We start from the raw sequence: 72089 nt of genomic DNA on the forward strand, positions 1-72089 counted from the left end.
GTTAAAACCTAACTGCCTGCAGAGGGAGAAACTGGTCTGTTTATGCTGAAGAACCTCAGAAAAGCTGAGAAACTGGAGGCACCAAGAACCTCTGAAGATGGGGAAAAGAGGGTTTGAACCGAAATTAGGAGAATGGGTTGAAGATATACGTGAAGTATATAGACCTCCAAGGATCCTTCTCATATCCAGAGCATCCAGGTGACTACCTTGGCAGGAGGAAGCGGGTATTAAGTGGAAAAATCAAGACAGAGTAATTCTCGACTCTAAGATAACAGAAAGCAAAAGAAGAGGGGTAGGAAAGACAAATATTAAGATCCCAGGATGTTAGTAGCCAGGCTTATACCTCTCTGTTCCATCCCAGGCAAGGTTTTGGAGGATTTCTTTCTAGAGAAACAGATAGACCTAAGAGAAAATATTTTCAGACAATAACATATGGGGCTACTTCCTACTGTCAATAACTCTACAGTCAAGCCAACGAGGAAACCAACCTGGACCATACACACACAGAGGGATTTGTACCAACTTTTTGGAGCCTTACTCTTCAATATTAAAGGAAAATTACAAATCATAAGAGAGCTGAGAAGAGCCTCCAGCATGAGAAACAGAGGCCAAAACTTAAAAAAACAGAGACAAAAAAAAAAAGGAACTCAGAAGACACATGCAGACAGTGCAAACAGTGGAAGAGTTACCCACCACCAAAACCAAACCAAACCTGCATAATTAATATCATCATCTGTAAAAAAAGATATTATATCTATGAAATGAGAAAAGGATGCTGGTAAAAGCAAAGGAATATTCAGAGACTAAGTAAGAGCTAATGGTAACTGAAAAGATCATAGCAGTAATAAAAGTCCAATAGAAGGACTGAATGATAAAATTGAGGACATCTTTAAGGAAATATAACAAAAGGACAAAGAGATAAAAGATAGAAAAAAAAGATACAAAGTTTAGAGAACTAATAGGAATCTTAGGACTAATGGTCTAACTAATAGGAGTTTAAGGAAGAGAATACAGAAAAAAAATTATCAAAAGAATAATATAAGAATACTTCCCAAAACTGGAGGATATGAATTTCTAAATTGACTTGTCCAGCAGAGCGAATGAAAAAGTCTAATACAAGGCGTATTGAGATAAAATTTCAGAGTTCCAAGCTCAAAGAGAAGAAAGTATAGCTTTATAGAGAATCAAACTGGGCCAAACATAAAGAATTTGGGGTCAGAATGACATCTAAATTCTGGAAGTTAGTAATCCTGAAAATAGATGACAATAGGGAAATGCCTTTAAAATTCTAAGGAAAAGAAATTTCAACTTAGATTTAAAAAACCTAGACAAACTTTCAGTCAAGTTTGTGGGTAAAACCAAGATTTTTCAAACATTCAAAAAATTTAGAAAGAGAAAATTATCCCCAATGCTCCCCCTCCCCCTTTCAGGAAGCTATGAAAATGAGGAGAAACTCAAGACAAGAAGACAGAGGTGCAGGAAGCAGGAAATCCAATAACAATAATAACAAAAGAGGCAAAGTTAATTCTCAGAATCATGATAAAAGGAAGTCCCAAGATGACAGAGGTACAGATTGGTATAAGATAATGAAATACTACAAAAGTTTGTACTCCAAGAGGAAGAAAAAAATGGAACTCATAGTTTATTTAATGTTTGACCATATTTTAGGGAGTTTTACAGTTCTGTGTAAAGTTAGTGAGAGGTACATAGAAAAGTGAGCAAACAGTAGAATGAGGCAATTATCAATGGAAAGAAATATTTTAAAAAGTAATGCAAAAAGAAAAGTTAATAATAATGTACTACATACGAATCTGTTAATATTTATAGTACTAATATATAAATACTGAATATTACTTTAAGTAAAGATTGTTATATAACTATATTGAGAGCATGAGGGAGACGGGAAGTATGTGGGGAGAGTAGGGGTGTAAGAGAGTTAAGTTCTAATCTTCCATAAGAAGAAGTCAACAGATAAGGTCTAAAATTGATAAAGAAATAGTAAGACATGAAGAATAGAGTTATGGAGGTATATACCTGAAGATATAGTTAAAAGTGCTGAAAATTGCTACCTTTTAGGAGGATGCTGGGTCAGGGAACTACTGCTTCATGCCCTTAAAAAGTACTGTTTGGATTTTTCTTTTTTTTTTTTTCGGTACATGGGCCTCTCACTGTTGTGGCCTCTCCTGTTGCGGAGCACAGGCTCTGGACACGCAGGCTCAGCGGCCACGGCTCACAGGCCCAGCCGCTCCACGGCATGTGGAATCTTCCCGGACCGGGACACGAACCTGTGTCCCCTGCATCAGCAGGCAGACTCTCAACCACTGCGCCACCAGGGAAGCCTGTTTGGATTTTTAAATTGCACGTACACACACATATAATCTAAAATTTATATTAAAAGTCACATATAAAGCCATGTAGGGAAAAAGATTTATTGTGAATATTTAGTAAAATAATGGGTGTACAGCACATAATATAGTGTTGATACATCATAGATTATTAATAAATTCCTAAGATTTACCAATTTGTAATATAAAGGTGGTCTCCTTAACAGAATAATCAGCAAATACATGTACATCTTTATTCATCATTCTCTAGTAAAACATTGTTTTACTAAGAGCTGTGGAAGATATAAAGAACTATGAAACATAATCCTCACACTAAAATAAGCCATGACAGCTAATATTTAATTGGTGTAAAATGCACACCAAGCATGGTTCCAAGTACTTTAAATTAACTCACTTAATTCTATGAGTTAGATACTATTATTATCTCCATTTTATAGATGAGAAAACTGAGGCCCAGTAAAATGAAGTAACTTATCCAGGTCATGGAGCTCATAAGAGATGGCGCCAGAATTCAAACCCAAGTAGAAGGCTTGAGAGTTGATGCTGTTATCCACTGTGTCAGACCGCTTTATGTCCTAGTTGAGAAGAACAAACAGAACTAAATGACCTTATGAGATTTAAAAGAGTTCAACATAATGCTAGAAGAGATGTCTCAAATGCATGTAAGCATTATTTTAGGGAAAATACGTGTATTACTGTAAGATTCAGAGGAGAGTGAGAATCCTTCAGGCTAATGGTCAAGGAAGAATTTACTTGGACCAAGCTGGGCAGCGAGGGCATTCCTTGTGAGTAAGTCAGGATGTGGAGGTGGGAACTGGATGCCAGAGGTCAGCAGGGAAGGTGATTTGACCAGGGCATTGCAAGTTTTGTTCATCCACACACGAGACCAGTGAGAACAAGGCAGGAAGGACCTAATGTCAAATTACAAAGGGCCTTGACGGCAGGCTAAGAAAACTGAACTTGATCCTGTGGAAATGGGAAGTCATCACTGAGCAGGTGGGAGTTTAATCTGGACACGGTACCCATAATCAATGGATAGGAGAAGAGGAAGTGGGAAGAACACGGAAGGGCTTATTGTGACAGTCTGGATGAGAGTTTTCAAGATCAGACTGGGGTTAGCGAGAGTGCAAAGAAAGGGCTGGATTCTGGATGGGAAGAACCATCAAGACTTGCCAAAAAATGTTGGATTTTGTCTTCTCTACCAAGGAAAAATTTTTTTCAAACTAGAAAGGATGGAACTGATATGATCAAAATGGAATTAAATTGCAAGAAGTTCAAATAAATAAGTTCAGATCACTAGATTCAAACAAGTTACAACCCAACACAATCAAATACTGAGCAATTATGATCTTGAATCAGCAGATAGGATTTCTTTTAAAATGAGAGTAAGGATTTCTAGAATTAATAGTAATGTATGCTCAATAGAGAAAATAAATTAAAATAGAAAGAAGAAAAAAATCAGTAAGCATACTCCACAGATATATCCTTAGTTGACATTTGGGTTTATTTATTTATTTATTTTTAACATCTTTATTGGAGTATAATTGCTTTACAATGGTGTGTTAGTTTCTGCTTTATAACAAAGTGAATCAGTTATACATATACATATGTTCCCATATCTCTTCCCTCTTGCGTCTCCCTCCCTCCCGCCCTCCCTATCCCATCCCTCCAGGCGGTCACAAAGCACCGAGCTGATCTCCCTGTGCTATGCGGCTGCTTCCCACTAGCTATCTACCCTGTGCTGATCTCCCTGTGCTATGCGGCTGCTTCCCACTAGCTATCTACCTTACGTTTGGTAGTGTATATATGTCCATGCCTCTCTCTCGCTTTGTCACAGCTTACCCTTCCCCTCACCATATTCTCAAGTCCATTCTCCAGTAGGTCTCTGTCTTTATTCCTGTCTTACCCCTAGGCTCTTCATGACATTTTTTTCCCTTAAATTCCATATATATGTGTTAGCATATGGTATTTGTCTCTCTCTTTCTGACTTACTTCACTCTGTATGACAGACTCTAGGTCTATCCACCTCATTACAAATTTTTTTTCAATCTCTTTTATATATAACTTTGTTTTCATGTTGATACATAGATTGATGATCATAATATGTATAGAATTTATAATTTTTATCTTGCTTGAATAACATTGTAATAAAACATTTCATATTCCGTTACAAATTTATTTGTATATATAACTCAATCACTACATAACGTTCAGTATTGTGGGTATACATACCAAAAGGTATGTAACCAAATATCATTGGATATTTAAGTACTTTAAAAAAGTTTTTTTTATATAAGTATAGTATCTTTTTGCTTAAAGTCTTTTTTTTCTGAATTGTGAATTACGTCCTTAGGCTAATTTTCCAGATAAACATCTTTAGGAGAAACAAGAGAGTATGAAATGAGCAGCCAGTTTAAACATAACTTCTATTTAGGTGGAGGTGAAAGAGTTAAACTGCAAAACCTTAGTGAGACAACAAAATGACCGTTTGTTTTAACCACACTGCTGCCCCTGAAGGACAACTGATAATGACACATGGGAAATAGCTCATAGAAAACGTCCAAGTAGGCACAACTATGGTCTGATAATTAACATCAGAAGCACACTCTAGTTATGCCTATATTTATGTGTTTTTATATTGCATTTACCTTTACAGGTATTTTCTAAGATAACTGGGAAAATGGACATAGTACGTTCTTAAGTGTGGGTACAGTTATTCTCCTAATTCATCCTACTGTTGTTTAAAAATCCTGAATTCATGGAAACAGTAAAGATTATGGGAAAGAGATATCTGATCCAGTTAGTACCCACTGACACTTAGAGTGAAAATCATGTGCTTGGAGTGGTGCCTGCAGGAGTTGCCGTTTCATTTTGCAGGACATATATTGTGAGGTGTGAGTGGTATGACGGACCAAGTGAAAAATCTGTAGTCAGATGATTTGGGTTCAAGTTTCGCCCTGATCATTACCAGATGTATGACTCTGGACTAGTTAGGTAATCCTTGAAACTCCCTTAGGGGAGGATCATAGCACCTATCTCAAGGAGAGGATGGAGGACTAACTGAGATATCAGTGTAGGGCACCCTAGAGGCAACGAGACCCTCCAAGCATCTGAATTGTTGCTGTCATCACATCTGTCCCCCACATTATGCTGGCACAAGGTTTAGTGGGGATTCACTACATGGGAGAGGTCATTGGAGGAGAGCCAGAAACTCTCCTCACTAGCTCTGAGAAATCAAATTAGTGGCTTGTTCTCGCAGCTCCTCAGATGGAACAGTGAGAACAAGCGGGGGTCAAAACTATACAGTTAATGGAATCTTCCTGGTTTCCTTTTGATGGTAAGTCACGCTGGAAGTTCCCACGGATGTTCTGGTAATGGTGAGCCCTCTGATTTGGCCCCGGGCCTCTCAGAATATAGTAAACAACCAGGATTATACTACCCAAATCAGAAGATGGATCCAACATAGTTATAATTTTTTGTCATGTTGTCAATTTTCTCATATATAATAACTCAGTTTTTTGGAAGTCAGCAAAGGCCACTACTGTTGTTCCTTATAGGCTAAGATTATTGCACAACCAAGGTTAACACTACTTAATTAAAACTGATCTACTAAATTAGGGGGCAAAAAGGGAAGAGGTACGTTTGATTGTGCTGTCCTCGACATAATGATTTACTTGGTCCTTTGTTGCTAAAACCCACCAACTCCAGAACTGAAAACTTTGATCTCATTTTATGGTTCTTAATCAACTTTATGGAGGTGCACTTGATATAAGCCAAATGGAAACATTTAAAGGATTCAGTTTGATGAGTTTTGACAAATGCATACATGCATAACCACCACCCTGATCGATATACAGAGCATTTTTGTTGCCCTCAGAAGTTCCCTGTTGCCCTTTTACCAGTCCTCCTACCCCTTCGCAGTGCTTAATGTATAGGAGGGGGGAAGAAAGGATACCATGGAAGTCTTAGAGGAGGTGGTAATAGACGGAGACCTTGAGGAAAGAGCATTTTCAACAGTGATTGCAGTTAATGCTTGTTTGAGGTAAATTGCCTTCTTTATAGCAAACTATTTGGCTTTATATGAGAAAATACAATTTATCCCAAGGAAATGCTCATCTTTAGGTAACTGGGTTTTATTTGACAACTAAAAGAGAAGTGGTAGGGAAATATTTACCCACTAATGAATACTTCTGAGAAATATCAAGGAACAGTTAGCTTTAATTATATACCAACAACTATAAAGTAATGTGTAGTGGAAGTAGCATAATTTTTTTTTTTTTTTTTTTTTTTTGCGGTACGCGGGCCTTTCACTGTTGTGGCCTCTCCCGTTGCAGAGCACAGGCTCCGGACGCGCAGGCTCAGCGGCCATGGCTCACGGGCCCAGCCGCTCTGCGACATGTGGGATCTTCCTGGACCAGGGCACAAACCCGTGTCCCCTGCATCGGCAGGCGGACTCTCAACGACTGTGCCACCAGGGAAGCCCAGAAGTAGAATAATTTTAAAGCTACTTAGACCTGGATTCAAATCTTGGCTTTGCCATCTGTATCCTTTGGTCTGATCATTTTCTCCTCTGAGCCTCAGTTTTATCATGTGAAAATGGACATAATAGTAGTTTACTCATGGCACTGCTGTGATGGGTAAGCAGTTAGGTTAAGCCTCAGACTAAGAGTAGCACATGTTATGTGATCCTTAAATACAAATTTATTTTAAATACAAACAATATTCCAAATGCTTTACATACATCATCTCATTTGTCCATCACAAAAACCCTATGAGGTAGGCAACATTATCACACCTGAGTTATAAATGAGCAATTTGTGTCACAGAGTGGTTGGATACCAGCCCACACAGAAAGTAAGGGAGCAATAGAGTCAGTATTTGAGACTAAGTCAGTATGACTTCCAAGCCTGCCACCTCAGTCTTTGTGCTATGTTGTCCTCCATCACACACTCATACACACACGCTAATACACATACACATATACTCACACACACATGAACATACATACCTACACATGGATGTACATACACACACCACACTCACACATCCACATCCTCTCAGATGCACAGCCACACACACATTAATACACATAAATACATGCACATAGACATATACTCAAACACACACACACCACACACACGTTTCTGGCTCCTGCCACCACCTCCACTTTGGCAAAAATTCATGCTGTCTCACAAAATTAGGGCTCGGCAAAGAAACATTTGCTTATGTGGGTCAAGCATCACGCTTCCATTTGGCTGCTGAGCCCTTCCTCACACACAAGGAAGCCAGAGGCAGGGCAGGATGCCACTGTGCCAGGTGAAAATGTCTCACGGTATTAGGTCACTTCTACTGGGTATTGCTAAACCTGCACCCAGTGGAAAAAAAGAAAGCTATATCTGATGTAGTAGACTGATGCCTTGATTAGTGAATTCCTGGAGAATAAACTCCCTTTATAAGAAATGGGAGTCTGCTCATTTGTTTTCACTTACTTTTTAAGAATACACTTTACTTATTCTGCACAGCACAGCTGCTCTGGTTTGCAGCTGCATGACAAAATACCTCAATAAAAAGGTTTTGTTGGCCATTTTAAGACTGATTGGGGATAATTCTAGGCTGAGTTATGAAGGCAAATATGAAACAGACTGATTTTCTAGAATTGAGGCACTGAAAGACATTGAAAGACTGGGGTACTTTGGTACTAGGTCTGATGTCATGGTCAGGGAGGTTTCCTAGAGGAGGTGATGCTGAGCAGTGTAACAGGAGTTAAGATCCTAAGCCTCAGCTCCACCCCTCATAAGCCAAGTGATTTGAGGCTAGTTACTTCCCTAAACACCAATTGTCTCACTTATAACTGGGGTGATAATATCTGGCTCATGGTTTTGTGTCTCTAGGCTTTCAGGAAATTACGTTCTCCTCTTCCCTTTCCACTATGGTCTCCTTCCACTTTATTATTTGTACTCTAATGTGGGGGGTGGCAGGGAGGGGGGGTAGCAAGGCTCACTCCTCTGGCCTTTGAGCTTCTGTTTACACTCCTTCCCTTGGTTACCTCGCCTTCAAGCCAGGTCTCATCCACGCTTCAGCCTAATCTCTCCTACATTTTCATCTCATGCTGTACATCTCCAAATGGACACCCTGTCCAGGCATTTTGTATTCAACAAGTGCTCAGTCAAATTTTTATTTCTTCCCTAAATTACCCCTTGACTTTGGAATAGAAAATTCTTTCAAATAGGGCCTCTAGTCTCACAGACACCAAACCACTGAGCTGGCTTTAATGCTTTTTTCCCTTGTTCCTTATCAGTCACCAAATTCTGAGTTCTTCCATTGAAATGTATTTGGTCGGAACAAACATAGAAACTCAAATGGCTATAATAATTGTGTCAGGGGATTTTAAGAGGAACAAGATTGTGTCCTTAATATAGATTTATTAATTTAAAATTAAAGACGTTTCTGTCCTCCAATCTGAAGTCACTGGACCATTGCATAGTTAGCTAAATTGAGTCTTTACTCACAGTCATTCCCACTGCAACATCTTATACACAACTGCCAAATTAACCTCATACTTCCTGCTTAAAATCTTCAACTGGCCTCCAGTGCTTCTGAATAGCATAAAATGTGGAAGCCTTCTGTTTAAGGCTCTCTCAAGTCTGTTGCCAGCCTATCTTTCAACCTCTTTTTCCATGAGTCCAATTCAGTTCCCCAAGCTCTCCCTAAAGGAAACTCCTTACTATTTGTGGAATCAAATGAGATATTCCTGACCCCAAACCTTTGCTCATACCATTCTTATCTTTTCTCATATTTTCCCTATTGCACTGATATTCATTTTTCATATTTAGCTGAATCACTAGGCCGTTAGCCTCTTCCACCCCAATTGCCATGTTCCTTTTTCTCTTTTCTGAACCCCCATACTACGTTGATTGTGGCATGCTCACAGTATTTATCATGTAAAACCTCTCTCCTAGGTTACAGATTCTGGAACACAAGTATTGGCACCTTTTTAGTGTGCTTCTGAGTACTAAGTGGCCCTCAATTTATTAAAAACCTTTGATGTAGTCATTGGATGGCTCCTGGGACAGCGGTGGGAGCCGTGTTTTCTAACCTCTGCCAAAATCATAGATCTATTTTCTATTTTGTTGAATGTTTTTCAATTTAGTTATATAAACACTGTTTTGGAATTGGAGAGCTCTACAGAGACTATTTTAGTCCCAAACTCTTTCTTAATCAATGGGTACATGAGTCCCTGAGAATACATAGCTGGTTTTTGGTAGATCAAGTATGAAGGCTCAGCACCACTGCTGACACCAGATGCAGCTGGGTCTCAGATCACCTCCCCAAATTGCCTAATTCAGTGTCCTCCACACAGAAGAAACCTTTGCTGACTGATTCCAACAAAAAGGATGTAGTGTGGTAGGGTAAGATAGGTAAGTGTACTTTTGGGAATCAGACAAACTGGATTTAGATTCTGGCCTCGTCACTTAGTAGCTGCACAGATGTGGGTAAATTGTTTGCCTACACAGCTTGTTTCCTCATCTATAAAATGTGGACAGTTGTCTCCACTTCATGAAGTTGTATTGGAAAAATTGTATATAATGTATATGAAGTGACTGGAACACAACAAATGGAGGCCAAAACAATCTTCAGTAAATTATGAGTTTGCATATTTAATTTTTCTTAATCATGTATAGATTTTTGTTATAGAACCTTTTGCTAAATTGCATAAATGGATACTGGATTTCTTTTTTTTTTCTTTTTGCAACATTCTGAGGAAATGTTGAAATTTCCTGGGAGTGGTATTACTAAAAGTGTTACTAAAGAGTCCACCCAGTTATTTCTCATAAAAGTTCCTTTAAATAATGTATTATCAGCTAAGTAGTTGGGAAGGTAAATGCTTAGAGCATTTAGTGTGGCTAAGCTGGGTGAGAGACATTTTTTTTTTTTTTTTGCAGACCTCATTGTTTTCTTAGGATAAAAAGCTATTATATTCACTTAATAAAAACTTAGAGAGCTCTAAGTTAAGTCTTAAGCCTCAAAGTGAAGTCTTCTAACAGTTCCATAACTGGACTTGACCTTCAACTATTTTTTATGATGCCACCTTGCCTTTCACACGAATTCTATGAGCTCAAGCAGGAATGTACATTACCTGCCTATGATGATGTGGCAGAAGGGAGTGGTAGTTAAGGTCATGGGAGGCTCTTTGGAAGAATAAATGAAGACCTGGTATTACTTCTAAAACACTGCTGGGCCCTGATATACTTTGTGTTTTTATGTCAAATATGGGAGTAAAAATAAGGTGTTTTAATATCAAATATGAAGATCATATTAGATGATTTTAAAAGCACCTCCCCTACCCCCCTTCTAAACTCTAGAACATTTTAATACTGATAGGTCATGAAAGCCTATAGGAGTTCCTTTCCTGGAATCTGTACAGGGCTGGAACGCACTGGGTGACACAAGGTTCCATTCAGTACAGTAAGCATGAGTTAGAGAAAACGCTGTTGTCAAAACTGTTGTTTTCCTCCTTATAAAGCTCATACAAACCAATAAAGAGTGATCAGAAAGCATTTTGGAAAGGATAGGGGTCATGGATTCCACAGCTGGTCTGTGGTACAAGGCATAATTCCAAGTCAGGGATTCCATTTAATTAGGTAAAGTGTTTGAAGGGCATAGGAAACCTAGGCTAGGACTCTGCTAACCAGATCAGGTAAATTACTTAAGGGAAACATGTACTTTGAGTTACTCTCCTTGAAGATGAGTAAGTGGCCTTCTCATCAGTCTCCTTTAGTGTTTTTGACAGAGACAGTCCTGGGCTGGGTGGATCTTCACTCTGACCAGCACCATATAGCTCTGTGGTTCTCAACCTGGCTGCAAAGTAGAATTACCTGGAGCGCTTTAAATAATCCTGATGCCCGGTCCTATCTCCAGAGATTGTAATTTAACTTGTCAGGTGTAGCTTGAACATCTGGATTTTAAAAACACCCCCCGCCCCTGACAAACCCCATGCGATTCTAAGGTGTGGCCAGCCTGGCAAACCCCTGGCATATACTTAAGGTCTTCTAACAAACCTTCCTCTTAAAATCCACCATACTATCATTTAACTTTCTGGTGCTCAGTTTTTGTTTTGTCACCTTTCTCCCGGCCCGACACACACGCATACTCCACAGGATGGTGACTTTCTATCTGTAGTCACACTACAATAGTCCCTAAGTTGAATTCAAGAGGTGTCCTTGGTATATAAGGAAAACCCTGGAGAGGAAAGCGATTCTCATGCAAACACGGTAAAAACAATGTTCACTCCCTGTTGTGTTTCTTGACCTGTTTTCTGGGGTGGTTTCCCACTTGCTGTTTTCATATTACAGAGTTTCCTAGGAGATAACACACTGTGGTTTTTATTCTCCCATCCTCTTGTTGACATTTGACAGACCTCCTAGTTGAAGACACCATGTCCCTGTGTGGGCCCTATTTCTCAGCTCCGGGAGCAAACTCAAAATCCAACGCACATACAGCTCAGCTTTGTAGCACTCAAGTGCGCTTAATTTCCACTTAAACTAATTCAGACTCCCGGGGAGCAAAGCCTGCGCCTCTTAACCATTCCGCTCTCTCTTCAGTTCCATTTTTTTGTTTACTTAAGAAAGCAGATATTTACATTTCCACTTGGCGACTCATTGCAGCTCCCCCCGCCCCACCAGCGTCCAGCACCGGAGAGCTCCTCTCCTTGCCCAGGATCCCTCTTTCCTCTGCTTGGGTCCCCAGAGGCCACTGACGATGGAGCCCCCGCCCTTACCCAGCCCAGCACCTGGTGTGAGCAAAGCCCTTCTCCACCCATCTCTTTCGGAGATTCAGAGCCCTGGCCCCGCCCAAGGCGCTAATTTAACTCAAATTGAAGAACTACCGGGCGCTGCTCCTACTTCCAGCTCCTGGCTCGAGCCTGCCTGCTTGGTCTTAACCTCAGAGACCGCGGAGCCCCAACGCCGGATCCCCGTCCCCGCTCGCCATGAGTCCCGCGCGGCGGAGCGCCCCAGTTGTGCTGCGCCTACTGGGCGGGCTGGCCCCGCCGCTGCTGCTGCTGCTCCTGCGTCCTCCGGCTACGTCGGGTGAGTGGGGGTCGGGGACCCCCCAGGGACCCCCCACCCCACCCCTCAGGCTAAACCTTTAGGCAGTGTGGGAGGGGCAGGGCCCGTCTCTACAACAACCGGAAAGTCGGCGGACCAGGGTCGCTGAGGAATGTCGGCATCCCTAATTGTTCCCGTAATCCTCTACCTCTATCAGCGCTCCTACTGGCACGATCTCTGGGGACGGGAAGAGGCTCTCAGCTGCTAGCCGGCAGTTAGGAAGCTTGCTGTGCTGGACCGCAGCTGGCAGGGTTTTAGGAGTGAGGCGTGGAGGGTACAGGGAGCAAACACCCGGAAGCCAAAAGGTAGGGCTCGAATAGAGCGAATCCTCAGCATCTCCTTAAGGGTGGAAGGCCAAATAGTTGACCACTCTCACCTCTCAACAGGGTCCAGTCGTGTACAGACTTGGCGCTACAAGTTTGCGCTGTCATCTCCTCCAGGTGTAACGTTCCAAGGGGGCGTCTGTCTTTATTGTGTGCCTAGCAACAGTATGTATGTGAAAGTCTAAAGCACTATATATATATTATATATGTACATATGTGTACATATGTGTGTGTGTGTATATATATATATATATGTATGTATATATTAGATAACGAAGGGCAGGAATTTATTTTCGACTATTTTAGTTTTGAATTAATTGACACAGGAAGCCTAGCAAGTTCTCGGTATGTCAGCTGAGCATTGGATGGGAATGTTATGTGGGCATAGAAAGCCATTGCTGCTTCCCTTATTCGTCTTGGGAAAGGAATGCTGCAATGAATTGAAAAGTTGTATTTCCTTCAGTTCTGTTTTTTCCTCCCTAGGTGACTGCAGCCTTCCCCCAGATGTACCTAATGCCCAACCAGCTTTGGGAGCTCTTAAAAGTTTTCCCAAACAAAGCACAGTAACATACAAATGCAACAAAGGCTTTGTAAAAGTTCCTGGCAAGGCAGACTCAGTGGTCTGTCTGGATAATAAATGGTCAGAGCTTGCAGAATTTTGTAATCGTAAGTTTTTCATTTCATTTTAGAAAAGTTATGGGAATGGAATGTTTCTTAAGTTTAATTTTATCCCTGTTTGGAGTGACTGGTAATCGATAGTTTTCTAGCATTATTAATCGCCAGGGTATACCTGTTGGCACTCCACAATCTAGCTAATTGACGGCATTGCTTTCTGGAATAGGTCCTGCACTTCGTTAACGGGTTTTTTTTCCCCCTTAACACTGTAACTCTTGAACTGAGTAATAGCAAAAATAAACAATAGGTACTGTTAAGGGAGTAAATTATATATAACTACATTTGGCAATTACCTTGAGACACATAACAGAGATCCTCTGTTTTCTTAAATTTCATTTTGTAAAGTAGGACTTACCCAATACAACTCTGTAGTGATATTTTTAAAAATTCTCAATTTTTATCTCAAAATCTATCATTATAGGCATAGCCCTAGATTAGCTTTGACATATACAAGTAAAGATAAAGGTAAGACTTGATTCCTGCCTTTGAACAACTTGGAGCAATGGAAGCTACAGTAAAGATAGAAACTGCCACAAGTATTTTTTGAAATCAGGTGTGAGATCACCTTTAACTTTTTATCTATCCATGATACAAAGCAGGAGGTTGAAGTACATAAGTCTTTGCACATGTATCATGTTTTAGAGTTTATAACTCCTCTGCATATAGTACTTCATCTAATCCTTCCGACAACTCCCTGAGGTTAGTTAGGGACTTATCCACATTTTACAGTTGAGAAAGCAGCCCCCAGTTAAACAACTTCCTTGAGATCAGGAGCTCCCTTATGCAGGAGAGCCAGGGTGGAAACTTGAGTCTTTTGACTATAAATCCAGTGCCCCTTCCACTATACCGTGCCACTATAAATTCACATTTGCCTGGATGTTTACAGTTTGTAAATACTTTTAGGTCCACCATTGGCTCACCTGATCCTTGTCCCCGTAGGTTGTTCTGAGGATTAAATGAGTCTATATGTGTAAAACATTTAGAAGCACTCAATAAATATTAGCTATTATTGTTAACTATTATCGTTGTCCAGGACACTAGCCCAGGGATCTGGAAATACCAGTTATCATCTACCCCTGTGCTACATGGGGCAGGATAAGGGAACTGGCATTGAGTCAGTTCCAGAACTATGCCAGGCAACTTAAATGAGTTATATTTTCTAAATTGTGGGCATAGTGACTTCTATGTACCAAATCTACTTCACAGGCCTCTAGTAACTAGGAAATGAAAATTTATATGTGAATACGCTTGATACACTGTCAGTGCCATAGTGACATTAATATAAATACCAAATATGTACAAAGAAGTATAGAAAAAGGAGTGATATAGGACCAGATAATTAAACATAGGTTATAAAATAAAGTGATATTAATTTTTTTGTTGTTGCTTTTGTTAATACTTTTAGGTAGCTGTGATGTTCCAACCAGGCTACTTTTTGCATCTCTCAAAAAGTCTTATACCAAACAGAATTATTTCCCAGAAGGTTCCACTGTAGAATATGATTGCCGTTTGGGCTACATGAGGGACCATTCTCTCTCAGGAAAACTAACTTGCCTTCAGAATTTTACATGGTCCAAACCTGATGAATTTTGTAAAAGTGAGTATAATTTTTAAAGAGTATTCTTAATCATATGGTGTTTGGGGAAAATAGTGTTTCTTCCTTCACTCATAGTGGAACTCTATGTGTACATGTTATTATTTAGAATGATTCTTAAATGAACCATTGGAACCATTTTATTTTAAATTAGGGAAACTAAATACCTGTGAGCTAGAAATATTACTTTACTCACTGATTTCTCATTTAATTAGTTTAAGGTTACCTAAAATCAAATAGTGTATAGTCTAAATATGTTGCTTTCTTGAAACTGATAAAATGAAGGTACGATTTAAATAGTCTAAGGATAAGTAATATCAATGGTTCAGATGATGAATTTGCATAGATGTGCCTGATAATTTAATTGAAAAAATCAATTTGTATTCTCTTCTAGAAAAATCATGTGCTAACCCTAGAGAAATAAAAAATGGCTATGTCAGTATAACACATGACCTGTTATTTGGATCGCCCATCCATTTTTCATGTAATACAGGGTAAGTTTGGGTATATGAAACACTATATTTAACAAATGGAAAAACAAATTAGGATTTAAGATGGAAGCTTTTAGATTTGTAGCCAGTGTTTACAAGCTAGTAGCAATAAAACCACCCCTCTGTTCAAAGATCCTTTATCATGAACTCATCACAGTTAAATTTAGTAAAATGGGGCAAGAAAGGAAGATTTCTTATAATACCACCAAAATTCTCTCAATGGTTAGATTTCAGTACATATGTGATTCACTATAAAATTTTAAGTGTGATATGTATAGGAAAATACTTGTGATAAGTTGATGATCCTTGGAGAAATTAAACCCTTTCAGTGTTAAATATGAAACCATTCTTTACCTAAATAATGAATTTGCATTTGTTTTTTCTATATACGAACAATCTGTTATAAAATATCATGGGTTAAAAACAATTATTCCTAGTGTGAAAATATCATTCTGACCTAAGATCTTTTATAAGTTCTCTATGCAGGGAAAAGGAACTTACTCACTGAGTATTGTCAGTGTCTCAGGTGCTGCTAAAACCTTTATACTCATTCTCTCAGTTAATATCTGCAAATTGAATTATGATATTTTATTCTCTGTGTGTATCCCTGTTCTTTATAAAACTATCATTATCACTTGTCTCCTGTACTAAACATAGATGTTTGGATCACTAATATCATTAATATTAAATCTGGGGGTACTTTGAACCCTTTAAATAGAAGTACATTCTATTATTCTATGGTGTCTGTAGTGATCTTTTAGAACTCAGAAATATAAAATATTTAAGCATCTGTATCTTTTAAAAATGTTTTAAAACACTTTACTATTTTCTAACATGTGCCCTACCCAAATCAAAAATATTTTGCCTGTCTTATACTTTTTTTTTCTTTTTTTCGGTGAATATTTTTATTAAACTCTACTATGTAAGAGAAGCCTGGGGAGAGCTGCTGGGAGGCAGGCCTGGCAGCTGAGTCTTCTAGAGCAGAGACTCCTGGAAGCATATGGGTTTTCAGTTTCCTTCTGCTTGAGACGCTGCCTGGCAGCCCCAGGTTCCCAGGTTTTGTCCAGAATGAGTTTGTTCCTGCCACCTCCTCAGACAGAAATCTGGGTCTCTGGACCAGTCCTGAAATGAGGCCCCTGCGTGGCTTTGGAACAGGTCCGCAACCTCCACTGAACTGATGGTCCATTTGCTTTGAAGTCACAGCTGGGTCTTTTCCTGCCACATTTTATTAGGAAGATAAAACTATGTACAGGACACATCGGTGTCGGGGGTGAGGGGCTCACTGGAATTTCTACAAGGAGGCCCACGGCTGGAAGAAGTTCTCTCGTCCACCTGGTGCCTGGAAAAGGGCCGGGTGCGGCCCAGTACTCAATTCCTTCTTGCTTGTCTTTGATGGCCACCCAGAATCGCTCTTCCAGCAGGGAGAGCTCACTAATGAGGTCTGTGATGGCATTGGTGAAGGCCTCCTGGGGGCTGTAGTCCCTCTGCCTGCGGATGATGATCTTGTGTTCCAAGGTGGGGGGAGGGGTGTGCTTTGTAGCCAGCAAACAGCCCCTGTGGGTCCATCAGCAGCTGCGATTTAATGATGTTTCCTAGAGTGGTCTTCCTTGTTGACGGTGAACAAACAGGCATTGGGTACCTTGGTGTCCTTGTTAATGGTGATCTTCTTTTTGCCCTCAAAGAGCGAGAAGGACTCGAAGGTGGGAGGGGCGTTCATCCTAGCGTCGCAGCCGCCTCCAAAGCCGCCTTTTTTTATTCTTTAATGTCACCCTTTTAGATATAATTTTTTCTTTTCCTTTAAACTGCCCCATGGACTTTTATCAACTATTGTTTTGTCTCTATCTACTGGTGTCATAAATATTTTAAGATGATAATCTGGAGAATTTAAGGGAAGTCAAATATATGTGAATGGAACTTAATTTTTTTTCTTCCCTCATTGTTTTAGGTACAAATTAGTTGGTGCAACTTCTAGTTACTGTTCTCTTGCGGGAAATACTGTGGAGTGGAGTGATCCATTTCCAGAATGCCAAGGTAAGACTGAAAAATTCTAAGCACTCAGGTGTGGGACTGAATAATTAATAATAAATTGCTTCCTGCTCTTTAAGAATAACCCACAGTATGTATCTGTAGTACCCTCACCTTCCAATGTGTGTGTGTTTTATGTAATTTAAAGATCTCTATTAGTAATGCTTCTTAATTTATTAACTGTGCGGAGAAAGGATTAAAAACAAACTAAGGTTTATATTGTTCTTGGTCATCTTACCATTCCTTCTAAGAATCAAGTAAAATAGATATGTTTTTCCCCCCATAATTTTTAATTTTATGGATTAAAATGCCATTGATCAGAGGGTCTGTATGACTTGATCCTGTATGCCAAAATAAGTGGCAAAAGAAAGCATTTAACCCAGATCTCTTGATTTCAAACCCATAAGTCTTCTAACGCCTAGTGTTACCTATGTGTTCCTTTAAGGATTATTAACTGAGGTAGTTATGTAGAAGTGTTTTAAAGTGTGGTATATTATTTTATCATTAGAGAAATAACCTTACATAATAAAGAAGAAGTATGGTTTCTGTACTTGAAAATCTTATCTTCTCAAGGGGGGAATAGGACACAGAGATAATTTCCTAAATGGACATATCAAGTTAAATGTATGTGCATTAGAGACATATGTCTCCTGAAAATTGAGAGGAATAAATATATGTAATATTCTAAAAAGTTGGCTTTATTTCTCTCATTGTCATTAAAATGATTGCTAAGTGCAAGTTTTGGGGGGTTTTAGGAGCAGGAGACTAGAGTAGATGCAGTGTAATTTATCAAGAACTTATTGACTGACACTCTATGGTAGGGAATGTGTGGGGTCAACTGATACGAAGACAAATAAAATGAAGCCTTGCCAGCCAGGAGTTTACTCCAGCCACACCCATCTGGCGCCCTGCCCTCCCATAGCTACTATTTCTCCCTTTTTCTCATTATTATTTTCAAATATCCATCACTACTACCCACTATCACCTTTCCTATTTCCACCATCCAGTAAGGGATGCTGTAAATGATACTGAACCAAATATGGAAAGCAAGCAGGGGCTGGACCATATCTTTTTCTAACACAGGCAACAACTTGTCACAAAGCCTGAACAAGTGGTTTCCCAGTTGAGGCCAATATCTTTACAAGCAATTGCTGTCATGAGTGTCACAAATGTGGACACCAAGCACGTATTCCAGCATAGTAGAGCTTTTGCACTGCAAACCCACTCTCTTTTCGTGCTTGCCCACGGCTAGGCCAGGTTCTATTCTCTGTCTGGTATCTTCAACTCTGTGGTGAACATCCTGATGTTCATATTTTCCTCTTTGATTCTTTTATCTGTCTCTGCAACTCAGCAGGCACTGACATCTGAACCCTGCAGGAAAGAGCCCTTTGTCCTCAGCAACCCCAGTGTCTTCAATTATCCCTATTAAAGCCCTACTTCTCCTAGGGTTGATTTTCCACATAACTTTTCTGTTTTGACAGTACCAAAAACATCAAGTGGAAAGTATAAATTCTTAAGCAATGAGCTGTTTTACCGCAAGTATGCAGCCCTGGCCTCTATCAACACATGAGACAGCATTGATGTCCATGTGTGGATGTGGATATGGAGGTGTGGATATACAGAACGAATGAACAATGGACATATTCAAAAATTATCCTTGGTTATAAATCAATCAAGAGTGATAATTGTTTACCTCTGAACAAAGCCTCAGTATCAGAAAGATCTGTTTTCCTCTCTCTCTGCCAATATTTTCTTTTTCAAAAATAATTTTAGTAGACTGCTAGTACATGCTAGCCTGGAATCAATCCCTGCTAGATAATATCTGTCATCCCGGGCCCCTCTCTTTATCTTCTCACTTCTAATCACTAAATCATTTTCCTTTACTCCTTAATCTATTTCTCAAACCTGTCTTTTTTTTTTTTTTTTTTTGCGGTACGCAGGCCTCTCACTTTTGTGGCCTCTCCCATTGTGGAGCACAGGCCTCCGGACGCGCAGGCTCAGTGGCCATGGCTCACAGGCCCAGCCGCTCCGCGGCATGTGGGATCTTCCCAGACCGGGGCACGAACCCGTGTCCCCTGCATTGGCAGGCAGACTCTCAACCACTGCGCCACCAGGGAAGCCCTCAAACTTGTCTTTTATCTTCCACCTATAACACTTTTAATATAGTTTATTATCCCTTGTCTGGACTATTGCGATAAGGGTCACCCCTAACATTTTCAGGGTCCAGGACAAGGGTATAAATGGAAGTCGCTTGGCCTAAGACACAGACTTTCTCAAGTCAGCGCCCCTTTCTTGCACTGTGAGGGGTCTCTGATGTGTGTAAATGGATCGCTCGGCCTACACACCCAAGTCACGTCCCCTGTAACCCTTATCCCTACTCCATTGAACTTTGACCTAAAGGTGAACACATCCACAGTATAGACCATCCTCAAGAGTATGGACCAGGCGAAGACTTGAAGGAGGTGTTGGCACAGGGAGTTCTGGCTGCCAGTTCCTGGAGCATGATTTAGAATGGGGTGGGGGAGGAGCTCTCATTGAACATACCCCCTCAGCCCTGCAGATTCCCCATCTAGTAGAGAGAGGCACAGCCAGAGGAGGGCCAGAGCATGGACTTTTAAGCTGTGGGAGCTAAGGCAGGAGTCCCATTTGCTCGAGTTCACAAGTGATACTGATTGCAGTGGCCTCCAGCCTCCATTCTTACACTCCATTAATGTTTCATCTATACTCTACCTAGTGATCCATCTAAGACACGAATGTGACTTGTCTCTTTCCTTCTTAAAGCTTATTAGTGTCTCCTCATTGTGTACAAAGTCTAAACTCCTCCATACAGTGTTCAAGGCTAGACATGATCTACCTGCTTCTCCATGCTTATGTCTTGCCCTCATCCTTTGCAAACTTCTGTAGTTGTCCAGATACCTCAGACTTCTTCATGCCCTCCCATCATTCCTTGTGACACTGCCTCTGCCTGGAATGTCCTTCAGCCCGTTTTTTGCTTAGTTTTTTTTTTTTTTCTCTTAAGGGTCTGCTCTTGTAGTTCTCCTAGAAGCATTCCCTGACCCCCCAGGCTGGTTAACTGTCCCTCTTCTCTCTTTCCACACCACTGTGCATGCTTTTGTGATAATCCTCACCATTTCGTATTGAAATGATCTCTTTGAATGTCTTTTACCACTGTATTTTAAGACAGAGGAACTGTATCTTATTCCATTTTTCGCTTCTATTTATAGAACAATGCCCGGTATGTATTAGGTGCTCAGAAAATGTTGGAACTGAACTGATGGTAATATGTGTTGTCATCGCCCACCCAGCCCAGTGTAAATCAGATTAACTTGTTCTTGTTCCTTGCTTTGATCAATGGCCTAAAAGTAATTCGTAAATTGCTAGTATTCTCTGGGTACTTAAGAGTATTTGTGTAATATAATTTGATGTTCACATGTGATCACATTGCTTTCCTGCTTAAAAAAAAAAAGAGAGAAAGAAAGAAAGAAAAACAACTTCATGGCTCCAGAGAACGTGGAACCATTGAATTTTTTATCAGGGCAACTGCGAGGGAGAGGCTTCTTTTTATAATATAACAAGCAATACTCTGCTTGTATTTGTCTTACAAATTCAGCTGCTCAGTAAGATTTACTTTAAATAAAAGGCCAAGAGTTAACACATGCTTAAAAAATTTTATCCTGAAAGTCAAAGTCTAATCCTGACATTTAAAATCTTTTGCTCTATCCAAAATTCCTGTTTCCCAAACTTGCCACTTAACATTCCCAACTCCTTTCATTTGGCATCTTTTCTCCTTGGAATGAAAAGCAGAGCCCTCTTCTCTGCTCTAAGAAGAAGGGTACATCTTAGGTTTAAACTCAAGTCCATTTACTCCCTAAATGGAAATCTCTGCCCTGCTTCATCTCACTTCTGAGATGAAATGCTTAATTTAGAAGAATACGTTTTTTTCTGTAAATAAAATCTTTAACAAATTTTAGTCTTACTTGTTTATAAAAATACTTTGCCAGTTTAATTAATTTAAAATATGTTGGAATTTTTTTAAAGAAATTTTATGTCCAGAACCACCAGAAATTGACCATGGAATGATTGAAAAGAAACAAAACAGTTACGCATATAGACAATCTGTAACATATAAGTGTATTAAAGGCTTCGCCCTGCATGGAGAGAGCTCTATCAATTGTACTGTAAGAGATGACCAAGGAGAGTGGAGTGGCCCCCCACCTGAATGCAAAGGTAATCAGTTTGCAGAGTTATATTTCTGGTTTATTCTTGCCTTTAGGTCTATATATGGGCATCTGAGAATCTATGAACTCCCTGAGAAATGAATGTAAAATGTTGTACATATGCGTATTTGCATTTTTCTGGGTGATACAGTTTTTCATCAGAATCTACAAGGGGTCTATGACTTCCAAAAAGGACGAACCACTGATGTGGAGAACATATGGTAACATATAAATAAATAAAGACACACATGACCTTTATGAATATACACACACACACACACATATACACACACACACACGTACACATACACATTATATGTCTCATGTTTTTAGTGAATTAGCTTAAATTTGCTGTTTCTTACCATGTTACTTTCAGTAAGTCAATATAGATATCTCTTTGTTTATACAAAGAGTGTATAAAGTGGTTTATTTTATTTAATTGGGAGAGAATCTTAGATTGAACTAAGGGATCTAGATGATGATTATATATGTTGTGACAACGAAGAGAAACTCTTGCCTACCTGTTGACTTCATTGAATTATATTATATTTGTTTTCTGCCTCCAGAATTTCTCTCTTATTGAGAATGCTCTCTTCTTCATCTTTCTAGACCTCTTCTTCCCTCAGTGCTTTTTGATACTCAGGCTGTACTCTCAGAATCTTTAGAACTGCTTTTTAAGTATATTTTTGAAGAGATATTTAGAAGATCAATGAAGCTGGATTATAACATTTCACAGGACCAGGAGGTGGCATTTATTTAAGCAGTGTCATATTTGAATGCCAATATAATTCAAGCAAATACTACTTTTATAGTTATACTTGAATTCTATTAGATACTATTCTATTAGATTCTATTAAATTAGATTCTATTAAATTAGATTCTATTAAATTAGATTCTATTAAATACTATTGCTTGTTAATAATAGTTTTTTCATATAAATGGTATACATAAATATAGTGAGGTAATATTAAAACCATGTCGATGATTGTATAAAATGAGAAGTAAAAGTCTCCTCTAATCTTACTCTCAGAAGTAGCCACTGTTTACGAATTTTTGTGTTTTATTCTAGAAAATAAATATACATATACATATTTCTTTTTTTAAATCATATTCATTGTATGGATATATTATTTATTTAACCAGTCTCCTATTGAAGGGAATTTAGTTTTTGTTCTAGTTTTTAAAAAAATTATTTTACAAAAGGTGCTACAGTAAGTGTTATTGTATATCTGTTCATTGTACATGTGTGCAAATACATTTTTTACAATAAATTCCTTGCAGTATAATTACTGTGTCAAAGGTATATGCATCTAAACTTTTGAAACATTAACAATATTGTTTCCAAAGAAATTGTACCAATTTACTGTCCCACCAATATTGTATTTTTGTTCTCTGTACCATTAATGAAAATGGTTATTAAGATATGGAGATGTGATAGTATAAGTGGTGAAAATTTCATTTAATTGTTGAATTCATTTAATTGTGAGTAAATTTTGATATTTTAAAATTTAGCCATTTGATCCACTTCATATTTACTTTCCCCTGTTTTATTAAATCATCAGTTATTTAGAGCTTACAACTCTATGGCAATGCCCAAGGAAGTCATGGCAGGCCAGTGCTCCCATGACAACGACTGCAAAACTGGGTAGATTTTTTTTTTTAATCATATTTTAAAGGCATAGGTTGTTCCCTCAGGGGAACAACTAGGGCTGAATGAGCTAAAATTCCTGGGGGTAGGGAGTGAAGGCAAACCATTCTGAGGCCCATCTGGGCTGAGGATCCATCTTGACACAGATAAAAGGCCATTGCCAGGAAAGAGAGACTCTAGCAAAGCTTTCAATAGTTGTGGTAAGCTAGGATAATGCACTGGAAATTGGAAGTCCTCAAATGCTGACCCAGTTTTTCCCAAGAGCCATTTGCTGATTTCTGGGAGTGCAGGTGAGACTGGGGAGCTAGACCCCAAGCTTCCAAAGTACAAAATGAGATCTCCCTGAACCTTATGGTATTTGGACAACAAACCCATCACAGGAAGAGGCTTGTATCAAGCATACAGCCAGTGTCCTCCTTACGACATTTAAGCTCATTTTGAAGCTGTGTGGGCAAGGAGGCTACGTTGCTGGACTGGGACACTGCTGAAGGACAGACTTGGCTCTCCTGCAGTCTCTCAGGGCTGAGGAAACAAAGATCCACCAGGCTGTCAAATCAAAAACCCAGAAGGTCCACTTCCAAGGAGCAGAGACAAGAGCAGAAGTAGACTGAGTCTTACAGAATCAGTCCCTCATAGGCTGAGTCCCTCATAGGCTGAGGATGTGATCACTTCAAACCAATCTGCCTATCAGAAAAGGAGACCCTCCCTTTGGTGGATCATATCATCTGAATTGTATGGCATATAATAAAAAATTATTAGATATGGAAAGAAGCAAGAAATTATAACCAAATTAGGAGAAATGAAAATGAAATAAAAAAGATCTGGATAATTGAGTCAGCAGACAAGGACTTTAAAATAAGTGTTTAATATATTTAAGATACTAACAGAAAAGATAAATAGAGAACTTCAACAGAGAATTGGAATCTATAAAAATGGTGTAAAATAAACATTCTGCAATGGGAAAATATAATATCTAAAGTTAAGGGCACAATAGATAGGTTTAACAGTGATTTGGATGTAGCAGGAGACAGTATTGGGAACTGGAAGAAAGGTTAATTAAAACTGAAGAACAAAGAGAAAAATGAATGTAAAATATAGATCAAATTTAAGAGACATTTGAGACATGTTAAACTCTTCTAACATATGATAAAAAAGAGGGGAGAGAGAGAGAGAGCGAGGGAAGCAGAAGAAATACTCTAAGAGATAATGACTGAGAATTTTCCCAAACTGATGAAATACATCAACCAACAGATTCCAAAAGCTCTCAAGACTCTAAGCAGAATAAAACCAAAACCACTTCCAGGCACCTCATAGCAAAACTTTGGCAACTTAAAGCAATGATAAAAGCACTAAGACACATTGTTTTCAATTCTCATTTTACAAATGAGAAAACAAGCTTAGAGAAGTTGACAACAGTCTCTAGTATGTGGTCAAACAGGCTTAGGCACTGCTCAGTACTGCCTTATGTTGGAGACTGCATAAGCAGCCCAAAATCAAACAGGCACGGAAGGCCTAAAATTTTAATGTTAGATTTGTGACTCTCAGAATAGGACCTTCACATAATTTGCACTTGAGATATTTATTATCTCACCTAAAATCCAAAGAGGAACTAAACTAACCTATGTAAAGTTGGTAACCAACACAAGAGGGGAAAAAGGGAGTTATTTTATTCTAATTGAATTTATTGCTTTAAAAAAGAAGTGAAACAAAACAAGTTCCCAAGGTCACTAACATGTCCTGAAAGCTTTGGAAAAAGTAACTATGTTGTGATTATCTTTGTTGGTTCAAGGTTGCATCCTGCTGTTCTTTGGTCTTGGCATGAGGTAAAGAAGACAATTTATGAGAAAAACTATCTTTATTTGGGGTGTGTCACTGAATGAGATCACTGCCAACTCTGACTTTGGTTTCCTTTTTCACATAGAAAACAGTTTTAAGAACCTCAACACTACTTGGGTGTAAATTCACTTTAGTTGCCTAAAGGTATAATTTATTTCAAAGCAAAGACAATATAACATTTTAGTTCTTTGGGAAATACATGAGAATACTTGGTTTCCTAAAAATCATATTTAGTTGTTTGTGAGGAAAGAGAAGAGTCATACAGAAAACAATTGGTTCCTAAATTTTAACTTGGACAACATTATTTAGCTAATTTTTTAAATAACATTTTTCCTCCACAGAAACCTTTCAAATTGACAAAGTCACACCAGCAGTTCAGAAACCCACCAGAGTACATGTTCCATCATCTCCTCAGAAATCCACCACAGTGAATGCTCCAGCTACAAAGGTCCCACCAACTCCTCAGAAATCCACCACTGTAAATGTTTCAGGTACAGAAGCCCCACCAACTCCTCAGAAACCCACCACTGTAAAGGTTTCAGGTACAGAAGCCCCACCAACTCCTCAGAAACCCACCACTGTAAATGTTCCAGCTACAGAAGTCTTATCAGCTCCTCAGAAACCTTCCACAGCAAATGCTTCAGCCACAACAGCCCCAAATTCCCCCATATCAAACACTGTCTCTACAGCAGCTCAGAATCCCATCATGGCAAATGCTTCTGCATCACAGGCCACACCAACAACCCAAAGATTCACCACGGCAAAATCTTCACTTACACAGAATCTTAGAGCAACACAAAAGTCCACTGCTGTACATACCCCAGTGATCAAGAGTCTCCATGCAACACAAAGATTGACCTCTGCTCATGTTACAGCAACAAGGAGTCCAGCTGTTCACAGGGCAACCACACGTTTTCATGCAACAAGCACACCTAAAGGAGGAGGAAGCTCTACTTCAGGTCAGTTGACTACTCTGTTCAGGTTTCCAAGTATGGATTTTAGGTGCTATGGTGGAAATTTCAAATTGATTGGGATTATAAAATTAAATAGTCTCTGGTTTATTGTAGCAGAGTGTCTTCATACTGATGTTCTGACTTTCTTCAGAGGCAGACTTGGATTGTGCTAGGGCACACCTTTAAGAAAGAAACATTTTGCAGTAATATAGAAAAATGTTGTGGCTCCATAAAAGCAATGCTAAATTAAGGTCAGTGAAGAAATTCTGTTTTTGATGTTAGCTTTAGGGAGTCACTGAATTCCTCAAGACCCCTCAAAGATTCAAATATGGATAATCCTTAAGGTTTATTTCTGGGTCTGATTCATTGACAGAGACCCATCCTTCAAGCATGCTAACGGAACTCTCCAGATTCCCTAGAGTTGCTAATTTGGTAAAGCACCTTAATAGTATCTTCTAAGTAATTAAAAACAGAGTTCTTTGAAATAGTTCATATTAACTCTTTAAATGACAGTTTTCATGAAAGCAGAGTAAAATATGCTGTAGATTTCAGAAAAACCTGTTGAGTGAATGAAACCCCTCTTACTAATTAATGCTGTTTCAGACCACCCAGATGTCTTCTTGTTTTACAACTTGCTTAATGTATAGCTATATTAATAGACATTCTTGTTCTCTAATAGAGATATGTGTTTTTTGTTTGTTTGTTTGTTTAGTTTTTTTGGAAAATCTCAATAGGACTGAGCCAAGAGATAATTTTTAAAATTATTTTCATTTTTCATTGACGTCAACACGCAGAAAACTGTGTGAAATATACATATAAGGCTTAATAACTTTTCTAAAGCAAATATTGGTACAACCACCACATATTTCAAGAAATAGAGCATCAGCAGCCCCTCACTTTCCAGATGCCCTGTTGATTCTGAACTCTATTCTCTGACTTCTCCAACCAGTGAGACTGTGGCTTTCTGCTCCCTGCACCAAGTGGCCTAGGGATTTCCCCCTGCAGCATCCATGCAAATCTCACTCCCTGCAGCTTAACCCCTGCCTGAGCTCTTCAGCTTTGATTAGTTTCTGTCTGAGTTAGTTTGCTCTTCCATGCCTTCAAATCATTGTTATTGTTGTTTTTAAAATATGTTGTCCAGATTTTGTAATTGCCATGATCAAGTTCATTTGGCCATTACCCAGAATCTTTAAGAACTTAAGACATTACAGGTATTATTGTTGAAATTTCCTTTGTATGTTTCTTTATTCCTTTAGGTAAAAGGCCAAATACCCACAAATACACAAACTCTCACTCCATTTATTTCCCCTTTTTAAAAGGGGAACTTCAATTCCTGCCTTCTTAAAAAAAATTTTATTGAAGTATAGTTGATTTACAATGTTGTGTTAATTTCTTCTGTACAGCAAAGTGACTCAGTTTTATATATATATATGTATATATATGTATATGTATATATACATATACATATGTATGTTTTCTCATATTCTTTTCCATTATGGTTTGTCACAGAACCTGCCCGCTTTTGATCACTCTTCAGTGGCATCAGATAGTTGTGTTTTTTAGAATCGTGTTTTATACATTATGACCATACTTTCATAATGATTTCATACATTTAATAATGGTTATCTTGAGGCCTATTTTGCCATTACCTGAATATTTTTAGGAACTTAAACATTACAGATCTTACTGTTAAAGTTTCCTTGCACATTTCCCTGCTCCCATTTCTCTTGCTCTAAGGCAATCACTGCAAGCTTCCTCTCTGTTTTTATTCTTATGCTACATGTATGTCACCATAAGTAGTATATATTATTGTTTTTTAAAAAAATTTATTTTATATTGGAGTATAGTTGATTTACAGTGTTGTGTTAGTTTCAGGTGTACAGCAAAGTGATTCAGTTATATATATACATATATCTGTTCTTTTTCAGATTCTTTTCCCATATAGGTTATTATAGAGTACTGAGTAGAGTTCCCTGTGCTATACAGTAGGTCCTTGTTGATTATCTATTTTATATATAGTAGTGTGTAAATGTTAATCCCAACTTCCTAACTTATCCCTGCCCCCAACCTTTCCCCTTCGGTAACCATAAATTTTATGTTCTAAGTCTGTGAGTTTGTTTCTGTTTTGTAAATAAGTTCATTTGTATCATTTTTTTAGATTCCACATACAAGTGATATCATGCAATAGTTCTCTTTCTCTGTCTGATTTACTTCACTCAGTATGACAATCTCTAGGTCCATCCATATTGCTGCAAATTGCATTATTTCATTCTTTTTTATGGCTGAGTAATATTCCATTATATATATGCACCGCATCTTCTTTATCCATCCATCTTTTGATGGACATTTAGGTTGCTTGCATGTCTTGGCTGCAAATAGTGCTGCAGTGAACATTGGGGTGCATGTATCTTTTCGAATTAGAGTTTTCATCTTTTCTGGATCTATACCCAGGATTGCTGGATCATATGGTAACTCTGTTTTAGTTTTTTAAGGAACCTCCATACTGTTCTCCATAGTGGCTGTACCAATTTACATTCCCACCAACAGTGTAGAAGGGTTCCCTTTTCTCCACACCCTCTCCAGCATTTATCATTTGTAGAATTTTTGATGCTGGCCATTCTGACTGGTGTGAGGTAATACCTCATTGTGCAAGCTTCCTCTCTGTTTTTGTTCTTATGCTACATGTACATCACCATAAGTAGTACATATTATTGTTTTGTATATTTTTTATAATTTAAACAGTATGCCATATATTTCATTACCTAACTTGACTTTTTGCACTCAACATTGCTTTTGTGGCTTATGTTGATATATTTAGATTCAGTTCATTAATTTTAACACATATGTGGTTACTGACTTCTTAAAATTTTATGGCATCTCTGGGCCTAAAAGTTTTAGGTTGAATACATCCAATTTTTAATAGGGCAAGGCAAAGAGAAACAAGTTCCACCTTATATAAATTTGTTATAGAGCTAAATTTGTTGAAATATTTTTTTCTGCAAGAATACAAGATAGTTTAACAAATTTAACCTAAACCTAAGTCAATTATTGTGATAAACAAATATTTGGGATCAAATTTCTCTCATATACAATTAATTTACCTTTTAAATATTATTTACTATTTTTGCTCTTATTGAAAAAATAATAGTAGCTACTACTTACTGAGTGTGTTCCATAGTGTCATGTACCATGCACCTTCCATTTGTTAGTATTAATCCTTACAATAACCTTGACTTGCCATCAAGTCATACAACCAAATTTACATGGTGTTTGTTTCAGTATTCAATAACTCATTATCGTATTTTATGTTTATAGTGTTGACTCTGTTTAATAGAGATAGCACTGCTATATATGTTACTTGATTAAGTTAATAATGTATAATTGTTTTCATCAATTTATTTACAATTATTTCTTTTAGTTATGAAAATCTGAGTTACTTTTGAACTTTCAAGTACTGTTGTTGATAAATTTATATATTTGTGAAATTGCTAGCAAATCAATGACTTTAAAATATTTTTAGTTTTGTAATTCTTTCCTTTTTTTTTTTCTTTAGTTGCTAGCATCATTGCATCGGGTAAGTGTGGCTCTCTGGCAGTTAACAGAACTTGTCCTCGCTTTCGGAAGTGTAATCTATGTTCCTGGAAAATTATATTGTCTTTTAAGTGTCTTAGGAATACTATTAAAACACAGTGTTTACGGATGCCAAAGAGAAAACAGGTAAATGCATTTTATCGATGTGTTTTGTACTACCATCAGGTGCTTGGTACGTTCCTAAGTATTCCCCACCATGTTCTTGTTCCAAGATAATTTTAGGACAACTTCAAATCATTTGGCCAATTGATCAAGTATTATTGTGTGCCTGTTGTCTCAATACATCTCATTCTAGTGGCTAAAGAACCACAAGAGGAGAGAGTTATCAATACAGTTTCTATCATCAAGTATTTTATAATTAATCATAAACTACTCCTTGACCATTTCTGGATGTCTGTCTTATCCCAAGTAAAACAAAGAGTCTTACCTTTGGTTATATCCTCTTCATTTTCCCTTCCCTGTCAATGGTTTAAAGTTATCTTTAAAAAGTATTCTGTTTCTATAGGCATGAGGCCAAAAACATACCTGTGTTGCAGTTTCTTCTAGCATTTGGTCTAGTCCTTTTCTTGTTCGTAAATAAATTATTTGATGTTATGCATTAACAAGAAGATTAATAAACTCCTAAAGAAGATGGTAAAATAAACGTTTGTTAAGAAGCAATACAGCTAAATAGGCATATATTGATAAGTAATGTCTAATGGAAAATATTAAAAAATGAATTTTTTGATTTATGTGTTAATAAGCTGAAGTCTCCTATCTTATGCATGCGTGAATTAGCCAAGGGTCTATAAAACTGAAAGCAGGTACTTGTTTTATTATTTTCATTGTTATTTATTATAGTTTTTATATTTTAAATGAACCTCTTTTAAGCTAAAAGATTTATGTTGAAAGATTCCAACAGTTAGAATTCACTTTGTTCATTCTATATTTTAAATAAAAATAAATGTATTCTAAATGAAAATCTCATGATTTAATGATTTGATGACATTTTTAATAGATGAGCTTAAAAATTTAATAGGTGAGCTTTTTCTTACAAGCTCAGTGGCATTCAATGAAGGTTTGAGGTGCTTATTATTTTCTCTGAAATTCTTTAAGTGTATACTGTGTGCTTTCCCAGGAACCTTCCCTTAGGGTTAGTTTTAATTCCTACATGTGCTCAAAAATAAAGAGGAACTCCTTCCCTCTTCTATCAGACATATGACAATATTTTTCTTTAGGATCCTATACTTGTAAAATATAAACCTGGAAATTATTGATATTTTTACTTCTTAAATGTATTCTGTGAATGCGGTCACTTTTCTCATTTTAAAGATAAACTCTATAGCAAGGAAATTGCTTTTATTGATTACACTGCAGTGCACATGAATGATACAAATGATATTAGAACTTTGCAAGTATTTAATATTTTTCCTATTTAATTCTGCTAAGAAGTAGAGACTGACGACTCTTCCCAGAACTTTCTAATCTGCTATGTAAGTGAAGCCTGCATTTTGATTTTTAAAGCTATTCTCTGCTGGCTCTGTATCAGTGTTTTTCAAAAAAATTTTTTTTCATTATTACCCTCTCCCCCTCAAGGAGCTTTTAAGGCATTTTTTCTTAATCATCCCTATGAAATAGTAATACTACAGATGTAATATAAATCTATTTATGTACTGTATGCACATTTGTACTTTATACATAAAAAAGTGAGATTTTTTTTTCCCCTCTAGGGATGATACTAACCCCATTGAGAATACATGCTCTATATATTTGTGGGGTTTTTGTTTTTGTTTTTGTCAACAGTGTCATATAGAAGGAAGACTTGTGCTTTGGAGTCAGTCAGACCTTGGTTTCAATCCTCTTTTGGATTTTTTTTTTCCATTTAGTAATAATTCAACCCAAGTGATTTGCTTAATCTCTCTGACTCCCAATTTTCTCATTTATGAGATGGTGATAATGATTCCTATTTAAAGTCTTGGAAGCTTAATGAGATAACAGATGTGAAAACTACTAGCATAGTGCTAAAAATTGAATAAATCCTAGCTTTAAGAATTCATTTTTATTTTATCACTATTTTCCTAAGACGGATTTCTGATAATTTTATCATTCTCTCTGGCCACACCAAAGAATAAGAACAGTCCTTTATTAGAGCAATATTTGTGTGTTTGGTGTGTGACGAGGACTGTACTGAAATATGCCTATGTATTATTTCATTTACTTCTCACAACAATCCTATAATGTAGCTATGTTCCACTTTTTAGCTGAGAGAACTGTGGCTTTGCAAGATTCTTAACTTGCTCAAGGTCACACAGCTATTAGGCTCTTAAATAGACGCAGATGACTAGCTTCTTCAGCACTAATACTTGAAAGGATAGAAAAATTCTTCTCCTAGAGCTGCAGAACTCAAATTTGACAATTAAGATAGTCCTGATTCTTTACAAGTATTGCTTTTTTTCCCTCCATTGCTGAAATTCTATAGTGTGACATTCATATATCCCTTGTGGGAATTAATAGGTCAGTTGGAGGAATATTAAAGAAAAAATTAGAGAATGCTCAGTGAAATATCTAAAATACTTTTTCTTTTAAATATCACATGCTTATTGACTTATATCTTTATGTTAAATAGAATTATAAGGAAGAACAAAACCTATTCATAGCTTTCTTAGTTTTTCATAGTATATAGACTGCATTTCCACTTTATGAGATGTATAAGTGAGACCTTTCGAAATGACTGGATGAATCCACATTTCTTCAGAAAAGGAGACAAGTCTCATTTGATAATACCAGATCTTGTAGTTAGGTTCTGACTTGGGTTGTTCGGGAATGGAGTTGATACTCTATATATTAATGTAATACCCATCTAATACAAATTTTGTTTGAGTAATCTCAGGTATTTTTATTGAGAATATTGTGAACAGTTAAAATCATGCCCTGAACCAGGGGTTAGAAATAGGTTTTCTCTGGTGATAAACTGTTTGTCTTATTCATTTTCAGTCTCAGTGTTCTCATCTGTGAAAAGAATATCATGCAATGCAATTTAATAAATATTTACTGAACACTCTTTACTATTTACAAGTACCATGCCAATTATTGGAGATAATGAGATAATAGGTGACAAATTGCCTTGCAGTGTTTTAAGTACTAGGTAAATATAATTCTACATAATGGGGAACATTACTAAATTACTCCTTTTACATTTTCTAAAATTATGTAGTTTTCCTACCTATGATCTCTTCAATGAATAATTAAGAACATTGGAATCGTAATCATAGTTTCATTTATAATTTTATAGTTTCATGTAGCTCAAGTTGTGTCAATCTTAAATTAACACTGATTCACCTTTGGGTGAATGCTAAGATCATTGCCTTTATACTTTAAAGTTTCCTTTGTTTCTAATTTGCAAAATAATACTCTCATTAATTATTAATTATTGAGGAATCATTTATTTAGAATTATATTTCTCAATTTCTGTATTTTGCACTGGTTTTCTGTTAAAACATCAACCTCCACACACTTTCTTCCTGAATCACTTATACGTGCTGATCAGTGTTCTAAGAATATTCCTAAGTTATGTCATCCAGACATTCTGGATTGCTTTAAAATTTTCTATTTTCATTTATCATTCAAACTGAAAATGGGATCTTTCTGCATCATTTGAAAATGGTAGGATTAATGGGAAGTGGTGAAAGGAAAAGAAACCCCAAATTTTTGAGGAGCCATGATTTATTTTATGAGTACAGTCTTTTCAAACTAATGCTATGGTGCTAAGGGATCAATTAAAGAAATTGATTGGGTAAAATAGTATAAAACCTGTGGTGGAAACAGCTATTTTTAAAATTATGTATCGACCTGGCCGTTCAGTTGTGCGACATCTGTAGTATTTTGCTGATTTGGAACCAGATACACTTGTTAGTCATATTACCTTCAGTTGCTTTTCTAGTGTCATCTATAATTTTCTTTGTAGTACAGATCAAAAGAGTAGAGTTCAAGGATTTGGAGGGTGGAGTGGGGAGGTAAAGGGAGACCCAAGGTGGTGAGGGGAAAGGGCAATGGGTGGTTTTAAGAAGAAAGTTTATGTGTAAAAGTCAAGGTATAAAAGTTTTTTGCTGTTATTTAACTTATTTAACCAATTATTTTCTGTTGCTCAACTCAAAATAGTGCATTGAATCTTGAAAGTAAATATTAGTTTTCCTAAAAGAAATTTTATCTGCAACAGACTAAACACTGAAAAGCGTTTCTATAGGCAAAGTATGTTTTACTCTCGGTGCTGAGATGATGATACCTTTCCTATGATGGGAAAATACCTACATCTCTGTTACCTTTATAAACTAAGTAAATGGCCTTCCCATTAACCACATATGGACGCGTCACCTTTCTGAGACTCAGTTTAATTATCTACAAAATGAGCGTGAACTCTAAGATGCCTTCTAGTGCTGAAATTATATAATACAGTCATCATATTTAAATCAGTGATCAAATCATTTAAAATTAAGCATGGTGGGGTTGAAACACTTTAGAATCCTCTCAAACCTGTCAAATTTTATTTGAGCGTTGTGATAATTCATTCTAAATATTTCATCTTTCCTTGAAAGAAAACAAGATAAATAACATGCAGTATTTACTGTCAGAGTTGTGACATAAGCAAGCAAGCAAAATATAATTCATGTCTCCTATTTTTTAACTTGCCTCGTAATTAATATGTTTGTCACTGTGAACTACTGTATATATAATTGTTCATGTTTCTATATTAACTGTCTTATCAAATTCTTTCCCCCTCAAGGATGTGTTGCTGGTACTCTAATAATTGGTACCATGATTCTAGTCAAAATTTTCTGGGGCAGTGGAAAATCAGGGTGAGCAGAAATTCTGATGATTTTTAAAAATTTATTCTTAGCTTCTTTCCAGTAAAACTTGACAGTATGCCAGTAGATAATTTTCTTAGCTTAATTGCGTTTTTTGATATGCTGTCTCTTTATTCCTTTTGTCTATGATTACTATCCTGGATGAACAGACTCTGTGTCTTAAAACATTTTTAGATTTCTCAGTATATACGAGGACATTAAGTGATTTGAAAGCCGAAGTCTCATTGCAATCTATTAATCAACTCACCTTTTTCTCTACTCAGTACAATTTATGAGAGTATCTGTGTGTGCACAGAAGCAAAAAAATTTAGAAAGAGAAACTCTAACATATTGTTAAATTGCCTGTGACTAGGCCTATTAATAAATTGCATTTATTAACAGATGCCAGTCTAGCCAAAATCAGCCCAGTGGTTAAGAGGGCAGGCTCTGGAACCTGACTGCTTGGTTCCAATTCCGGGTCTACTATTTAAATGCCATTTGGCTGTGAGCAGCTTAACCTCTCTATGCCTCAATTTTCTTGTTTGTAAAAATGGGGGAAATATAGTACCTGCTTCATGGGATTGTAGTATCTATTTCATGGGATCAAATGAATTGCCATCTGTAAAGAGGTTAGAACCTTACTTGTCACATGGTAAGCACTCAGGTGATAAAACAACAACACACAGAAAAAAAGATCAGTATTTGAAACATCTGACCTGCATTGAATTTACATGTGTTAAGTATAAAGTCATGGTTGGCTCTGATGTAGACAGAGTATTATTTAAATTGACTGTCTTCTGTTTTGTAGATTTTGTTGTGCAGAAAACTAATTGTGGAGTTCATATAAACTTGAATTCTTTCTGAAGTGCCCTAATACCTATTTTTTCATTACTTAATTAAGAACAACTATATTTTAATGCTGTTACTAAATTGCCTATTTCAATTCTTTGGATGATGTGAGGTATTAAGTTGGTACAGAAGTCTCAGCAAAACTACTCTGGAAAAAAGAATAAACCACCAATCTTCTCTACTTTCTTACATTTGGTCCAGTTCTCCTTTTGAATTGGAGCATTATTAATTTACTTCTAAAACCATTGCTCTGGGGCTTGGTAGATGAGGGGAGTGGAATGTGATGAGTTGTCTCTCTCTTGGCTGTCTCTTGGCTATCATTACTTTTTTAGGTACTTTGGTAAAATAATAGACCATCATATTTTTAATAGAATGAAAAGTGCTGAAATGTAGAAGGAAGGAATATTTGTTTTATATTTTATTGGGATTTTGCAGTAAACCTAATTCTTCTATTTCTGAATCAGAGGAAATTCATGCAAACCTCTAAGAAAGAATTTGCCTGTTTTAATGTGCACTTAAAAACACTCCACTTGCCTTATTTTGGAAGTATAAGATGTTGAGGGTAAGAGCTAACTTTATACATTCCTGGTTATTCTCTGAATTTCATACTGAGTTAATTAAAATTTGATCTTAATGAGACAGGAGAAAGAGTTAATGCATGTGATGGTGTGATGTACCTTCACCTGGTGATCCTTTGTGTTTGCCTATCAAAGGATTTATTTGCATCTTTTAGAAGTGTTGGATATATATGATAAATTTTAGTTTATGAAAAGAATGTGATTGTAAGCAAATGCTGATACTGCTTTTTGAGTGAACTTAAACTTTTATAATTCAATCAGTATTTTCCTTCTCTACTATTCAGCTCTTACTACACACATGAGAACAACAAAGCATTTAATGTTGTTTCATGATTTGTGACTGGTGATGCTACGAAAGTAAGACCTTCTATTAATTTACAACAGGTATATGGTTCAATAAAATCAACTTCTGTATCTTGGAAAATGCCCATTAACACAATTAGCTTGATATCTATCTGTGACTATTAAAGGACAATAGAGGCTTAAACCTCTGTTATTGTCAGAATTGTTTTTCTTTGTTGAACGAGTGACTAACACAGTAAATCTTTCATTAATATGACGTGTCTTCAGTCTTTCACTCTTCAGCAGTATACTCATCATCTCATCCTGTGCTTTATACTCAGTTTATTGAAATGATTAGATGCTCACAATGCTACAAATATCTGGAAAAAACAAAAGGTTGATACATTAGGGCTTACAAATAGGAATGCCTTCATTGTGACTACTTGCATCATGAGATGATTGGCCCATATTGTGTTTGCTCCTCCGTCTTGCTTGGTGACTTTTAAAGTTTCCAGTGTTTAAGAAATATTAAATCTATTTTAACGTGTCTTTTCTAAGTCAAGTTTACAGATCTTATCTGTTTTATGTTGTTAGGCAAAATTATCACGCAAAACTAACTTAATATGTATGTACCTGTGAAACCTTCTAGGTGTCTTCTTTTGATTAAACTTTCTTCTGTTCCAGGGAGTTTTCACTGACTTTTAATCTGAAAGAATCTTAGTTGAATCCAGCTTGGCCACTTAATCTCAAGAAACTAAAAACTCAAGTGTCATGTTTTAGTTGGTATTGCTATAACTACCGAACTCTAAACTATGCTGGCTGAGGTTGTCCATACTATAACTTACGAATTTTGCACTTGTTTTGCACCCCAAATTAACCAACTAATTCTTTTTCATGGTTTATCACATAGTAACTAAAAAACTAATGTTTATCACCAGTAAATAAAATTATTTTGATTTAAACTTTTTTTTTAACTTTCAGGACATATATGTATGACATTGACAGTTTTGCTTATGATGCTAGTAACTATTGGCTAACTGAGCCAAAGAAGAGTTGAGAAGAAAGTGCACATGAGTACACAGAATATTTCTAATTTTGTAGAACTTTCTGGTGGAGCGAACACAGTATATGTGGTAGTGTTCTTCGTTTTGCATGTTATCTTGTCTTTAAGATGCATAAGAATGTCCACGAAGCAAGGAAAAACGAATCTGTCCTGGAATCACATTCTCAGCACTCTTAAGACTCTTGAAAATAGAAGAACTCACAAGATTGAGAGTGATTACTTTCATAAAAGTGTGGGAAAGTGGAAAGATTTGTTGATACTTAGAATGTGAGCAAGAAGAAAAGGAAAAAAAGTGAATTTTTTTTCAACAAATGTGTAATGTTATTTTTACTTACAAAGGACACAACAAATTAAAAACATTAATTGGATATTGAAACCAAATAAACCACTCTCTTCTAAGAAAAATTGCCAAAGACTGATGAAAAATGTTTCCTTTTATTCCTAAAATAATCCTTCCTGACTAAAAGGCATTTTCATCTTTTCTTATTCCATTAAAATGAGTCTGAATCAGTTGGCAAAATTTTTTAAAGGAAAAACATGCCAATGACCCAAGAGTGTCGAGTTTCTTGGGTTATTTGGTGACAAAGGAGGAATACAGAATGAAGGAATAATTCTTCCTTTGTCATACAAGTACAGATAGTGAATTAGCTCCTTATTTGTCAGATAGATCAGCTATAATTTTGTTCTTAAGATAATGTAAAAAAAAAAACAGCCCTGTGAAAGGGTGCAAGGTGTCTTTATTGACTTAATGTCTTTAAAGGTCTCCAGAGATATTATAATATTAATATAAGAAAAGATTCTGTATTTCTAAAGTGAGATGTTCATATTCAAATTGTAAATCTTATTCTTTTGTAATATTAAGCTTAATTTATATTTATTTATATTTTACATGTATACCAAAAAAGTTCAAGAAGATAAGTAAAGAAAAATTTGTTTTCCCTAAAAAGAAATAATTGATCACACTTTTGTCTCAGGTGGCATTTGACATTTATTTTCTTAAATGTAAATAATTTACTTATAAATAAAAGAGTCCCTTCCTGCCTTTCATAAGTAGTTTAGAATGCCGCCCTTTGGTTATCCTAGGGTGAATCATTTTCAGTTACTTTTAATGTATCACTTGTTATTGAATTACCTAACTGGCAATCACATCAATTTCCAGATTCTTAATATGTTCTTGTCATCTTGTCAATTACATGTTAAGTGTTGGAATAGACTAGAATATATACATAACTAAATTTAACAATAATTATTTTGTCATATTGCTTCATCTTGTTTGTTGTTAAAGTATTTTAAAATAAATTCCATTAGCATCATGGCATTTCACTATAAATACTTAAATATGTATTTCTAACAATAAAGACTTTTTTTTCCTACCTAACCACTATCATCACAACTAACAAGATTAATGGTAATTTCCTAATGGCTTCTAATTCTAGGAAATTCTTTTAACTTCCTTAAGAGTTCTGCAAATAGGCTCACATCCATCTATTAATTCATTCGTTTGTTAAATAGGAGGACCTACTCTGCTTACTCTGTGACAATCTGCTGCTTCCTGGGGTAGTAGCAAGGATAACACTGATTCAGTTACTCATAAAAATACATGATGGGCTTCCCTGGTGGCGCAGTGGTTGAGAGTCCGCCTGCCGATGCAGGGGACACGGGTTCGTGCCCCGGTCCTGCAAGATCCCACATGCCACGGAGCGGCTGGGCCCGTGAGCCATGGCCGCTGAGTCTGTGCGTCCGGAGCCTGTGCTCCACAATGCGAGAGGCCACAACAGTGAGAGGCCCGCGTACCGCAAAAAAAAAACCCCAAAAAACAACAAAAAAAACACATGAGAGCCCACTATGCGCAGGTTATAGTGCTAGGTGGCGAAGCTACCAAATGACTACCACACAGTATCTACCCACACGTTGCTTATAAGACTAAAACGATAACACCTATTGAGAGAAAGAATGTAGAGTTATAAGTGTTACACTTGTACAGAATATACGGAGTGCCTAAGTTGTCTTTGCTAAGTGGATGAGTGGTGGGCTGAGAGCCATTCAGGACAGGATGAAAATTAAGAAAGGACAAGTAGATGAGATTCACATGGCAGGATTGGGGACTGAAAATAGTGCAGCAACCTCAAAGTAGGAAAGGCTTGGAGAGAGGACTATGGTATGTCATGTGTTTAGTGTAAAAGTAAAATTATAAATTCCAAATAGTTTATTCTGCTGTGATTAAATTAAAAGTTGGAATCAATGGTCACAAGTTTATGGTAGCAAGAATTTTAGATATTGGAAAACATTGAACTTTGACAATAAAATACATTGAGTTAGCCTTTGTATCTTACTACTTAGATAAAGGTAAAAGCTGAAAAAATATCTAACAACCAGTTACCTTGAAGAAAATAATAATAGGAACAGGTATGTTAGGGGTAGTGGGATTTTCTTGTAGGACTTATTATTTGTATCCTGTTATCATGAAGTTGAATAGTTTTATATTTTCCCAAGGTAAGCTCTCCTATAATATTATACTTTATTTTAAAAAATATATTTATTTGACTGTTCTGGGTCTTAGTTGTAGCACGTGGGATCTTCATTGCCGTGTGTGGGATCTTTAGTTGTGGCATGCAGGATCTTAGTTGCAGCATTCGGGATCTGGTTCCCTGACCAGGAATTGAACCTAGGCCCCCTGCACTGGGAGCATGGAGTCTTAATCACCAGGGAAGTCCCCTAAATATTATACTTTAATTGCCAAGATTGTATTGCCTTTACTCTCAAGACTGATAATTATTTGTTGTAAGAAATTATACTTGCTCACCACAGAAATTTGCATTTTATAATAGTTAACCCACAATTACTATCAAATTTCTTGGAACACTTGAACATTAGTAGTTTTTGTCTTATCACACCCTGAGACTGTTTTTTGGTTAATGCCCAAAGTGGAAATGCCTCATTTTCCACTCGCCCACCTTGAGTGTTCCCTCCACCCCCTTGCCTAAATTAAAAACAGCATCTTCCCTAAAGTTGATTCTTCCTTTGCAGCCCATTCCAGTGGTGGCTGGTTCATTTTCAGGCTTCAGATACTTCAGTGTTGAGAGGTGGTGATGGTGTTTTCCTTGCTTCCCCTTGTCACTACTTCCATCTCAAGTCTCCTATATATTCTTTAAAAAGAGTAATTGTTCTTTTACTCTGGTAGGGTAATTAATTTACTAAAATGTTAAAATTTTTTCCCTGTAGTTTTTCCTCTCCCAATTCCAAGCAGCTAGCCAAATTTTGGTCTTCCTTGCCATGGGAACCTCATGACAAAATGGAAGCAGAAAACTTAAAGAAGCTTAAAGACAGCTCTCTTCCTTGTTTTTTGTTTTCTCTCTGAAATCCTAGCTTTCATCATAGACTAATCTGTGGGGAGGGAGGTAGAAGCAGAACCAGGAAGAGAGAAGATTCCAGTAAACAACAAAGAAGACAGATGTTGCTCACAATCTCAAAGTCTCCAAGCCAAGCATCCTGAAGGTTTCTGGGGTGGAGAGGTAAGGACCCAGAGATGAGTGATGGGAATGCATCTTTTGAAGTTGCATATTTTGAAGTTAAGTTTAGCAGGATTTGCTAAAGCATTAGGTGTGCAGTTAAAAAGAAAGGAGTCAAGGATGACACCAAGATTTTTAGCCTGAGCAACAAGAAGGAAGAGGTTGCCACTTACAGAGCAGGGGAAGACTTTGTAAACGAAAGATCAGGAGTTTGTTTTTTGTTTTTAGACATGGTAAGTTTGAGATACCTTTCAGACATCAAAGTGGACATGTTGTACAAATAGTCAAAAATACAAATCTGGAGCTCAGAGAAGGTGTCCAGGCTTGATATACTTAGGAGTCGTCAATAGGAGAACATGTGTCAGGGAACCCAAGAAAGAAAGATGAAGATGAATATTCAACTTTCAGGTTTATAATATGGAGGCTATTGGAGGCCTTGTCCAAAATTCTTTCAGTACAGTGGCTGTGGGTAAATGCCTAGATTGAACCTTACTGACACTATGTTAATCAACTGATCAAAAGTAACATTACCAATAATGGGAAAAATAACATGAAATTGATACTGATAGAACACCTTGAGAAGAGCTCAGCGTCATTTGGGTGTGGTATTCCTGCTAAAAATATATACTCTAGATCAAGTTATAAGGAAGCATCAGAAAAACTGTTTGAGGGACATTCTACAAAATAGCTAGGCTGTATACTTCCAAAGTGTTAAGGTCATGAAAATCAAGTCCAAAAAAAAAAAGGAGATGATAAAGATAAGTGCAAAAATCTTTGAGATAGAAAGAAGAAAAATAATAGGAAAAAACCAATGAAATCAAAAGTTAGGTCTTTAAAAAAATCAATATAACTGATAAAATTCCATTTTGACTGATAAAGAGTAAAAGGAGACAAAAATTACCAGTATCATAATGTAATAGAATACATCACTCACTACAGAGCCTGGTCATTAAAAGAAAAATAATACCAATAAATTCAACTTTATACCAATAAATTCAACAAAAAATTGGATGAAATGAACAAATTAGTTGAAAGACACAAATTATAAAGTCTGACCCAATAAGAACACAAAACTTGAATAGTCCTATATTAATTCAGGAAACTGGATTTTCATTTAAAATCTTTCCCAAAAGAAATCTTATGCCCAGATGGCTTCACTGGTAAATTCTAACATTTAAGGAAGAAATTATACCAATCCTACACAAACTCTGTCAGAAAATAGAGGAAGAGAGAATACTCCCAAACTCATTTTATGAGGCCAAAGACATCAGAAAAGAGAACTATGCACCAATATCCCTCATGAAAATAGACACAAATATCCTTAACAAAATTTTAGCAAAACAAACCCGACAATATATAAAAGAATATGGTGCATCATGATCAAATCGAGTTTATACCAGGAGTAAAAGGTTGATTTGGCATCCAAAAATCAACCAGTGTAATTCGCCATATTAATAAAATAAAGAAAAAAAATATGATCATTTCAATAGATGCAGAAGAGAGGTTTGATAAAGTGCAACACCAATTTATGATAAAATCTCTCAGCAAGCTAAGAAGAAAAGGGAAATTTCTTAATCTAATTAAGGGCATCTTTAACAAACCTACAACTTTCATTGTACTAAACAGTGAAAGACTCAATGCTTTCTACCTAAGAAAAGGAACAAAGAGTGGATATCTACGCTGCTACTTCTATTCAATATTTTACTGGAGGTTTTAACCAGTGCCATTAAGCAAGAAAAAGAAATGAAAGTCAATGAATTGGAAAGGTAGAAGTAAAGTTGTCTTTATTGGCCAATGATATGATTATGTATATAGAAAATACTAGAACTAATAAATGAATTTAGTAAGGTCACAGGATACAATGTTAATATACAAACAATTATAATTTTATGTACAAGTAATGAACAATTAGAAAAAGAAAATTTAAAAATAACTCATTTCCATTAGCAACCAAAACATGAAATATTTAGAAATACATTTTACAAAACATATGAAAGAACTCTACACTTTGCTGAGAGAAATTATAGGTCTGAAAAAATGATATATCATTTTCATGAATTGGAAGACACAATTATAAGATGTCAGTTTTTCACACATCAATCTATAATTCCAGCAGGGATTTTAAGAAACTGATCCTAAATCTATATTAGAAATATACATTTCCTCTCTTAACACTCTTTCAAAGCGTTATTTTTAAAAACAGGTCAGAAAACTAAGAACTGTATTTCTCAGATTCCACTGAAGCTGGGAGTCTGGAGGCAAATGACGTCTACCATGTAAAAGCAGTATTTGGAGGTCAGAATGAAGGCATAGGCCAAATTCCTGCTGCTTCTACTTCTAGAAAGCTAAGAGCGGACAGAGGTAAATGTTTGTGGTGGCCATTTTCCACTTTGCTTTATCTAGTCACAAACTTCATGGGAATAAAAATCTGTTGTGAAAGATAGTGGTATAGCAGTAGCTTCCTGAGCTCCAGCTCATGACTTCAATGATGTGGCTTTGAAGTCAATAGTCCAAAAATGGTTCTCTGACTTCTAGCCTTCCCAGCTTTCTTTTTTTTTTTTTTTAAAGAAACAAGGGAATTTCTGTTTTCTGCACTGAAATGTGGCTAATCCAATGTTCCACAAGTCTGAACTATTTTATATTAATCTGTTTCTTCTTCTTTGCTATGAAGTATGGTCTTCCAATCCACTGATTCTCTCTTAAACTGTGTCAACTATAGAGGTAATACAATTAATTGAGATTGCAATTTGAAATGATTTCATTATTCATTTCCAAGTTTTCTAGTTGTTTTATATCTAACAATCTGTGCTTCATACGTGCCCTATTTTAGTTTAGTTATTAATGCATGTTTATACTTCATTAAATTCCCAAAATACTTATTTTGGTGTTTTTATCATAGTTTTTTATTTTAAAAAATTTCACCCACAGTGAATTCCTGTCTAAATGTTGATTTCCATTGGCTGTTTCCTATAACATTACATTTTTTAACATATGTTACACTTGTGATTTGAAATTTTTTAAAGAAAATAGCCTCCCTTGATCTAACAGCAAGAAGGAGTTTCTCTAATTTTCTGAACACTCTTTTTATGGAAAGTTAAAATGCATTTACTTTTACTTTTTTTTACTTTTTAGTTGAAGTTCACAGCATGTATAACACCTTAAAATACAATTTATAAAAGTTGTTAGATAAATTGAAACAATAACAAATTCTGCATACTACATTACAGCATACCCAATGTCCTTTTAGATAAATACTAAATTTGATATGTTACTCTATTTTTTTAAATTAAGGTTTTTATTTTGAGATCATTGTAGATTGACAAGTTTTTTGAAGAAATAACCCAGAGAGATCCCCTGTTCCCTTTACCCATTTTCCTCCAATGGTCACATATTGCAGAGCTATTGTACAATATCACACCTAGGATATTAACATACAATCTAATACATCTTGTTCAAATTCTTCAGCTTTACTTGTACTCATTTGTTTGCATATTTATTTAGTTCTGTGCAACTTTATCATATGTGTAGGTTCACATCTTTAACACCACAGTCTAGATACAGTACAAGTTTCATCACTACAATGATCCCTCCTGTTGCCCTTTTACAACCACACCCATCTCCCTCCTGCTACCCCTCCCTGCCCCCTAATCCCTGACCCATGACAACCACTAATTTACTTTCCATTCTACAACTTTCTCATTTCAAGAATGTTATATAATGGAGTCATTCAGCATGTAACGTTTTGAGATTGGCTTTTTCATCTGAGTACTTTCTAGAACTGCAGTCTGTTTGAAGACTGCTTCTAGTACTTTGTCAAGTTACTTAAACATTCCATGCCTGAGTTTTCTCACCTGTACAATGGGCACAACAATTTCTACTTCATAAAGTTGTCTGTAGCATGGAGTATTATCTGTCCCAAGGCAAGTTGGTCCCACCATTGTTGTTGTTCACTTGACTCATTTGCTACGTTGGATTGTGGGCATTACGTTTGCTTGTAATTCTAGATTTTTCCTGGTGGGCAAGAACCTGATTTCCTGTGGCCATGATAGTTTATTGATTCCAGGAGTTCTGTATTGTGAATAAAAGAGTCAATGCTTTGATGTCATTTCCCTAATTTCATTTTTTGTTTTCAAGATTCACATATCTCATGAGAGAGAAAAAAGGGATATAAGAGTTTATTTTTGCAAGTTAACACTCCTTTTAATAAAATATTAATTTCAGTATACAATTTTATTTTTTTAATTTCAACTGTATGATCCAAATCCTTATTCATAATGGAGGCATGTGTCTCTCTGAGCTCATTATGTGCAAGACGCCCTTTGTTCATTCCTTCATTCAATGAACCTATCGTTGATTAGTTACTATGTAACCAAATACTGTGAAGAATAGAAAGAGGGTGGGAGAGAGATAAAATCAGGATGATAGAAGAAAGACTTCAGCTTTTGTATCATAGAATGCAACTAGTAGTTTTAATGGTAGTGCAATTTGTTCATGCTAAACACTTCTATAGCTAAGAATAAAATTTTATTGCAATCTCAGTATTAGTTCAGCTGCATGTAACAGAACAAAAATAACAAGGGCTTAAGTGTGATGGAAATTCATGTATTTCTTAGATAAACTGACTTCCAGCAAACTGACTTCCAGGTTGAACTCAAACCTGGTACCAAAATCATTAGAGACCCCAGCTTATTTTGCCTTGTTTCTCTGTCATTCTCAAACATAATTTCCACTTATGATCCAAGATGGCTGGTGAAAATCCAAAGATTATGTCTGCATTGCGAAGACAAGAAATTAAGAAAGGACAGAAAAGGTACACACCTCTTCCTTTTAAGGTCACGTTCTGGAATTAACACATACTAGTTCTCCTTATACGCAACTGACTTCTACTTATTCACAAGTTTGGTAGATACATTGTCTATTGCAGGTGGCTCTGCACTGATGCAAAAATAGAGAATTCTACTGAAAAGAAAGAGGAGGTAAATGGTTATCGCATCCGTCCTGTATCCAGTTGCTTTCACGAGTGTTTTGAACTTTAGAATCACATATTTTCTTGAAAGCTCTATTAATGTTATGCTATTATTTTACTGTGTTTAGAGTTGCAAAGGCATAATTTGATTATTGGAGGATAACACAATTAATTTGCCTGGATGTTTATAGTATCTTTTTTTTATTCTGCAAATTTGAAAATAATGTCACCGTATGTGGTTTATTTTCATTAAGCTTTCCTAAAACACAATGTCCATTACTAATTTTCATAATAAGGAAGTGGAATTAGATATAAAGTTCACAGTGGTGATAAATTTGTCACAGAATGTGGAGGAATAATCTCTGTGTCATGGAGCTCTTTACTGTGTTTGGACGAATATTTCCAAGATCTTTGATTTTCTTCTAATCTTGGCCAGGCAGATTGTCTTCCTTTTCTATACACAGTTCTTCTCCAAAGAGCATAAAATTAGTTGATTCTGTTTCCATTCCAAAAATTATACTTAAGTTCAAGATTTGTGAGATCACAAATGTACACCTATGTGACATAGATAAGAGTTTTGTGGATTGCAAAATACTTTAATGATACATTTACAGACATTTTAAAGACTTATATCCATCCATTTTATATGGGTATATTTCTACCTTAAATCTGAGTCAAGCTTTATTTTCTCATTTTGAAGGGGGAGTCATCATATACTTGCCATTATGTATGACAATCTATAGCTATGCTTCATTCTCACCCATCTGATAATACAGAATTTTTAGGGTCTTGTCCTTTTTTTTTTTTTCATTGTTTTAATGGGAATTTGGTAGAGGATTGTGAGGCTTCTGAAGTCTTGATACCACTTTACCTGGTGATCAAATAATTTTTTCTCTTTTAAATAAATTTAAATTTTATTAATAAACGTAACAGGTACATATGGTTATAAAAAGTAGTGTTTTTTTAATTAATTAATTAATTTTTATTTATTAATTTATTTGGTTGCACCGGATCTTAGTTGCAGCCCACTGGCTCCTTAGTTGCAGAATGTGGGCTCCTTAATTGCAGCAGGCGGGCTCCTTAGTTGTGGCATATGAACTCTTAGTTGTGGCATGCATGTGGGATCTAGTTCCCTGACCAGGGATTGAACTCTGGCCCCTTGCACTGGGAGTGCAGAAGTCCCAAAAGTAGTGTTAATACTTGAAATTATTTATTATTTAGGAGATAATGCATCACCAACATATGCATTCCTCAGATCCTTGTAATAATGTCACCACTGTGACCCTTTCACTGGCGTCTACTGCTTATAGATTAAGAACATAAACCAATCATCAAGGTTTATAAAAATTAATAATTTACTAAAGATACATTATCTTCTCCTGTTATCCAAGTGTAAGTTTGTAAAAATGTAGTATTTTACCTTGTGTAACACAATTAGAGAAAACTTGATATTTGTCATTAATGAAACTATACAATATATTTTACATAATTAAATATTTGTGGAAAGAACTGTCATATAACTGTATGTGATGGAAAAAATATCACCCTTGCACAATCACACAATGGCATGATTGCTTTCTTTCCGCCCCAGACTCACTAAAATATAAGCTTTATGGGGGTATTGCACTGTTTTTCATTATATGTCCATTGCATAGATGGAGCCTGACATGTATTATCACTCAACACACATCAGCCTAAAAAACGAGCTCTTTGGAAATGCAAATTTGAAATTTTAGGAAACCATTTCAGTAAAGTATAAATGACTAAAATTGACCCAAAAGGACAGAAGGCCTCAAAAATGACAAAAAATTAATCAGAAACATTGTTAAAGATCTGTAATTTCAAATGGCCCCAGTTTCAAGACTGGATCTTTTTTTAAGTGAGTTTTTATAAGATATTCATTCTATTATTCAAAATATTCCAAATCATATAAATTTGGAAAGCTTATCATTTTATTTTATAGAGTTAACAAAAGATAACCAACACATCATTAAGATTGCATGAAAAAAATCCCTGCAATTGTACTTTTACTTATGAATAGAAATGTAAAACATTATTAAAATAGAATAAACATTATTAATATAAGTACAAAATGGTATAAATACAGATGAAATTATTATTTAAGTACAAAATATTATTATTAATATAAGTACAAAATGGTATAAATACAGATGAAATTAGCATATTTAATTCTATACTGTATTAAAAGAAAGCTCAATCATGATCAAACACGGATTATTCTGGGGCATCAAGAATGGTTCCATAATATGAAGTCTCTCAAAACAAACCACTGGAAAATCTGGGGATTTGGAGACCTTCACTGGGCTTTCTCCTTCTTCCTTCCCAACTCCAACCTAGTTGCCTTGCCTGAGCCAATGGCTACTGTAAGCTCCAAACAGTTAATTATTATCTGAACTTGTGATTGCTTGAGGTTTTAGCTAGATATATTATAAACCTTTATTCCCTGTCTTGAGCAAGGTATTGAAGAAGATATTTGGTGCCTCGAGACAAAGGAACAAAAGCCATAAAACCCAAGGAAAAGTGTGATGTTCAGTGATCTAATGCAGGGGTCCCCAACCCCTGGGCCACTGACCATTACGGGTCCACACAGCAGGAGGTGAACGGCGGATGGGCTAGTGAAGCTTCATCTGTATTTACAACCACTCCCCATTGCTCACATTACTGCCCGAGCTCTGCCTCCTGTCAGCATTATGGTGAGTTGTATAATTATTTCATTATATATTACAGTGTAATAGTAACAGAAATAAAGTGCACAATAAATATAATGTGCTTAAATCATCCTGAAACCGTCCCCCCTCCATCTGTGGAAAAATTGTCTTCCACGAAAGCAGTCCCTGGTGCCAAAAACGTTGGGGACCGCTGGTCTAATGAACTTACTTAGGAAGACTGATATTTGCTCCATGTGATTTTTCTAGACTCTTTTGATCCCCAAAAGGTCAAGAAAGCACTAAGGAGGTAGGCTGAATCTTCCCTGACTCTCAATAAATATAGACCATTTTGGAATGTAAGCTTTAAATAATGACTTTGTGAGGCTTTAAGGATTGAGGAAATCTGCAAAAGAACAAAGTAACATTATTCCCGATAGCCTCATCAGTAGAGAAGGACAGAGAATAAAGGAAGGAAGAAGAAAGAAAAAAAAAGTGTTCCAGAGATCTCATCTAGTTTATGTAAGAAGAAATTTGGGCTAATGCAGCTGTATGGAGAAAGATACACATTCATATATTTCTGATCTTGAGAGCATCATGTGAGCAATGAAAGGGATGAAAACACACAACTAATCTTTGAAAGAACAAGTGAGATGAATTTATACAAAAAAAAAAAAGAAAGAAAAGAAAAAGTTAAAAAAGGAAATAATGAAATAAAATAGGTAACAACAAAAATAAGTTACAGGCATTATATAAAATGTGAATGGACTATCTTATCCTTCCATTAAAGCAAAAAGACTGATGCTCTAGGCTAGAAAACAAAACTTGTCTATAGGGACATGATTAAATCAGTAAAGAAAGATAGAATATAAAAAGATGGACAAATATAAAATATTGATATAATAGGAAAATTTTACAAAAAAACCCACTCATAAATATGTAGATATCAAACTACATAGCAGCTATCTAAATATATAAACAAAATTATTAGTAATTCACTAAATTTGATAAAATACAATTATAATGAGATTTCAATATACCTCTGCCAGAATCAGATATAGTAGACAGAAAGAGACGAACGGCATAGAAAAAGAACCTTATATCACTCAAAGAGAGAATGTGATGGTTTTCCTTTACTCTTACTTTACAAAGACACTTTGATGCTGGTGTTTTCTTGACTTCTTGATCTTAGCAGAATGTGTGAACTGAACGTTTTACACAATTGCATCACTATTTCTATGGGTTGACAGCCATAATTGCACCTCAATTCCAGAGAGGTAAAAATGTGGGAGAAAATGTGTTTCAGAATAAAAAATATTTTTTGTTTTTCATATGTCCATAAAACTTTTGTGCATGGACATCATATAGTTGGTCACAAAGTGTGTTAACTTTTAAAAAAGGCTACAATAGTAAATATGAAATGATAAAAAGAAAGAAGGTGATCAGCAAAATCTTTACTTGGAAATTAAGAAACACACTCTTAGATCACCCTTATATTAAAGATAAAATTGAAAAATGAACAATTTAAAAAACAGTGAAAAGAAGAACAATTTTCACCAAACCATGTGGAACACAGAGAAAACTGTTTTTGCAGGCCTTTGTTATTAAGAAAAAGGATAGATTAAAACTAAAGTTGGTGAACATTTGGTAATGTGGGGAGAGTGGCACACCTGGAGAGGGCATGGAAGCTCCTTACCCTTTCACCATCCCTTGTCCCATGCTTCTCTCCCATTGAGCTCTTCCTGAGTTATATCCTCTTATAATAAACCAGTAATCTACTAAGTAACACTGCTAGAGGTGGAGGAGGGTGAAAGTGGAAAGCAAAGTAACAATTACTATATCCCAATACAGGAAACTGTGAAAAAACAAAAAGACTTTAGTAGGAGCCACAATGATCTCCATCATGCTAAAAACTGAGGGAAGAGCATCTCAGGCAGGGGACATAACAAACATTGTGGTAGGCTGTGTGAGACAACAGCCTGCTCCTCCCACCTTATATTTTGACAAGTAACTGGCCTCATTTAAAGACGGACAGGATCTCCCTAACAGTCCAGTGGTTAAGACTCCATGCTTCCACTGCAGGGGGCATAGGTTCGATCCCTGGTCAGGGAATTAAGATCCTCCACACTGCGTGGTATGGCCAGAACTAGGAAAAAAAAAAAAGATTAGTAAAGATGGAAAGGAAAAGCAAGCAACCTAAGCCCTCCAACTCCATCAAAGAAAGATCAAGAAAATAGTGGAAAAGTTCAGATAAATATAATTCTTTTGAATCTTAAAGAAATTATAATGTGATCTCTGAAAGAGAGCTCAAAAAAGAGATTTTTAAGCCAACAGACAACATTTACAGAGAATGATATAAGTAAAATGACAGAGCTTTGGATAAAAAAGGAGATAAAATAGAAATGAAAGCCTCTTTAGTCATAGTAAAAAGTGGACTAAACACAATGAAAAATACAGTCATAATTGTAATAGTAGCTAGAATGGAAAAGGCATGTAAAACAACATAAAAAGGTCATAAAAAAAGGTACTGTGATTGAAAAACAGTACCTGAGAGATGATAGACATGAAAGACAAAAAGAGATCTAACATATGCATAATTGTTGTTTCAGAAGAAGAAACAGAACAGGAGTAAACTTTTTTCCAAAGGTTTAACAGGAAAAAGAGAAACCCTAAAATAAAAACTAGTCTAGGGCTTCCCTGGTGGCACAGTGGTTGAGAGTCTGCCTGCCGATGCAGGGGACATGAGTTAGTGCCCCGGTCCGGGAAGATCCCACGTGCCGCAGAGCGGCTAGGCCTGTGAGCCATGGCCGCTGAGCCTGAGCGTCCGGAGCCTATGCTCCGCAACGGGAGAGGCCACAACAGTGAGAAGCCTGCGTACTGCAAAAAAAAAAAAAAAAATATGGCCTTGGCACCTGGAAAGGGAGTCTTATCATTGAAGGAGTACTTGCCTTGGCGTCCCAGGAAAAAATGCATTTAACCTTTAACATGGACATTATTTCTGGTCAATGTGCCCTTTTCCTAATAATTAAAGCAGATTGCAATACATGTTTGATAGACCACAACCTGGCTGTTTTAGTTGGCATAAAATTCAAGTTAATTCATGTATAATCCAGAATGTCTTGCCCATACCTCAATATGTGAAAATATCTTTTATCAGCTTCAAGCATAAATCCTCCTCTGGCCACTCCCCATCTCCATTCATGTTGGCTTTCACAAATGGTAGGGAGGAAATGACCCTTAAACAGTGACTACACTTTTTTTCCACAGAAAAGAAAGAACTGTATATACTCAGAACAAGTTTAGGTAAGCAGATAAAAGGTCATCTTTCTGCTTGCCTGCTTGACACAGGTTCAAGAGTGAAGCACATATTCAGAAGAAAAAATACACACAGCTTTCCTTTTACGCAGCTCCCCTGAGCTTCCAATTCTGCTAACCAGATCTTCACCTGCGTTGCATTCTCACTCTCCAGATGGTGGCAGTTTCTTGTGGTGAGGAACAGCCTTCTACTAAAGATAGGAGTTCACAAGAGCTTCAGCTCTGTACTCCTAGTCTACCTGTAGTGCTAGAAAACTTTGTCTCCTGAAGCTATAGGTCTCACAAAGGAACAAACTTCTTGCCCCGAAGTAGATAATTCTAACCTAAACACAGAAATATCTATTCCTAAAAGACAGACATTAAACATTCGTTCTCTTATCCTGATGCTAGCAGATCTCTTTCACTTTGTTGGGGAGAAAGAAATTTTTCTCCATCCTTCTACTTTTTTCTGGCTGGTCTAAGAATTAAATTGACATGAGACAGATAAACAAGAGAAAATCACACAAAAGTTTAGTAGCATATATACCTGGGAGAGACCCAGGAAAACTGAATAACTCACTAAAATACCTGACCCTCATCTTAAATACCATCTTCAGCTCAAGATCAAAGAGGATGTTGGGGTAGGGGTTTGGGGCTTCAAGGGGGGAGTGGGGAGGGAAGGCAATTTAGTGGGGATGGAAAAGCAAATGTTTGGTAAACAAATGTTTGCTGGGCCAGGCAAAGATAATGGGACACAGAGAGGAATTTTAACAAACAGACATTGCTAGGTTCCTCCCTGTCTATCATGCCTGGTACATACCATAGTTATCTATGATGATAGCTCCCTTCCTGGAACAGGTCCTCTATCTACATTCTTTTAAGCAGTTAGGGGGAAGGTCAAAATTCTTCCTGAGACTTTTGGGCCTTAAAAACAATCAGCCTAGATTAATCCTTATGCCAAAGACACAATTTGGCGTGGTAAACTTTGCTCCCCTAGGACTTCATTAAGTAAAGCAATAAATTAATTAACAATTGCATGCTGAATCCATCTATACTGTGGTTCCCTACAAGTAAATGGGTAGAAGCTACAAAAATACAATCTCTCAGTGCTTCTGCTTTCCCACAGCATGGTATCCATAGATTTTCTCAGCAGATACCTCATTTAAGGTGGTTCAGAATAGTTTACAGTGAAAAGTTAGAGGAAGGCAGGTTCTTTTAAAAGCATTCCCACTGGGTTTTGTCCTCTACTTCACAGTACCAATTGTTATTTTTTAATGGAAACAAGACAAAGACTTTTAAAAATCTGTGTTTGAATAAATCTAAAGCTATAGTCTCCCAGGCCTTCCCTAAGTCACAAAAGCCTGGCTCAAGAATTAACGATTCAAGGGATGTGAACATGTAGTGACAAAAATAACAGTTGGGCCAGGAGAATTAATGCTAAAACCCCCACCAAATGGAAGATGTTAACTACTTGATTACCATGAGCAAGTAGTCCCCAGACCAACTAGAGCCTGAAGATTGATAATGTTAATGCCTGTGACACTATTCTGTCACTTCACCATCAGCCAAACACAGAATTGTGCACAAGCTAATCACACACCCTCTGACTCCCTTCCCTCAGCTTGCCTTTAAAAATGCTTTCTTAAAACACATTGGGAGTTTGAGGTTTTGAGCTGCCCAGACTCCTTGCCTGCCTCTTTGCAGTAAATGCTTCACTTCCCTTCACCACAACCTGGTGTCAGTATATTGGCTTTACTGTATACAGGCAAGAGGACACCAAGATTGGTTCTGTAACATAAGGGCTTTCCTATGGTTCCACAAAAAAGAAGTAGAAATGGGATACTCTATAGCAGTGCTACTTATCAGCATGCTCTGCTGCCTCTAAAAGTAACTCCCATTTTCTACCCTCTTTTTTCTCTACAGAAGTTCAAAGTTGTGGCCACTATCAAGATTTTAAATTCATTTTAAAAGAGAAAGAAAACAATAATTATTATCTAAATATTGGCATGGGTAGTCAATATTTTATTTGTTCTAGTCCAATAATATCATCTTATAAATTATGACTAAAATAAATTAGCAAAAACTACAATCCACTTAAGTATCTATTTTTTTAACATCTTTATTGGAGTATAATTGCTTTACAATGGTGTGTTAGTTTCTGCTTTATAACAAAGTGAATCAGTTATACATACACACATGTTCCCATATCTCCTCCCTTTTGTGTCTCCCTCCCACCCTCCCTATCCCACCCCTCTAGGTGGTCACAAAGCACCGAGCTGATCTCCCTGTGCTATGCGGCTGCTTCCCACTAGCTATCTATTTTACGTTTGGTAGTGTATATATGTCCATGCCACTCTCTCACTTTGTCACAGCTTACCCTTCCCCCTCCCCATATCCTCAAATCCATTCTCTAGTAGGTCTGTGTCTTTATTCCTGTCTTACCCCTAGGTTCTTCATGACATTTTTTTCTTAAATTCCATATATATGTGTTAGCATATGGTATTTGTCTTTCTCTTTCTGACTTACTTCACTCTGTATGACAGACTCTAGGTCCATCCACCTCATTAAAAATAGCTCAATTTCATTTCTTTGTATGGCTGGGTAATATTGCATTGTATATATGTGCCACATCTTCTTTATCCATCTTAAGTATCTTTTTAGTTGGTAATAGATCTTGGTAATTTAGCATATTTGTGAATTAGGTATCATCTTAAAAATGACAAAGCTTACAGTATTTTAAATTATCACACACACATATTTTAAACATTTTCCTGATCAAGTTTTAAACATGTATGTATCTTCCAACAGAAGTTTTAAAATTATATATTTTTGTCCACTATACCATCCACTTGTCCCTGGAAAAATAGATACATAGATCTTAAGAAGCAAACAAGATTAGCACATTCTGTTTAAGAGTATATCATGATTATTTCTTTCACCAATAGCTTTTAATTTTCATAATTTTATATATTTTGTTGTATATGTGTATTTCTATTAAATTAATCTTTCATTTTAATAATGTATTTTTCTCATAAGGGGAAAGAAATTCTTAACATTGCTTTTATGCATTTAAGCTAGGTCTCATAAGAATTCATTTCAGATGCTTAACTATTCTCATTACAAACTTGTATCAAAGTGAATAGAAAAAGCGTGAATGACTTCTGAACTGCTTTTGCACCTCTAACATTATTATGGCCTGCCCACCAACGCATGATTCTTTGAGGTTTCATTATTTATATATTCCATCACTATATTTTCTTATTTTTTTTAATGTCTATTTGATGTGTAGAAGTGAATACAAGTTTATTGAGAAATGATTTGAAGAGATTTGCTTGATTTAAATCTTGTATTAGATCATTCCAAGATAATTAAATTTATTGTCTTTTAGTGGCAAATTCAAACATCTGGAAATTTTCTCAAATTTTGGCTAATAAGTTACAGACATTTTTCCTAGCATTACACTGGTATTATCTGTCCAGATTTTATTGAATTTTCAAATAAATGTTTCTAATGGAAACCATTTTTATCAAGAAATAAATATAAAATTTTATGCTAATTTAGATGTTATGTTAATTCTAATTCTACCAAAATTATTAAATTATAAGGAATTTTACATTTGAAGTAATTAAATAAAATTAAATAAAATGTCAAATAAAATTTAGGAATAGACTCGGTTCTATGAGGGATCTTAATATATGATTAAGGTATCATATATTATGGTGTGGAAAATGTGGTTTATTAAATTAATAACGCTACAACAATGGTCGACTGATTGAAACAATAATGTTGCTTTGTAATTTTTCCTAAGATTTATATTCTCATTTTAGTAGAATATGTGTTGTGATAAGTGTTCCATAAACCTGGGTAGCAATGATAAGATCATATCAATATTTTTTTGAAACTGTATTAAATATTTTACCTGAAAATGCTTCATTATTTTTTCTATTTAATCATAGTGTTAAAATTATGATGGTTTATTTTAACTTGTTTCATTTATTTTATCCACATACTGAAATAAAATATTTTTTCAGAAATTTTGTTATTTCAAATATTTCAAGGTAGATTTTATTTAATATGTGTTTTTAATTTTTCTTTTTGATGATCACAACTTTTCTTTGAGCATGAGTTTTAACAGAACATTTTAGTCCCGTTTTGATGAAATATATGAGTATTTCATTTTTAAAGACAAAACTTTTGAGTGACATTTTCTCTCAGTTCTTTTCCTCCAAAGAACCTTCACACAAGATGCTAGTTTTATTCTGTAGATTTCAGTCTTAATGACTGTCCTGTATTGGTTTTATATAATTTCAAATCCACTTATGTATAACTTAAGTGGAGTCGTTTTAATCCACTTGTTTATGACAAATATAAAAAAAAGTCATTTTTAGAAGTAAAGTTGTTTTGTTATAAGCATGAGGTCAGGATGTCATCATCCCTTCCGTTGTCGTTGATAAGCACTTGCAGGTCAGATGTTGAGGGGCCCCTCAGGGGCGGCAGCTATGTGGGGAAGCAACTATGACGAGGGTACATTTAGACTGAAGATACAGAGATTTTGTGAGGAGTATCCTAAACTTTGGGTCAGGACAAAGCTACCCTTTGCTGATCTAGCTCTCTGAAGATCTTGAGACATTTGCTTCTGCTGTGACCAGGCTACTTTTGGTGGGCAGTGGTAGTAAACCATGCAACCGTTTCAGGGAGAGAAAGGACATCTGTTCCTGCCCGGCGAGGCACTTAGGCACTTAGGCTCAAGCCCGGTGACAGGTCCCAGTGAAAACCCTGGGAGCAGCTTAGGGGGCCGGCCAACACTGGTTCGTCGGTTCCCTAGCAACAGTGCTCTAGCAAGAGTTTTATTTTTTGCGCTGGCCGCTGGACGTCGGTTCTCGGTTAGAAACCAAAACTCTCGAACTAAATTTGGACTTTATTCCTCTTATCTCCCCTTGCCTGGAACAATAGTGTGATGAATTTATCATTGGTTTGGAGTATGTTATTTCTTGATTGACTTATTATTGTATGCTACTGGCTTGTGAAATTCCCGCAGTGAACCTGTGTTAGACTATTGGAAAAAAAAACGATCTCAGTCTCTGAGCATAATTTGCCTCTCACCCAAACAAAACAGAGACCTTTTATGATCTGCCTGCCTGCCCCTCTGTTCTAACCACACCTTTCACCTCTCTCTGTCTCTTAATTTATGCTGCACCAAAAGCACACTTTCACATCCCCCACGTACTGTTCCATACAACTTATCATTCTTTGTTATTGTAATTGTATGTTTTGCTTAATTTTATGTCTTATCACTCAACTGTAAACTCCTTGAAAGCAGGAACCATATTTATCCTACTGAGCATTGCACTTCCAACCCTTTCAATGTACTGATCCATTAAAGGTGCTTAATAGATATTTATTTAAGAAAAATAAGTAAATAATGACAAAATGAACATATATATATATATATATTTGTGATGTGATATTTATCCTGCTTTATTGTTGACTGAAAATGATAGTTTTTGGTTGAAATTATTAGTCTATTTAAATTCTTACAGTGGTACGAATATTTTATAAGCTAGTTTTGTGAGTTATAAACAGTTATAGATTCTGAATTCTACTGCTGGTTTCCTGATAAATATTTCTTGCTTTATTTTTAGGGTTATCATGCTTCTTTTACAATTTTTTCCTCAGATTTCCTCTCTTCCTCTGCTAGTATTAAGTGTTAATCTAGAGGGCAGAATCAATCAAACAATTGATGAGGATTCAAATGAGGTGCTCACAGAGCTATTAAAGAAGAAATTTTTGTTTCTTCCTAGCTTTTAGAAATATACTACTTTAGAAGATGAGATAGTTCTCATTAAAAATATCACTGAGATGCATTTAACCTTTATAAATTACCTTTAAAGGAACACAGCATAACACGAATGTTCAAAGCCCATTTGCAACTTCTGTGGAGGTTTCATCTCAAACTCTCTCTCCTTTTATCACATAGTGGCAAGTAATCCTCCAGCTTTACAGCAGATTTCCTATAGATGTCCTAGTATACCCATTAGTTTTATATTTAATAAAAAACCAAATAGAATCAATTGCTAATATTTTCTTTTTACACATAATGCTTGTATATTTACAAAATTATCAGACAGTGACAAAGAATTCTGTAAGGCAGTGGTCCCCAACTTTTTTGGCACCAGGGACCGGTTTTGTGGAAGAAAGTTTTTCCACAGACTGGGGGCGGGGGAGGGATATGGTTCAGGCAGTAATGCGAACAATGGGGAGTGGCGAGTGGCCGATGAAGCTTCACTCACTGGACCACCGTTCACCTCCTGCTGTGCAGCCCGGTTTCTAACAGGCCGAGGTCCCGTAGACAGGTAGAGGTCCACGGCCTGGGAGTTGGGGACCCCTGCTGTAAGGTACTCAGTAATTCCATAAGTTGGCTGTTTATTAAACTCACCGCATCAGAAATACTGATGCCTTGTTATAGATCCAGATAATTTGAATTAGATTTTCCAGTGGTGAGGAATCCAGAATCTGAATTTGTAAAAGATCGCAGGTGACTCTTACACATAGTCAAGTATGAGAACCACTGTTTTAGACATAAGTATTCATATATGTACAGAATGAGTAGCTAGATGTTTAAGTGTCTTCTGTTAAAGTCTGAAATATTCTGGTACATACATCAGGGGTCCATCTACCCCAGTCTCTGGGTACCAAATGCTGAATTACAGTACATTAGTATTTATGAAGTTACTATAATTGAGTTTGAAACCAGATTTATTTAATTTATATTTTTCTAGATCATTTCCTTTATGAGTTTCCTACTTCTTTAGTTTTTGCAGAATTCTTTCTCGCCAAACTTTTGCAATTCTGTTTTTAACCTGGATACTCCTAGCTAAGTGGCATAGAAGAAAATATCATCTTAAGCAAATTCATTCAATAAACCACAATCAAAATTTGAATAAAATGTCACTTTAATTGAAATAGGCTATTTTCTAAAATCTTACGTTTTATTAGTTTGCTTAAAATCTTAATGAAATAATAAATAAAATTAGCATTTTCAATCATATAGTTTTTGGTATTTAAAAACCCAAGAAGAAATTTACATATAACACCAATGCTTTACAATTATTGGGTTTTATTTTTCCTGACTTCTTCTTATAATAAAAGAAGCTTAATAGGTGATTTTGATTGTTTTAGTTGTGGTTTTCTTAAGACCCACCCTTGGTAGGTTACAGAAATCAACTCAATGAAACTTAAAAACAATTGTGCTCATGTGTGTGAGGGGATATTGTAAGGATTAGGGGTCACACGGACCCCATTGACAATCATATAGCTGTCTTCAAACAGTGGGATCTGGTACAGGAAAAGCAGCCAGAGCTCTCTCTCCAACTCTCCTGTGTGCCTGCTTTTTTTTTTTTTTTTGTCTTTCTTAGCATAGATCCTCCTGCTACTTTGCCCATATATGGCAGGAGACACGACAACCAACAGTTCCCAAGTTTGGCATTTGTTTTCAGGAGACACACCCAGACTGAAGGTGGAATCTCTTCGACCCAACCACATTTTAGGGAACAGATGCAGACACTGGTCAGTCAAGGGCCAATCAACCCTTAGGTCAGTCTCTTTGGCCAGAGACATGATGTCGCGATGCAACAATATTTCATCACAACATCCAACCTGGTGACTTTGCGGATCAGCTATGTCAGTTTCCAGGGGGGAGGATTGCTGGGCAGAAAATGTGTAATAGGTGTCATTTCCAAAGCCAACTTAATTCATGTGGATAAAGGGTATTTTTTTTTTAAGTTTCAGGTACTATTTCATTATTTAATGCACACATTGATGCTGAATTAACTTTTAGACATAAAACTTTAACCATGTTACTTTTACTTTCAGAATATTCAATAATTTGAAGAAGATTTCTCTCCGTTTGCTCCTAGATTCTCCACAATTTTTTATTGACGAATATGCCTATTATGCTATTCTTGGGTAATTTCATATCCCCTACTGGCAGAAAAAGATGGCAACATTGTTACTACTCCCAGTGCAATGGCTCTTTAGAACCTGTTTATATTGATATAGATCTTCCTATCCCTGTGTTTCCCTAGTATCATTTATTCATTGTTAATTATATCATGACTCATTACATTGGTTATCCATTATACTATCCATGATGTAGACTTAAAACCTAAAAGTTGAGAGTTATGTTTTATTCAGCAGGAATTTTTAAGACTTCAAGCCTGGGAGGCAGCATCTCAAGTAACCCTGAGGGAACTGCTGAGGAGGCGAGGTGGGGAATCAGGTTATATAGTTTTGCAACAAAGGGCAGGTAGTGAGGAACATCAAAAGATTATTGTAAATTAAAGAAAACCAGATATCTCAAGTTAAGGAATTTAGTGCTTTTCTATATATGGGAAGATGCAAGAGTTTGGGCTCACCAAAATCATTCCTTTGATATGCACTTCAGCTATCTGGGTCCAGTATCCAGATACTGGACACATCCTGAGTTTCCTCAGGGCTCACCATAGGAAGTGGCTGCAGTCTGATGGCTGCTAGATGGCAGGTATTCTTTCCTTCCTGAGTTTCCTACTCACGTTGGAGGGCTGCAATTGCTGATGACTGTGACATCCTTTATTTACTGATATGGCAGGAAATATTCCATTTCTCAATGAACACTGGCTTTCAATGACTCTCCAAGGTCATCAACCTTATAATATTGGCTTCATTGATGATAACTACAAATGCAAGTGTTATCCAGCCAGGAAAAATGTAAATAATACTTCATTTTCTAGTTGTGCTATATTTAGCATTTGGAATTTATTATATGTCTTAGCCTTGGACTTTTTACGCCATAATCACTGCGCTCTTAGAATGGAATCTTTTTTTAACGTGGACTGAATCCCTGCCTTCCATCAGCTGGAGTGGGAGAAGTGAAAAAGCAGCCTATTCCTGTAAGAATGCCTATCTCTTCTCCAGAATGGCCTAAGACTGTCCAAGCATAGCACAATATCTCTATGTGGGTTGGATGCAAGAGAGAGAATTGAGAAGATCTCATTGGCTTTGTGGAGTAATAATCTAGAAAGTTCTGAGGGAGGGATGGAAGTGGCCACCCCTGAATAATGCCTTACACATGGACCAGTAGAGGAAGTGGGTGACTGTTCTGGATGCCATAAAGGGGGGAACAGAGGATAAAGGACGTTGGCTACCACTCTCACCATCCTCAGGTGCCATCTTCCAGAGGTGCCAGAGGTAGCACCACAGTTGGAACAAATAGGTGAGAGCTGTCCCAGGGTCCCGTACACATTCATAAGCCGCAGGGTTGGTGGTAGTTGGTAGCCCAGAACTCTGCACTGGAAATATATAAATAATCTCCAGTAGATCTAATACAATAAATAACACAGGCTCAGCTTCTTCAATGCAGTGTTATTGAAAAAAATAGTTACATAAAACCTATATCAAAAATAATTGGATCTTTACTGATTAAGGAGGAGTTGCAGGATTTAGTAGCATCTCAATGGTCATTTCACTGTGGGAGTGTCACTTGTAAGATGGCTGCTAGGGACTGGTTTTGTCCTCACCGAATTCCCAACCCCAAATGAGATGATATTTACAGATAAGGCCTTTGGGAGGTAATGAGGTTGAGATGAGGTCATGAAGGCAGGGACCTCATGTGCGATGAGTATCCTTACAATATGAAACCCCAGAGAGCATGAACCTCCCCCTCTCTCTCTCTCTTTCTGCTTTCCTCCTTCCCTCTTTACTGTATGAGGACACAGTGAGAAAGTGGCCATCTACAAGCCAGGAAGAGGGCCCTCATCAAAACCTGACCATGCTGGCTGGCACTCTGACTTTGGCTTCTACCTTCTAGAAAGGTGAGAAAATTAATTTCTGTTGTTTAAGCAACTCAGTCTATGGCATTTTGTTATGGCAGCTCAAGCTAATACAACGGCTAAGTATAGTATTTACTGTTTATACTGTATTAGTTTATAGACGACTAGATAAATTCACTTTAAGTATATTTCAAAAGGACATTTTATATTATTAATTTTTAAACTGAAAAGTACAGTTGACCCTTAAACAACATGAGTTTGAACTGTGTGGGTCTACTTATGTGTGTGTTTTTTTCACAAAATACATACTATCATGCTACACGATCTGCAGTTGTTTGAATCCTTGGGTGCAGAACCTCAGATCCAGAGGGTTGGCTGTAAAGTTATATGAGGATTTTCAAGTGCGTGAAGGACCCCCAAGTTGTTCAAGGGTCAACTGTACGTTGAGATCATTAGCAGTGTTACTTTGTGCAAGGTATTTAACCTCTCTGTTCCCTCATCTAGAAATCTTATAGTAGAACCTCACAGGATTTTTGTGAGTATTAAATTTGTCAATATTTGTAGACTGCTTAAAATAGTGCCTGGGACATAATAAGCTATAACTATATCAAAATAAATATAAGTAAATAAAAATAAAGCACATCTCTACAGTTATTTATATGTATGTTACTTGATTAAATGTTATCTTTTTACTGCAGAAAACAGTTTAGGCCTAATGCCTCCAATGTTTTTCTCTTTTGGCCTTTTCATGACTATTAATTACTGGATTGCTGCTAATTAATATGTTGTTTTTCTTTATGTTGTAATTCAGCAATGACACAGAGGGCTTTAACTGTAGATTAAGGATAGAAAGTGTTAATACTAGGACAGAAAAACATTTTAATTCATAATTTAAGTTTTTCTACACAGCTATGTGTATGTATTTTATTTCTCCTCTCATCAAAGTGCACTATTTCTTTATCCAATGATGCTATAACATTTAATAAGTCGGTATTTTTACTTGGAAGGCAACATTTTCAAATAGAGAAAATATTTTAAGACTTGCTTGTCTAAATACTAATTTCTTGATCCTATATAAATAATTGTTGTCTTTGCAAACACAGTGGCTGCAATGCATGTACTTAACATTTTCATCTATTCTACAGAGGGGTTTGCTGTAGTTTTATTGCTGTAGTTTCAGAGTTAGCACATTTAAAATATTAGGAATGTTATCTTGTTTTTTTAATTTTTTTTTGAATTTTAGAGACTCCTCCCAGATTTACATATGCATTTAGTCCTCTTTTTTAATACTAATACTATGGAAATTCCATCGTATTCAAAAGACGTTATTGCCTTTCTATTAAAGAAATAGGCACATAAACTGATCTTGATCAACTTTCCCTGGGTCATATTCAGAATACATCAGGGTTATCTTCAATATACTCATTTCACTTCTCAGGAAATATGTAGATCCTGAAACTAATCTGTTTCTAAAAGACTAGAGCCCCTATTTATAAATCATGAATTTCACTTGGATACCCCATTCCCCACCTTTTAATTCAGGGAAGAAAAAACAATCATCTTCAGTGGTAGAATTCCATCAAATGCTTGTGCAAAGTGGAGGTTATGGTTATCCTTTTTGCCCAAAGAAAAAAGGGAAAGAGATAACTAACTCTGAAACTGGGCAAGTAGAGGCTGGCGTTGCAGAGGACTGTTCTACCCACAGGTTCCTAATCACTGCCAGGAGTGAGCTTTGGGGAACTAGACCATAACACTGGATATTTATCCACCAGGGGGTGGCAGTGTCCTGATACCAAGCAAAGTATCTGGGGAGGTCAGAGGTTAGTCTACAGAGCTCCAGAGCTCCACTGCTGTCCACTCACACTGCAAAAACAAAACCTCCGTTCTGGGCCCTCACTTTGCCCAAAGAAACCTGTTGCCTGCCTTTAATCAGACTAGGGTTCAAATCAGGTGAGGTATCCCACCAGAAATGCAGAACTTAGGAATTTAATAACCCACCTTCAAGTTCAAAGGCTTGTAGACTTCATCATGTCATTATAAAAAAAAAATCCAACTGGATCCAACCTCAGTAACAAACAGCAACAGGGAGCGATGGAAGCAGACAGCCTTCCCTCTGAGCCCCAGATGGAGGTTGATCTTACATTTGTCAGCATACAACCCACCTCAGCTTAATCATTCAACCCTCAAACAGTTGTTAATTTAAAAGAGACATAGACTCTTAATTCTCCTCTTGAATAAGGAATTCAACAAAACTCTGGATTTTACTTTATCTTTTGAATAATGGGAATAAACAAAATTTCAAAGCTCTTCCTTAAAAATAAGACTCACAAGTACCTATATCTTTGATAAAACATACATGAATTTGAATATTATAACCAGGGCTAACATTATTAAAATAACTATTCAGAAGCCCATACTTTCAGGGGATATGTTACAAACCATAGAATGACTTTTATATAATATGCTTCTGAGAGTCTTTGTAGGAGAGATGATGGGAAATATATTTTAACCAGGTTGGCTTACAGTTAAGCAGCCGGTCCAGGCTTTCCCCTACTGAAAGTCCCACTCAGAGAAAAAGGCCTTTCACTAAGTTTAGGTAATTTGTGATAGGACAGTATGCCACACTGCTCCCAAGAAAACAGAATTATTTACTGTAGGGGGGGGGGGGGAAACCCCAATGTAAATCAAGACAAAAGAACTATTCATTGTAGAAAAATTATTGAGACAAAAAGCACTGTGTTGTCTTTAGGTTTTAGGAAAACTAGGAATCATCTAGACTTATAATTTCTGATAAATTTGTAATTTATCTTTTTTGATGCCTCAGAAAGAGGAACAAGTGAAATTATTTATCTTCATCATCAGAAGTACAAGAATTATACTGAATTTGAGAGTTATTGTAATTTTCACGTCATTGTTTTATATCTTTATATAATTATTTAAAACAAGATTTTTCAAATTATCATATTGTATAGCTAATGCATATGTTCTTTTCCATATGCAGTTATTAGAGGGTGATGTCCTTTTTTCTTTTTGAAGAGGAAAGTGAATTTTGTCAGTTATGATTATGTCTCCATCTAGTGGTGGAAATATATTTCAAGTACTTGGACAATAAGGAAACATCTTATCCTTATTTCCTGTATTTCCACACTGTGAGACATCTGCAGTGCTGAATAAATAGGAATTACTGTGGTTGTTATTGGGTACATATCATTAGGGTCTCCACAATTTCTCTTGCTGTTATAAGGGAGGAAATACTATTTTCTGCTGAGTGATATCTTTATTTAAATTTTACTTTCTTCCGTTCAAATAGTAGCATCAAGTTTTTGAAATATTAGCAAGGTGTCTTCCTAAAAAATGTAAAATTCTAAAAACATATAGTAAAGATACTGGTACTTCTTATTTATGTGAAGAAGTCAATTAGCTATATGGCCATTGTATCAGCTCTGCCTCGTCCTAACATTTAGAGCTAAGGTTTGTTATTAACACTGTCCTTAAAAAGTTCCAGGTATAAAATTTAAATACTTTTGTAATGACTCTCCCTCATTTACCAACTGAGTCTTTCTGAGCCTTCATTTCTTTACCCATAACAATGTAAATAAACACTTGACAAACCTACAGTACTTCCTGCATTTACACACATACTCTCAACCCTTCCTACAACTTTGCCAGGGGGTAAGAAAGGTGTTTATGACTCTGTCTTATGATGAAGAAAATGTGGTGCAAAGAGATCTTATAACTTATCCAACCTCAATAAACAGGTAATGGCAGAAATGGAAATTTATGGTAGATTTCCAGATTCAAAATTCAGTACTTTTTATAAGACCTCTCCCCACTTGACAATTATAATGATTAAGTGAAATAATACTCATACAAATGCTTAAGCCCAATAGGAACATAAGTTATTGTAAAATTACATAATAAAGAGAATGATGAGGTCCCTGAATGTAAGAAGGTTATGGGCAGATAAGATAGAAAAATACTTCATAAAAGTATGTATGTCAAGTTGAATTGAACTGACCATTAAAATAAAAAAACTCCAGAAATTTGAGAAGCTTTTAATACATACAATTTATACAAATATATATTTTTCTACCACTCCACTCTTTTCCTATAACCATCTTCTTAAAATACTGTTGGGTGGATTACTGGTAGGTTAAGATTTCTGCCATAAATTAGAAGAGTGACTAGGAGAAGATGCTATATAGTTCAGTAGACATTTGTTTATAATAGAAGAAAGAAAGAAAGAAAGAAAGAAAGAAAGAAAGAAAGAAAGAAAGAAAGAAAGAAAGAAAGAAAGAAAGAAGGAAAGAAAGAAAGAAAGAAAGAAAGAAGGAAGGAAGGAAAGAAAGAAAGAAAGAAAGAAAGAAAGAAAGAAAGAAAGAAAGAAAGAAAGAAAGAAAGAAGGAAGGAAGGAAGGAAGGAAAGAAAGAAAGAAAGAAAGAAAGAAAGAAAGAAAGAAAGAAAGAAAGAAAGAAAGAAAGAAAAAGAAGAGAAGAGAAGAGAAAAGAGAAAAAGAAAAAGAAAAGGAAACAAGCTAAGTGTTGATTGTATATATAAGACACTGTAATGTAAGAAGTGTGCATGTGGGGACTGGAGGCTGGCTGTAGAGAAGAGTAAGGTCAGGTTCTTTCTCTTGAAAAAGTTCTTGTTTCCTTCCTCCTGTACTTCCCTTTCACATTTTACTCTATTCCCATCAAGGGAATTGTGATTTATATACAAGTATGTAACAATAGAAATGGAGGAGAGAGATAAAAGCTGAGTCACATCTTCTTCTGTTCCCATCAAGTTTCATGGGAACAACCAGTCTGCACAACTAGTCTCCAAATTCACTTGGAGGTCCTTGTACTTAGTGGTACCTTAGGAACCTGCTGTATGCGGTTGTAGAAAAGTAGATTCTGAGTACATACTCCACGTAGAACGGTAACTGAATTGCAACCTCAATTTCTCTTAACTTCTGCCTCCTGGCCCCCTCCTTCCCACCTCTTGCTCCTTTTAGAGATAATGAGATGCAAAACCCAAAGATCTAATCTCAAGCTCAGTCTTTCTTGTCAGCCATTTCTGAAAACAGAGGGGACTGGAATTACTTGTGGCCCTAATAATCCAACCAGGCATACTCAAAGCTAATCACAGATTTTTATTTTAGGACTAAAATTGAGTTTGGAAACCTAGACTTTCTTCCTTCCTATCACAGGTACAGGCTAGCTCACATTTTTTCTGCACTTGGAAAGGTCCCATTATGTCTGGACAAATGACTTCTCAACCAGAAGTTAATATTATCTTGTTTTTCACATATAGGCCAACTTGGAGCATGTTCTCCAGCCCAGAAGAGCTTTTGGTTGTATCTGGAGAGGACATTAACTAGGTGTCAGGAAATCAGATTCCAGCCCCAGCTGTCCCTGACTTGTGCTCACCTACCTTTCTGGACCTTAATGCCCTCTCTTGCAAATTGAATGAGTTAAACTAAAGACTCTCAAAACTTTCTTCTAGCATTAGTAAGCTGATTCTAGTGTTTAATAGAGAGCTGGAAATGAATTCCTGCCTGACATTTGCTTGAAAAGCCCCTGGTACTGGAGTGAGTCAATTCTCTTAGCAATTCTTGCAGAGAATCTGCTCTAAAAATAACTGAAGCAAGCTCGGTATGAGTTCTTCCAAAACAGAATCCTTCCTTTCCTTTACGTTTAACATTTTATTTGTCAGCAAAGTTAATCTATTTTTTATAAGTGCCAAAAGGATAGACTCAAGTTCAGGGATGTCTTTATCTGACTTCGGAGAATCACTGTCATCATTGCTGCTTTTCCTCTTTCTTAGTAAACTCTAATTTAAATTTTAAAATTCCATGTAAATCACAGATATTTGATTGCATTTAGCCTTTTTTCAATATGAGCTAGATTTTTTCTTTAAGGGCTCTTCTAGAGTCCCTCTCTGAAAGAGGAGTCACCTGTGGAATGAAACATGGCCCTCTGCTCTCAATTTGACAACAAGCCCATCAAGTCTGTCATGCTTAGTACTGGGGCTGCCTCGCTCCTAAAACCTGCCCTTACTCCTTACTACTTGCCCCTCCAGGGATCCTGGATCCTTCTGGAGAGAGGTTTCCTAAGATTCTGATATAAGAATCAGGCACGCAAATAAATTACCCCCCCCCCCGCTGTGCTCCTCAAGTTTCTCAAGTTTGTATCATGCCCCCAGTCCCCAATTCTCTCTGTATCCTCTTTAGGTAAATTGTCTAAAAAATTATCCAGAGTCCCAAGTTTTCCAAATGATTCATTTTTTTGCAGAAAGCAGCCAGAAGTTCCTTCCTCCTTAAGGGAAGTCTGGAGCAACTCAATTGCATAAGTTTCCAGCTAAGTGTCTCTAGGGATTTTCTTTAAGTAAAGAGGAATGGGGTGCCTCTAACTACTGAAGTCTCTAGCTAGGAGGTCAACTGAAGACCCTTTCAGTCCTGCACTGCACAAGCCTTCTGGGAGACCCCACCCCTTGTGGAGCTACAGGCAACAAGTGTGAGACTTCAAAGCTCCTACAGCTCTCACCTCCTCCTCACAGAAGAGTCCCCTGCCTCTGCATCCCATTCTGCTCTGGCTCCAGATTCTGAGACTGTCCCTGAGTGGTCCAATGACAGGTTCCCAAGGGTGCCACCACCCACTCCTTCCTGATCCCTCACCCCCATTTGTAAGGTTTTGTTTCTTATGCTGTTTACTAGATGTTTATTTTATCATTCTCTATGTATCTTTGTATATCTAAATTACTTAATGATGAGCAAAAAAATTTTGGAGGATTGGATCTGTTTTGTCACCTTCTACCTTAGTGAACTGAAACATTGCTTCTATGAGGAGACATTATTTCTTACTGAGTTTTTTCTAGTGTTATATTTTCTTACCAGCTTAATAGAGAAAACTTTAAAAATAGCTACTAGTTTAGGGATCATTTACATACTTAACTAATTAACAGGTATCTTGAGTCAAATAAAAACAATAAAATTTTGCCTTAAATTTCATTTAAAAAAATTGAACTTAATACATACAAGTTTTTAATAACCTTTTAGAAAGCTCTCTTGTATTGTTTTCAACAGATACTTATTCCACACTGTATTCGGCCAGTGTTGCATTAGGAGTCTTAGAGCGTACAAATTGAAATAACATGCTCCATGCCATTTAAGTAACCTATAACCAAATAAGGAGATAATAAATTCATGCACTAGCATCTAACATTATTTTTGGAACAAAGTATAGGATAAATATACTTTCATCAAGAGTTAAAAGCTATGATTCTGGAAATTGAGAGTGGGCATGATGCTCTTCTTAATACTCCACATACATCAAGGTGATATGGTAGATGGGACTGACTTTTGTAACTTCTCATCCCACACAAAATAATTAGAAAAACTGGGTACGATAAGTGCAAATTAACTTTGAAAATACATAGCTGAACTTGGAGTTAAGAACGAGAGATCCCTAGGTAGAAGAAATGAATAGAATATTCAAAATCAATGTAGTGAGCAAGAGCTAAACCCAGTGACCCATAGAGGAGACAGAATGAAGTAAATCCCTATGGGGACCATGGTTTTAACACTTACCAGGGTTCTGGACTTGAGCCCAAAATCCCAGACAACATTGGCACCTAGAACTGGGCCTTTTCATACATCTGAGAGCCAGTCTATAACATGGAAAGTAGAATACCCTGCCCACCAAGCCAGTGAGGCAGCAAAGAAGCAAAAGGGAGGAAAAAAAGAAATAGAAAGCCTGCCTCTAAACCTTAGAGTGCCGTATGAATTTGCATTTTCTTATCTATATGGAAAACCCCAACTGATAAATTCTTATAAACACTGAAACCTGTGGGGCCTTGGCAAAGTCAAATGTGCTCCTGTCCCACAGGGAAACCACAAAGTAGTACACTTCATTACTGTGGAAACAACTCCCACTGAAGAAGAGTTCCTAGTAAAAATGTATAACTCACTAGAGGAGATAAAGGACTAGGGATGAGGGTAGGGGGGGAAAGGGAGAGAGGGAAAGTGAGAGAGAGAGAGAGAGAGAGAGAGAGCAATGAACTAGAGAAATCCCATGTATTATCTATCCCAGATAATAGAAAAATATGAGCATGCCTTAAGCTAAGAATATTTACGATGTTCAAAGAGAGGTAAGGAGTAGAAATTGTATTGCAAGAACAAGACATAATGAAGAGGATCAGACATGTTTAAAACAGAGCAAAACAGAAATTCTAAAAATTAAAAATATAGTAATTCATACTTCCATATCTGGCCAGAGAGAATAGCTAGTACCAGACTTGCCCTGCTACATAAACAACAAGTAAGTTGAATAAAATATAGGGAACAATTGTTTTTAGACATTACATTACAGCCTGAGAAAATGGAAACAAATAGCTGACCCCTACAATTGTTCTGGCTTCTATGTGGTGACATATTTTGGATCGCAACAGAGAGAGGGAACGCCCAAGCAGAGCACAGTGAGCTCAAAGAACTTAAGAGAAGAAGTCAGGGTTCAGGGAGGTTGAAGTGGCAGGATTTTTCTGAGAAGAGTGGAGAGAGCAACACACAGAAAGAGCTCCATAAATTCGCCTAAGCATCACCTTGCATCAGACATTGTAGAAGCAGCAGCATAGGACTGTGATCCTTGAGAGAAGGGAAAGAGACAAGGTGAACTTCACCACAGGAACAGCTTATTACCTGGAGATGGTTACCAGACTACAGTACTGGGAGCCAGCAGTCTCACTGGTTGACAGGCAGAGACTGGAGTTTGGTATGGGCAAGGCAGCTAGGATTTGCAGGGTCAAATATCAGACAGAAAAGGAGCTGCAAAGAAATTTACGGAGGGATGCTCTCAAGTATTTGGCTGACTGCTAGCTACACATGTATAACAAATTACCTGAGACCAGAGAAACAACACCAGAAAGACAAAGGCAGAACATTCTCGAAGCTCAAAAGACTGGGGATAATTTATGTTCTCATTGGAAAGACCTCAACACATGGGCCATCAGGTAGAAACCTGAAAGTGTATTATTGCCTTACCATTAAGGCCAAATTAACTTGAGTAAAGACTGTTCTGAATCAAGTTAACAAACTTTAGGAACAGAGAAAATAAGAAAAAACAAAAAACTAATGTTTCTTTTTACGATTTTTTTTTTATTGTGGTAAAATATACATCACACAAAATTTACCATTTTAACCACATTTAAGTGTACAATTCAGTGGCATTGTACACATACATTCACCATATTTTGTGACTGTTACCAAACTCAGGTTCAGCTGCTTGCCACTCAAAAGCCAATAATCAAGGGGCAAGTGTTGGTAGAAAGGAAAGTTGTTTTATTCAGAAAAGCTGGCAACCTAGGGAGTAGGTGGACTCATGTCCCTAGACCAAAGATTCTGCTCAACCATGACAAATTTTAAAGGGAAAAAGGGGGAAGAATCTCAGTGAATCATCAAGGCAGGCAGTCAAGATCTGCATCATCTTCCATTGTGTGCAGGCTGGCTGACTCCTCATGATCTTTCTTCAGATGTCTCATCTGAGTGGTCTGCCTTCAGGATTGCTAAGGTGGCTGCTGGGGTTAGAGAGAACTACTTAATTCTTCATTCCTACTTCTTTTAATCTAGGGGAAAAATCAGTAGGTTAGGAAAGGTATTGTGTGCATTTAGTAGAGCATAAGTCAGGAGTTAGGGTAAATGTTACCTAGTGATCTCAGGGGTTTTTTTATGTTTTTTAAAAATTTTTATTGGAGTATAGCTGATTTACAATGTTGTATTAGTTTCTGCTGTATAGCAAAGTGAATCAGTTATACATATACATTAAAAATATTCTTTCCTATATAGGTCATTACAGAGTATTGAGTAGAGTTCCCTGTGCTATACAGTAAATCCTTATTATCTATTTTATATATAGTAGAGTGTATATGTCAATCCCAGTTTTATAATTAAGGTTTAAGGGGAACAGAAATGGAAAATGTCAACATGGGTCTGTAGCATCTCTTTGTTGACAGTTTTAGTTGCCCACTTACATATATGGGCAGAGCAAGCTACAATTATTTTGATGACCACAAAAATATAGATTATTATGAGCAATAAGGTTAATTCCATTCTCTTGAGGTCAGTTCTTGGCATTTTGCTAGCCATAGATGGAGTGGTTTATGTCATGGCTAGAGTCTGGTCATCATGCAGTTGGCTTTTTTCATCTGATGGCAGTTACAGTATCTGTAAAACAACTCAAGAATGTGCAGAGTCTGTGACTCTATTGTCCTAATTATTAACTGCTTGAGCCTGCTGTTTTGTGAGTCTTGGAGGCCTGGGAAACTTCAGATTTTCTACAAACAAGAGACAGGGGATATAGAGGGGTCTTTTTACTTGAGGAAGGAGCTGCACAGTTCTGCTCAGTTCCATAACTATCACCACTATCCATTTTTAGAAAATATTCATCATCCCAAACTGAAACTCTGTACCCATTAAAC

The 72089-nt window shown here is 36.5% G+C and overlaps 1 protein-coding gene and 1 pseudogene across 11 annotated transcripts; one reads left to right on the forward strand and one right to left on the reverse strand.

Annotated features, from left to right (window-relative positions):
• The first annotated feature begins 12001 nt into the window (after positions 1-12001).
• Positions 12002-38700, forward strand: CD55 (CD55 molecule (Cromer blood group)). 10 transcript variants are annotated; one of them, XR_013825098.1, is made up of 12 exons: positions 12002-12433; positions 13258-13440; positions 14855-15046; positions 15438-15537; positions 17480-17565; positions 21598-21786; positions 25602-25751; positions 26136-26219; positions 29767-29787; positions 34564-34636; positions 36336-36435; positions 37315-38700. XR_013825098.1 is itself a non-coding variant. In XM_079905292.1 (11 exons), the coding sequence occupies exons 1-11, from the start codon at positions 12334-12336 to the stop codon at positions 36382-36384; spliced, it is 1227 nt and encodes a 408-aa protein (XP_079761418.1). In that variant the 5' UTR covers positions 12002-12333; the 3' UTR covers positions 36385-38700. The 10 variants fall into 10 exon arrangements, 6 of the variants coding, with proteins under 6 accessions (XP_079761418.1, XP_079761420.1, XP_079761421.1 ...); XM_079905292.1 differs by having other exon boundaries at positions 36336-38700; XM_079905294.1 differs by lacking the exon at positions 34564-34636.
• Positions 15544-17422, reverse strand: LOC307177890 (DNA-directed RNA polymerase II subunit RPB11-like; annotated as a pseudogene). The gene has a single exon. The product of its transcript is annotated as a DNA-directed RNA polymerase II subunit RPB11-like (transcript).
• Positions 38701-72089: the final 33389 nt, after the last annotated feature.

The sequence above is a fragment of the Stenella coeruleoalba genome, assembly GCF_951394435.1.
Source record: "Stenella coeruleoalba genome assembly, chromosome: 1".
In the NCBI taxonomy this organism is placed as follows: Eukaryota; Metazoa; Chordata; class Mammalia; order Artiodactyla; family Delphinidae; genus Stenella; species Stenella coeruleoalba.

Coding starts and splice junctions, on each gene's coding strand:
- CD55 (XM_079905290.1), top strand. CDS start 12,334: ATGAGTCCCGCGCGGCGGAGCGCCCCAGTTGTGCTGCGCCTACTGGGC. Junction 15,047..15,437: donor ACCTGATGAATTTTGTAAAA/GTGAGTATAATT, acceptor ATTCTCTTCTAG/AAAAATCATGTGCTAACCCT. Junction 26,220..29,766: donor AGGAGGAAGCTCTACTTCAG/GTCAGTTGACTA, acceptor TTTTTTCTTTAG/TTGCTAGCATCATTGCATCG.